At 38.4% G+C, this 72,089-nt stretch overlaps 5 annotated features.

The window, feature by feature from the left end:
• Positions 2,302 to 3,501: an enhancer, noted in NCBI's record as "P300/CBP strongly-dependent group 1 enhancer chr3:181930066-181931265 (GRCh37/hg19 assembly coordinates)". NCBI's record gives its function as "activates an origin of replication core promoter dependent on BRD2, BRD4, P300/CBP, MED14 and CDK7 cofactors, with strong dependence on P300/CBP, by STARR-seq in HCT116 cells {active_cell/tissue: HCT116}" and the evidence as "EXISTENCE:reporter gene assay evidence [ECO:0000049][PMID:35650434]".
• Positions 2,405 to 2,906: an enhancer, noted in NCBI's record as "NANOG hESC enhancer chr3:181930169-181930670 (GRCh37/hg19 assembly coordinates)". NCBI's record gives its function as "activates a minimal SCP1, AML or CMV promoter by ChIP-STARR-seq in naive H9 embryonic stem cells {active_cell/tissue: H9 hESC(naive)}" and the evidence as "EXISTENCE:reporter gene assay evidence [ECO:0000049][PMID:30033119]".
• Positions 31,010 to 33,363: an enhancer, noted in NCBI's record as "VISTA enhancer hs1332". NCBI's record gives its function as "enhancer in: neural tube[6/6] | hindbrain (rhombencephalon)[4/6] | midbrain (mesencephalon)[4/6] | forebrain[4/6]" and the evidence as "EXISTENCE:transgenic organism evidence [ECO:0001131][PMID:17130149]".
• Positions 34,625 to 34,919: a silencer, noted in NCBI's record as "tiled region #2239; K562 Repressive non-DNase unmatched - State 22:ReprW". NCBI's record gives its function as "represses a minimal TATA promoter and a strong SV40 promoter by Sharpr-MPRA in K562 cells {active_cell/tissue: K562}" and the evidence as "EXISTENCE:reporter gene assay evidence [ECO:0000049][PMID:27701403]".
• Positions 34,625 to 34,919: an enhancer, noted in NCBI's record as "tiled region #2239; HepG2 Activating DNase matched - State 5:Enh". NCBI's record gives its function as "activates a minimal TATA promoter and a strong SV40 promoter by Sharpr-MPRA in HepG2 cells {active_cell/tissue: HepG2}" and the evidence as "EXISTENCE:reporter gene assay evidence [ECO:0000049][PMID:27701403]".

The following is a 72,089-nucleotide window of genomic DNA, read 5'->3' on the forward strand; positions in this document are numbered from 1 at the left end:
CGAGTAGCTGGGATTACAGGCATGCACCACCACGCCAGGCTAATTTTGTATTTTTAGTAGAGACGGGGTTTCTCCATGTTGGTCAGGCTGGCCTCGAACTCCCAAACCTCAGGTGATCCACCTGCCTCGGCCCCCCAAAGTGCTGGGATTACAGGTGTAAGCCACCACGCCCGGCCCAGATTTCCATAGTTTTTACCGAATGTCTGTTTTCTTTTCCAGGATCCCATCAGGGATACCATATTATATTTGTTGGTCATGTCTCCTGAGGCTCCCATTGGTTGTGATAGTTTCTCGGAATTCTTTATTTTTGAAGACCTTAACAGTTTTGAGGAATACTGCTCAGATATTTTATTGAATGCCCCTCAATAGAGATAAGGTTTATCTGATGTTTTCTCATAATTAGAATGTAATTGTGAGGGGAGGGAAACCACAGAAGTAAAGTGAAATTCTCTTCACATAATGCATCTTCATTTTTAACATAAGTAAAACACCTGGCACATTGGGTACATAGTAAGTACTCACTAAATGTAAAAACTGTCAATAAATGTCAGATTCTTCCTCTCCTCCCTTTCCTAGGCCAGTTGGGTAACTGAAATTTGTATATGAAATGTCTTTACCATGCGTCAGTTCCTCTCCTCTAGGAAAGGTGAGAACCAGAGAGAAGGCAGGCTTGACCCCACTGTGTGCTCCCAAAAGGTAATCTCTGTGGCATGTGACAACAGGCTGGCTCTTTGCTGTGTGTTCTGGTTGGGTTTGGTCTGTGGGGCAGTAGCAGGAGTTCAGAGGGCAGGAGGAGAGTGAGATGGGGTATTTGCTCTGAGCTGACTCCCCCCTACGTTTGGTTGACATGGGCTGGCTGCCTCCCCCAATGCAGGCCCTTGCATGCAGCCCTGTTCACAGCAGCAGCCCTCCCTGGTTCTTGCCCCTGCTCCTCTCCTTGCGCCCCTTCAGGCTGAGGGGCATGATGGTGCCTCCATGCTGCCTATCCAGGGATTTGCACTTTCTGTTATTGGTTTCCACAAATCCTGCTTATAACCCTGTAAACTGTTTCTTTATTTAACTCTCCTCAATTACCCATTTTGTGTCACTCTCTCACCAGGGTCTTGACCGATAATGTCCCCTATATAAATTTGGATACAGAAGAATTGAAAGGGGCTTCTAACAGGTCAGGTAGTCAAATAGCATCTATTGAATTGTGACCTAATAGGATGGTTTCATATGTTTAGAGGATGAATCACTGTAGCAGAAACTTCTATGCTACTGTTCTCTGTCTTTCTAACGCTCTTCAGAATGACCTTTGCAGGCTTTCCATTTATTTTAATGATGCTACCATTACACAAAATATTTTTGGAATTCTAGAATCCCTGCTTGAAAATTATATTTAGAGACAGTTTAACTTATAGTGATCTTACCAAACTTGATTCCTCCTCTCTTCACCAACCTGAGTTTTGAATCACTTTCAACTATTTCCAAAATCAAATTCAACTTCAAAGAGTGAAGCTTTTACTGGTGATATTTAGACCAACAAGGCATAGTTTCCACAAGAATTTTTTTAGAAATGAAAGAAAAGAGAGAGTTCTGGAAGTGTTAAGCCACAGCAAAATTTGAAATAAGTATAGAGCATACATAGGTGGCTACTTTAAGATGGACTGGATTCATTTACATGCATAGATTCTTCTGTGTTTTTTAAAAATTTGTCATTAGACCATAATAACATAGTGTTTTATAATTCAGGTTCTAAGGTCAGACTGTCTGGATTTAAATGCCGGCTTCATCATGTATTATCTGTGTGTGACCTTAGGCAAGCTGGCTAACCTCTCTCTGCCTGGAGTTTCTCATCTGTAAAATGCAGACAATAAGAGTACCAATGTTGTAGGGTGTTCTAATAATTAAATAAATTAGTATTTGTAAAGCATTTTACATTGTGCTAGAACATAGGAGGAAATCAATTATTAGCTATTGCATCATAGGTCTTGATTAATGACCATTAATTTTCAGCAAATTGGCGCTGTAACTATATTTTTATATTCTTAAATCTTACTAATTTAGTTGATGGTTGTTATCTTCATTAGGCACTACTAAGATGTAAAAGCAAGATTTGTTCAGAGATGAATAAAGTGAAGAAATATATTTATATTTACTTTTTTGTTTTTACAACCAAAAATTGAGTGTCCTTTGAAAAGAAAAAAGTCTCTGAAGGCTAAGGTTTCTGACAACATTCAACTAAATAAGCCCCAAGGCTGGGAAAGGAATTAGAGTGGGCTAATTCACCAACTGTTATGGACCTCAGTCCCTCACATATATCCAAGCACAGAGAGAAAAGTGAGAAATATCATTACCAAGTGTATATGTTACAGTAAAATGACATACATAGAATTTTTTTTTCTAAATGTTTCAAATAAACACAACATTTTCTAATTATTCAATGACAGGTTTTACCTTTAAATTTCTAAGCTGTAGCACACTCCTGGGCTATAAGTAAATATGCACACACACACACACACATACACACACATATTTTTAACTATTATACAGTCAAATTAAGTTGGCTGGAACTACTGAGTAATCCCATGAATTAATGAGGTAAACATTTGCCCCCACTGGGATGTGGAAGACTTCCAGGACTCCCAAGCTTACACCTGCAGAAACCGATGATTCACCTCTGAGTCACTCGGCAAACGTTAGCAAGGAGAAGCCAGCTGGGATACAGGGGATGCACTTGGCTGCTGGCTCTCTCTCGCTCTCCTGGAATAATGACATTAATGACACTTCCAAACAGCTCACCCAGTCACAAAGTGGGAGATTACAAAATCCATGTGGCAGCTGATTTCCTAATAGGAGGCATTAAACAGGACATTGCATGTTTTATGGGCTAGGGTTGATTAGACTATAAGACTTAAAATATGTAGCTAAAGTGGTTGAAAAATAGGCCTTGGAAGTTCAGATCAAAGCATTACAGAGGGGTGATTAGATAAATAAAAAGTTTAAGCCTAACTGAGCAAATAATTGCACATCCCCTGAAAAGCTCAGTTCACAGGGATTGATCAAATGTGAGTCACCCCAGGCACAGATGTCTTTCTAAGAATATTTCTTTTAATTTTTTTAATGTACATCAAAAGAAAAAAAAATCTGGGCACTGACCAGCAAATACTCCTGTTTGTATAAGAAAAGCCTCTTTAAGATACTGACAAATATATATATATATATTCCTCATTGTTTAAATAGGCCATTTTTTTTCCTTTCTCTTCCTTCTCAGTCTATAGTAAAAGGTTTTACCTGTTTTAACACAGATTGAGAGCTCATCTAAGAAAATTCTAAAATATTTCTGGAGTCTTATCTTGTCCATTATTATATAGAAGTTAGATTCAGGTTTATGTTAAAAGCATGTACTGATATTTTTTTCCTAAAGAAAAATATACCACTGGAGAGACTTATCTTCATCTAGTTAAAAAACAAAAACATTTGCTAAGCTTATTTGTGCATTGGTATGTGCCAGACAGAACTTATCTCATTTAATCCCCATGAAAATGCTCAAAGGCAGGTTTTCATATTTCTGTTTTATATGTGATGAAATGGAAGCACACTTACAGATTAAATAACCTGTCCAAAATTGCAAGGCTGGGAATTGGCAACGCGGAGCATGAGCCAAGACCTAACAGTGGGCTTTTCCCGCCTAAGATCACTTCTTACAGTCATTCTCTAGCGTCCACAAATCTGCAGTACTACCTAGATTTCAAACATTTCTATGAGCTGATCTTCACTGCTTTTTTTGAGGCAAGACCCCAGTATTATTTCTTATTTTGCAAAAAACAATCTGACGTAGAGATCACGGCTTTCCAAAAACTACATAATAATACCAGACAGATGAACACGTTGATGTGCACTCACAGCCATTAGGTTTCAAGTCTGTGATTTGGCCATCAGCCCCTGTGGCCGGGTGACCAGGCAAAATATTTTGGTAGCTGGATTTCTTGGTGAGCTCTTGTCCCTGCCCCAGAATCAGCAGTTTCTTTGGGAGCAACATTTGTCTTATTATAATAAACCCAAGAAAATGGTGATCAGAATTATTATTGATGATATTTGACAACTTATTTACATACCACTCATAGCTAACACTCTTTTTTTGGTATTAACACTTCATTTGTTAGAAATTTTTTACTCAGAAGTTTTAACAATGTTAAAAACCAGAATTTTGATAATTCATTCCACCAAATCAAAGAAAATAAACATGTCTGCTTTCACATATGTTACCATGAAGATTTGTCAAGAAATATCTAAATAACCTCAAGAAAAATTAGGGGAAAAAATAAACATATTTTGAAAACGTAATTGTGGGGCAATTCCTTTCTCTTTTTTCATTTTTATTATTATAAAATATCTAAAACAGAACCATGTACCTTTAACTCATACCAAATCAATAACAGATATCATCTTTCAATTTTCTGCCTTACCTACCTCTTGGCTTAATATGTTCTGTACATTGCTTCCCATTCACAGAAAGGGTGCAGGGCTGGGTTTTGTTTGTTTGTTTGTTTGTTTGTTTGTGCAGAGATGATCATAGATTGAGCTACATGTATGCAACAGTTTTGACAAGGAACCAGAGAAGTAGCTGGCCAGCCGCCTGTGGTACATGCGGTCTCACTCATATGAGCTGGCTTTCTACCAATTTCTAGAACTGGAAATACTCAAAGACAGAGCAGATCAGTGGAGACAAGCAGAATGTAGGTTGGTGTTCCTTGTAGGGCTGCACCCCAAAAGAACAAGCAGAGGAATCAGGTGAAGAGGGAAGCAGGCCGATAAAGGATGAGAGACACACAGAGATGAGGGGGATCGTGCAGCCTCGTGGAAAGAAATGTTTTCTTGATTACCGACTACCTTCTAGGTGCCTGTTCTATGAGACCTGCCCATAATTCCCACCTATGGGTCCAATGACATTTCCTGTATTTTCACACTAACAGCACCCAGGAATACCTTGATTTTTCTACTTGAAAGCTAGTTTGGGTTCTAACACTCTTTCTGAAGTTTGTTTACTCAAATATTTCTGCAACAGGTTGTTGCTTTATATTTCAATTTCCCCTCAGACAGAAAGGGGCAGGGAAACAGCTTAGCACACAGAAACTTTGAGAAAGTTGCTAAGCTCCCTGAGCCTCAGTTTCTTCACTGCTAAAATGGTATTAGCTCATAGGGTATTGTCTTAGTTCACTTCGGCTGCTGCAACAAAACACCACAGACTGGGTTGCTTAAACAACAAAAATTTATTTCTCACAGATCTGGAGGCTTGAAGTCCAAGATCAAAGTACTGGCCACTTCAGTCCCTGGTGAGTTCTGTCTTCTTCCTAGCTTGCACATGGCCATCTTCCTGCTGTATCCTCACATGGCAGGACAGAGAGGAGAGAGAGAGAGCGAGCTCTGGTCTCATTTTATAAGGGCACCAATCTCATCGTGAGGGCATCATGTAAACCTTATTACCTCCCAGAGGCCCTGCCTCTTTATACCATTGCATTGGGAGTTAGGGCATTGACATGGGAATTTGGGGGAGGACATAAACAGTCAGACCATAACAGGTACCACCAGTAAAGCAACTGGCAAGAGCTCCATAAATGTTAGTCATTATTACTGTCACTCAGATACCAAACTTAAGGAAACAGATGATATGACAATAAAGAGCGTCTGTTTACCCATCTTGACAAATATCAAGAGACAAGCATTTATTGTGCCAGATGCTGAAAGACACAAATAAGAATAAGGCAAAGTTGCTTCCCCTCAAGGAGCCCCTGGTCTCCTGTGCTCTTTGGAAGACTCTGCTCCAGAAGACATCCTGCTCTCCTTGAGGACCACCCTCTGTTTTGCAGGGAAGGTGACTAGCTATGGAAAAACATCCATGACAGGCCTGGAACACACACCTGTTGCACAACTATAAAAGCCATTAGACAGAAGTCATTAGACAAGCATTCAAATTCCAGTTGTTGTAGTTACTGCCTGTGACTTTGGCCAAGTCACTTAACCTTGTTCAGTTCAGCTTTCTTCTCTATGGAATAGGAATAATATTTATTCATTTTTTACTTTAAAATGTTCATGTTTTTATTACTATTGCATCAAAAAAGATGCTTATCTTGCACTTTACAGTGTGGTGCCTAAGAAGGAGACAGCTGTGCACAGCATGGGGACTGCAGAGTCCATGGGGTGAATGTGGAATCATCACCACCACCATCATCATTATTGTATTAGTTCATTCTCACCTGCCATAAAGATACTACCTGAGACTGGGTAATTTATAAACAAAGGAGGTTTAATTGACTCACAGTCCCACATGGCTGGGGAAGCCTCAGGAAACTTACAATCATGGCAGAAGGGGAAGCAGGCACCTTCTTAACAGGGCAGCAGGAGAGAGTGTGAGTGTGTGAAGGAGAAACTGTCAAACACTTACAAAACCATCAGATTTTTCACTCACATAAGAACTCACTTGCTAGCATGAGAACAGTATGGGGGAAACCACTCCCATGATCCAATCACCTCCCTCCCACGACCTGTGGGGATTACAGGTTCCTCCCTTGAGATGAGATGTGGGTGGGGACACAGAGCCAAACCATATCAATCATGATTTACTGTATATCATACCCCATATATGTCATATCTAACAACTACAACCCTAATTTGCAGAGTTATTGTGAGAATTAAATGAAATGTATGTAAAATCAGCTATCTGTAGTTATCTCATACAAGGACTCAATAAATGTTCTTAAAATAAACATAACCAAATCAAGCATAGTCCCTTCTTGTCTGGAGGGTATGTGAGGAGAAAGGTTCTGCCCTATCAACACATTTATCTGTAACAACGGGCAGAGCTCAATAAATTGCCATAATATACTGAGGCTGTGGCTCCATGAAGACAAACTTACAAGCAGAGTGGCCGTGCATGGTGAACTTCTGTCCTTGTCCTCAGGGATCCACCAGCTGGGGGTCCTTGCAAGTCGCAGTGTTAACATTTAATGTGCTCTGGCACCAAAGATAAAGCAAACATGAAAAGTTTTTCCAGTGCTACCTAGGTTTTCACTGATTGCTTTAGAAATCATCCACATATTAAAAATGAAAAACAAAACACAGCAAGTCTAAAATAGGGTTAGTTCCTTCTCCCCTAAAGCATTTTTCCACATTCTCTTTGTCTCATGGAAATGAAGATTCAAAGGAAAGTTTCAGAAGTGATACATGCCCATTTTTTTCCCTAAATTTAGATTTGAACCTCAATGAATACTAATGGAGAGAGTGAGCCAATATAAAATAGTGTTTTTCAAAGACTGATAGAGTACCCTTCTCAGAATCAATTGACGTCTTTGTTAAAAATGTAGATTCCAGACTAGTTATCTTGACCCTCTGGGGAGGAGGCCCTGGAATCCCCACGTTTAACAGGCTTCCTGGAGGACTGACTCTCACACAAAGATACTGGAGAAACTCTGATGAATGAGGATGAAATTTTCTGAACTTATTTTGCCTGCAAACAACACCAGCTAATTTTTAAAACAAAGCAATAACAGGTTGAATTAAAATTGACAAATGAGAAGACGGAGTACCTAAAAACATTTCTGATTGAAATTCAGTTGTCCTTTGATATCTGTTTGGGACTGGTTTCAGAAATCCCCTGTGCATAGCAAAATTTGAGGTTGCTCAACTCTCTCATACGAAATGGTGTAGTATTTGCATATCACCTATGTACAACCTTCTGCACACTTTAAATCATCTCTAGATTACTTATAGTATCTATACAATATAAATGCAAATGTAAATAGTTGTTATACTGTTTTTAATGTTGTATTCCTATTTTTATTTAAAAAAATATTTTTATCTGCAGGATCCGCAGATGCAGAACCTGAGGATACAAAACCATGAGTATAAAGGGACAACTGTAGTAGCAAACTCCAATTTGCAAACAATCATTTTACCAAGTTTGATCCTAGGGCTAGTCTAAGCTTACCAATGTGTTAGGGACCATCTAATAATTTAGAAAGAAAAAAGTGTGTGTGTGCGTGTGTGTGTGCATGTATCACCATCAAGTAGACCAAAATGTTAAATAACCGCAAAACAATAGGGTCACAGAATCATGAATTACATCTCTTTGATGCATAAAAGTGCCAAAATAATCTCAATACTCAGGAAGACTCACTGTATATTAACCAATATTGTGTGCCCACCCTGCTGGACACTGCCCTAGCCCCTAACGTACAAAGATGAATCAAACATAGTTCATCTCTCCAGCTCACTAGTGCCGTGATTCTTAAACAGTACAGGCTTCCAGAGCCCTTTGAGAGTCTGATGAAACTTAAAAGGTTTTACCTCGAAAAAATGCAACAACACTTGATTTTGAATATGGTTTCAGGGGACTGGTGGAGACTTCACTTAAGAATCTCTCATCAAGAACAGGCACAGAGTACGAATTGAGGAGGCTCTGAATTCCGGAAGGTTGGTGGTGTTCCCTTCCCACAGATGTTTCAAAATAAAATTTAACTGTTTTAAAGACATAAAAATGAAGTGTTCTACATTAAAATTGCATCTTTCGAGGTCTTCTAATTGCACATTTCTGCTTTTGTTTGTTTGTTTTTTGTGTTGATGGTTTTAGTAGTTTGTTTTGTTTAACGCCTCTGCTTTGCCAGAGCCCAAAGTGTGTATTTAATTTTCCTGTGGATAATTTAGCAATAAGCTGGAGGGAAGCATTGGTCTTCACACATATTTATTACATTACAATATAGGATGCTACAAGCTCTCAGAACGATCTGGGAGTACAGAGCAGAGGGCATGGGAAGAAAGTTTCATCTCAACACAGTTATCCAAATATAAGTTCTGAGCTCAAATGGAATGTTCTATTAGTGGTGCTAAGGGAAGGAAATGACTCTCAGTTAACAGGCAGTATCCCCAGGGTGCCCTCAACAATCCCTTTGGGCTAACCAGTTAGAAAGGGCATATGTGAGGCTGGTATGGAGAACAAAAAGGGAAAGGCATTTGGGTAGCATCAGATGTTCTGTCCTGTTTTCCAACAAAAGATACCATTGAATGCCTACTAATGGTGAGGATAGGGGCAAGGTAATGTGTGAGCCAACATGAAGCTGTGGGCAAACAGAGGACAGCAATGGGGAAAGATGAATCAAGTGAGAGAAAAATCCTGCCACACAATAAAGGAATGGAAAGGGAAGTGGATAAGGCAAGGACAGAGAAAGTGGCCACACTTGGAGGACTGTGCTTTGCAATTTACCCAAATGTTGCTAACAGAACAAAGAGGCTCCCAGAGCAAAGACCCAAGTGACCTGGGTTCCCATTCAAAAAAGATTTCCATTCTTATTGTTCAAGTTATTTACCTCATAAGACATTTGTTTTTAACTCTCTCACACACACTGACCCATGTCTTCTCAATCACCATCTGCTTTCACCCAAACATCCAGAGAAGAGTTGACTGTTTATTTATACTCTGCCTGTTTCCAAAATGGATTTAAGGCAGTGGAGCCAAGAGGTAAGTCAAATTTCAATGTTAAAAATTCATCACTCTAAGATTTTTTCGTATCTTTAGCTAGACAATACCCTATCATTAGAATGTTATGTTAGGGCTTCCAACACTGTTTATATTCAGGTGCTTCTTTCTGCTTATGTAATAGAGAAAAGAGATCTCTTGTCCTCAACTCTATGCCAGTTGCTTTTAAATATTTCAAGGCAGGGTATCAGGAACCATATTTTCAGATGGAGAGTCAGCATGCATGTGAAGTTCATGGTGATAATAACTACCATTTCAAGTGTACCTGCCATTTTAACATAGAACCATATTGAGTTCTCACAACAATCTTTTAAGGAATTTATTGCTAAAATGTCTTCATTTTATTTTATTTTATTTTATTTTATTTTATTTAGTTCACATTCTATAGATGAGGAAACTGAGGACCAAAAAGGGATTTATTGACTTGCCTGAGGCACATTGCTAATAGGTAACAGGTTCCAAAGGCAGGCCTCGCTGAATTCAAAGCCCTGTGTTTTGCTTGAGAGTGCTTTTCCTTTCTGAAAATAGGGAGATGTTGGCAAAGGTGTGAAGCATCAGAGGTAGCTCTCAGTACCTGTGGCCCTAATGCAGAAATGGATACTTGCACAGAGCATTTCTTCTGAAACACACCTTTGCTATTAATCCACCCCAAGGGTTTTATTCACTCTGTCCACCTAAATGAACAAGGTTTGCTTTAGCATCACTTATGCAATGTAAACAGCATCTTTCCCCATGGGAATCTTTTTCCCGTTTGAGACTGTTGGTTCAGGCCTGGATTTGTGCATGTTTTGCCTGGCAGATCATTGCCATGAACAATTTAAGTGACTGTTCAACAGAAAGGTAAACACACTGTTTTCAAACACCAGTGTTTTCACATACCATTGCAGAAGTAAGATTATTAAATTAAGACCCTCAGCTGCAAATTTTGTTTTTTATACAGTACTTTAACTTTTTTAGGGGGTAGAAGAAGTCTGGATGTAATTCAAAGGGAAATAGGGATTTAGTAGGATCCAATCAGGAGTTAATTAGCCCTTTATATGCCAGGAGCCTATGAGTATTCTTCAACTAATCCTTGGTTCTGTAACTTGTGCCTAGAGGAATTTTGAGTCCAGGGTAAAAGTCAGAGATGCCACCAAGATTCTGGGATGAGTACTCAGAACTGCGTTAGCAAATCAGCTCTTTTGTGGAATGTTCCCCTGTTTCCACATGAATTGACATGGCTTTGTATTTCACCAGCCATTCTCTTCTAAGTTAGTGACTGAGCAATGGTTCTCAAACTGTTTCTAAAAAATGAAAGAGGGACTTCCACTCCCCTCACCAATGCCTGATATGAATCTTTTGCTCATTATCCATTTAAGAACATCTTTATCTCAATAAAAATAGTGATGTTTTCAACAAAAGATTATTTTTCTTCCCAACCATAACCAACATCAACTCAAAGTCTACTCCCTATGGCTTGTGAGCCTGGATCAAAGATGCTCCTTTCAAAAACCAAAGCCTGTAATACACAGGTTGACAGAGCCGTAAACTTGAAGACAGGCAGGGCCGCACACAGAGACAGGCACTCCATAACAGTTTTAATGATAAATACGACTGATTGAGATGGATTGACTGCCAATTTTTGGCCACTTTTCATTTGTTTGTGGAAAAATCTTAAAACATAAGTTAATATATATTTCTTACAGAAAATTTAGAAAATGGAGATAAAGAAAAACATGAAAATTCTGTGTCCTGCTACACAAAGGTAACCACAGTTAATATTTCAGTATAGTATATTACCTTCCAGGCTTTTAAGAGACACATAATGTATATTTTATATGAAAACAGATCATGTCATAGGTGATTTTTTTAAAATCCAAGGTTTTTAAAAATCACTTTATAAAATAGCATGAGCATCTTTCTATGCCATTAAAAGTTCTTTTATAACATCATTTTTCTGTCTTTATAGTATTCCATTTTGCATAATTATTTATTGTAACAGGAAAATATGAGTGTCTATTCTTTTCATAACCTCAAAGACAGAGTATTATCTCTTTTTAACGTTTTTCTAATTAGGCTGACAAAAGAGAAATATGATTTTATTTCTCATGACTTTGATTCTTAGTAAAGTTGATTATTCCTATATGTCTATTTGTATTTCCCACTATAATTCTCACATTTGCATTTCTCACTATGTATTGCTTATTTATTTTATTTGCTCACTTTTCAATGGGTTTATGAAAGCCCCTTTGTAGTAAGACTACTAGTCATTTTTTCTGTCATCTGTATTAAACATTTTCTTCAATTTGTTCTTTGGCTTTTGTTTATTTATTTGTTTGTTTTAAACTTTTTATTTTTGAACAGTTTTATTTATGGGAGAAGTTCAAAAGTAGTACAATGAGCTCCCACATATCCTTTATCTGGATTTCTCTGTTAACTTACATAATCACAATGCCATTATCAAAATTAACATTGGTACAATACCATTAACAAAACTATAGACTTTACTTAGATTTCACCAATTTTTTCCACTATATTTTTCTGTTCCAGGATCCAATCCAGAATACCACGTTGCATTTTGTTGTCATGTTACCTTAGTCTCCTCTAATTTATAACAATTTTAATCTTTCCTTAATTTTCATGACCTTGACACTTTTGAAGAGTACTTGTCAAATGTTTTGTAGAATGTCACTCAGTTTGAGTTTCTCCACTGTGAAGTTACCATTTTTCTCTTTCCATATTCAACTGTTAGAAGAGAGTCCCTAAATCTACTGTACTGGAAGAGGAGGTGAGCTAATCTCCACCTTCTAGAAGGAGGAATATCAAAGAATTTGTGGAGATATGGTAAAACTAGCACATTAAGTAATAAACATTAGGGAGTGGAGATAATTTGAGGTTAGGGAAATGTTCGGTTTCTCATTGAAGTTTCACCCACTAATTTTAGCATTCAGTACTGGATCTTGCTTAGAGAAATTATTACTGTGGAGTTCTAAAGGTAATTTTCTATTTGTCCTCATTGCTTCTACATTTATTTATTTTCATTTAACTTTTATTGTAAGTTCAGGGGTACATGTGCAGGTTTGTCACATAGGCAAACTTGTGGCATGGGGGTTTGTTGTACAGATTATTTCATCACCTAGGTATTAAGCCTAGTATCCATTAGTTACTTTTCTTGATCCTCTCCCTCCTCCCAACTGCCACCCTCTGACAGGCCCCAGTGTGTGTTGTTCCCCTTTTTGTGTCCATGTGTTCTAATCATTTAGCCCTACTTATAAGTGAGAACATGAGGTATTTGGTTTTCTGTCCCCGTGTTAGTTTGCTAAGGATTATGGCCTCCAGCTCCACTCATGTTCCTGCAAAGGACATGATCTCGTTCTTTTTTTTGTCGCTGCATAGTATTCCACGGTGTTTATGATTTTCTTTATCCAGTCTATCATTGATGGGCACTTAGGCTGAGTCCATATTTTTGCTATTGTGAATAGTGCTGCAATGAACATATGTGTGCATGTGTCTTTATAACAGAATAATTTATAATCCTTTGGGTATATATCCAGTAATGGGATTGCTGGGCTGAATGGTATTTCTGTTTTTAGGTATTTAAGCAATCATCACACTGCCTTCCACAATGTCTACACTAATTTACACTCTCATCAACAGTGTATAAGCATTCCTTTTTCTCCACAACCTCATCAGCATGTTATTTTTTGACTTTTTAATAATAGCCATTCTGACTGGTGTGAAGTAATATCCCATTGCAGTTTTGATTTGCATTTCTCTAATGATCAGTGATGTTGAGCTTTTTTTCATACAATTGTTGGCCACATATACGTCTTCTTTTGAAGTGTCTATTTATGTCCTTTGCCCACTTTTTTATGGGGTTTATTTTCTTGTAAATTTGTTCAAATTCCTTATAGACTCTGGATATTAGACCTTTGTCAGATGCATAGTTTGCAAAAATTTTCTCCTATTCCATAAGTTGTCTGTTTATTCTGTTGATAGTTTCTTTTGCTGTGCAGAAGCTCTTTAGTTTAATTAGATCCCATTTGTCAATTTTTGCTTTTGGCATCTTCATCATGAACTCTTTGCCTGTGCCTATGTCCTGAATGGTATTGCCTAGGTTGTCTTCCAGGGTTTTGTAGCTTGGAGTTTTACATTTAAGTCTTTAATCCATGTTGAGTTAATTTTTGTACATAGTAGAAGGAAGGGGTCCAGTTTCAATCTTCTGCGTATGGCTACTCAACTATCCTAGCACCATCTATTGAATAGGGAATCCTTTCCCCATTGCTTGTTTTTGTCAGGTTTGTTGAAGATCAGATAGTTGTAGGCGTGCAGCCTTATTTCTGGGTTCTCTATTCTGTTCCTTGGTCTATGTGTCTGTTTTTGTATGAGAACCATGCTGTTTTGGTTATTGTAACCCTGTAGCATAGTTTGAAGTTGGGTAACATGATGCCTCCAGCTTTGTTCTTTTTGCCTAAGATTGCCTTGACTATTTGGGCTCTTTTTTGGTTCCATATGAATTTTAAAATCGTTTTCTCTAGTTTTGTGAAGAATGTCAATGTTAGTTTAATAGGAATAGCATTGAATCTATAAACTGCTTTGGGCAGATGGCCATTATAATTATATTGATTCTTCCTATTCATGAACATGGAATGGTTTTCCATTTGTGTATGCCATCTCTGATTTCTCTGAGCAGCAGTTTGTAGTTCTTCTTGTAGAGATCTTTTACCTCCCTAGTTAGCTATATTCCTAGGTATTTTAATCTTCTTATGGCAATTGCAAATGGGAGTTCATTCCTGATTTGGCTCTCAGCTTGACTGTTGTTGGTATATAGGAATGCTAGTGATTTTTGCACATTGATTTTGTATCTTGAGACATTGCTGAAGTTGTTTATCAGTTTAAAAAGCTTTTGGGCTGAGACTATGGGGTTTTCTAGGTATACGATCATGTCATCTGCAAACAGGGATAGTTGGACTTCTCTCTTCCTATTTGGATGCCTTTTATTCCTTTCTCTTTCCTGATTGCCCTGGCCAGAACTTCCGATACTATGTTAAATAGGAGTGGTGAGAGAAGGAATCCTTGAATTGTGCTGGTTTTCAAGGGGAATGCTTCCAGCTTTTGCCCATTCAGTATGATGTTGGCTGTGGGTTTGTCATAGATGATGGCTCTTATTATTTTGAGGTATGTTCCTTTAATACCTAGTTTATTGAGAGTTTTTAACATGAATGGAATTTTATCAAAACCTTTTTCTGCATGTATTGAGATAATCATGTGGTTTTTGTCTTTAGTTTTGTTTAAGTGATGAACCACATTTATTGATTTATGTATGTTGAACCAACCTTCCATCCCAGGAATGAAGCCTACTTGACCATGGTGGATAGGCTTTTTGATGTGCTGCTGGATTCAGCTTGCCAGCATTTTGTTGAGGATTTTTGCGCCAATGTTCATCAAGGATATTGACTCAAAGTTTTCTTTTTATGTTGTATCACTGCCAGGTTTTGGTATGAGGATAATGCTGGCCTTATAGAATGAGTTAGGGAGGAGTCCCTCCTCCTCAGTGTTTTGGAATAGTTTCTGTAGGAATGGTACCAGCTCTTCTTTGTACATCTTGTGGAATTCAGCTGTGAATCCACCTGGTTCTGGGCTTTTTTTGGTTGGTATGCCATTTGTTACTGCCTCAATTTCAGAACTCGTTTTTGGTCTGTTTAAGGATTCAGTTTCTTCCTGGTTCAGTGTTGGAAGGATGTATGTGTCCAGGAATTTATCCATTTCTTCTAGATTTTCTAGTTTATGTGCATAGAGGTGTTCATAATATTCTCTGATGGTTGTTTGTATTTCTGTGGGGTCAGTGGTAATATCCCCCTTGTCATTTCTGGTTATGTTTATTTGTATCTTATCTTTTTTCTTCTTTATTAGTCTAGCTAGTGGTCTATCTATTATTTTTTTCAAAAAACCAGCTCCTGGATTTGTTGATCTTTTGAATGGTTCTTTGTGTCTCTATCTTCTTCAGTTCAGCTCTGACTTGGGTTATTTCTTGTCTTTTGCTAGCTTTGGGATTTGTTTGTTCTTCTTCTCTAGTTCTTTTAGTTTGATATTAGGTCGTGAAATTGAGATCTTTCTAACTTTTTGACATGGACATTTAGTGCTATGGATTTCCCTCTTAGCACAGCCTTAGCTGTGTCCCAGTGAATTTGGTACATTGTATTTTTGTTTTCATTAGTTTCAAAGAACTTCTTGATTTCTGCCTTAATTTCATTATTTACCCAAAATTCATTCAGAAGCAGGTTATTTAATTTTCATTCTACATTTATTATATGGAATCCTTCTGTAAAGAACATATGTCCCTTCTCTCTCAAAAATACATTTTACTTCAGTGGCTAAACAATGTCCCCAAAGGCCTAACCTCTTTATCTACTCTGCTTTCTGTGCTGTCACTTTTCCTGTGATGGTACAAAGGCTCCCATGGTATATTAGTTTTCTATTGCTGCTGTGGCAAAGTACTAGAAATTTGGTGGCTTTAAACAACACAACTTTATTATCTTACATTTCTGGAAATCAAAAGTCTGAAATGTGTCTCACTGGGCTAAAATCAAGGTGTTGGCAGAGCCATGTTCCTTCTGGAGGATTTAGGGTAAAATCCATGACCTTGACTTTTCCAGCTTCTAGAGGTCACCACATTCCTGGATTCATGGGCTTCATCCTCCATCTTCAACGTCAGCAGTGTCTGGCCAAGACCATCTCATACTGCAATCTATCTGGTTCTCCCTCTTCTGCCTCCCTCTTTCACATATAAGGAAGACCTTTGTGATTACATTGGGTTCACAAGGATAATCCAGGATACTCTCTCCATCTCAAGGTCAGCTGATTAGCAAACTTAGTTACATCTGCAACCTTAATTTCCTTTTCTTGTATGATGTATCATAGTCACAGTTTCAGGAATTAGGATGAAGACATCTTTGGGAGACATTATCTGTCTATTACACAAAGCTATAAACTTTTTCATCTGTGAGCACCGTGAGAAAGAATGAAATAGAGAAAAAGAGAAAGAGAACAATTCTATCAGCCTCAATAGGTATAATACAATAGAATTAGTTTGTACATGGGACCCTGATATATAGCTCTGGGCCCTCTTTATTTTGGGGGTCAAAAGAGTTCAGTTCTGCTGAGACATTATTGAGAATTACCAGATATTCAGGGCCTAGGCTCCTTAGGTACAATTTACCCTGAGCCAAAATATCATTCTTATATTTAAGGGCTACAGACTTCAATTAATTCAAGGACCAAGGAAATAAACTATCATTCCAAACTGACCATTAAAAACAGATTTTTGAGGGGAGACCTTACTAATTCACATAACTATTCTTGATTAAATACAAGATATTCTAAAGTTCTCTTGAACCTAAAGGGAGGCGTTCAGAAACTGGCTTCTCTAGTGTTAGTTACTTTGACCTTGTTAGAAGCTGTAAACTCTTATTCTCCTTTGTACTAGGAATTTTCCCTATCTTCTCCTTTAGGTTTAGTGAGCAGTGCTAGGTAACAGGGATTTCATTTTTCTTTTATATTGTGAGTCTCTATTTTTTGTATAAAGGTTCACGTCCTCCATCTTCCTACTACCCCTCCTATTGAGGGCTCTTGTTCTACTCTGCTGCACATAGAACTAGAGGAAAACGTTCTGTTACTCCAAAAGACAACACAAAACAAAACAACTGGGCTCACCTTCTCTATTGCTTATAGCTCCCTCGAGTGGTATGACTCTTCAGTACGTGGGAAGAACAGGTCTTTGGAACCATCTAGACCTGATTTCAAATTCTGTTTCTGCTTTTTAACAACTATGTGGTTTTTGAAAAGTGAAATCTCTTGGAACTCTGTTTTCACCTATTCATAGGTTAGAGTGGTCATTGTCTTTGCCATGAAGGCTAGTTATCCATCATTGTTTTCTATTATTCATCCATTGAACATCTACTATGTGCTAAGTTCTTGGTATGAAGAGCACAAAGGTAAACATAACCTATATAATAGATTGCCCTCATGTTGCTTCCAATCTAAAGGGGAAGACATATTAAAAATCTTAGGACAGTGTAATAAGCATTGTGCAATGGTGACTTAAGTAAAGTGCAATAGACAAGAATTTAAGGGAATGTAAATCTCTTTTTAATTTTGCTAGAGTTTGTTGCAGTTGTAAATGTACATGTTTGCCTCTGCTGGTTGATAAGTTCTTTGACAGCAAGAACTCAGTCCTCTTCATTTGCATAAATTTATCCACCACAGAAAGCAAGAACTTAATGGAAATCTGTTAAGTCCAGGTTTTCATGGTGGACACTTCAAATTTTATTGCTAAATGAAATGAACTCAATTGATTATCATAAAAGGACTAGACTTCGGGCTGTTTCATGGCAGTCACTGCTTCCCTATTAATCTTGATACCCTTAATATCTTGTCTAGGGTCAGATGCATAGCAGCTACACAAAACATTATTGTTGAATAAATGAATGAATAAACTTGGAATCTAAAAGTACCTTTGTCTATCACTAAACTTCTCATTTAAATAAGTGAAGAAATATTCTTTATGAATATTTGGGCTAACTGAACACTTAAAAGTCATGATAAATATCATCTTATTCTGGTATGTCTTAAATATGCCCCGCATGAATAAGGTGTGAGATTTACAGTCTAATTTCTCTATGTAAAAGCTTTTTATTTGGCTTCAAAGTCTTCAACTTCCCAGCAAAATTTCATTATGTCCCAGTTGAGTTCTGTTTAATGGAATTAAATTTCACCCCTTCTAATTATCTTTTGGAACAGACAATCTTTACAGAATAATTAGTAATAGAAGAACATAATGGATCATTGTCTTTATTACTGCAAAGAAACCCTAGATGCTGCTCTAAATCTTAAAAAAAGATCTCATGAAATATAAAATGTATTGAATTCTTCCTCTTAAATTATATAACATTTAAACTTTGTCAACATAGCTTAAAGATTAGGGGAGGTAATTATTTTCTTGCTTCACTTGAAATTATTTTATGAAACCACCTTAATGATCTCATTCAAATTAATTATGCTTATATTTTATTTTTAATATTTTTATTGGTAGGACATTTTATTATCCAACACAATTTAACCACATTTTTTTTCACTCATTTTGGACTTTATTTTGCTTCCATGGACTTTTTTTTCTTGCCTCTAACCTAAATTCATTAGATTATATATATAGAATACAAAAGAGGGCTAAAAACATAGCTACTCCAATATAAAAAAAAGATAAGATCTAATTAAAAATAATCTAACTTACCCATTTGAAAAACCAGGGTATCATTGGAAAAATTTCATAAAACATAGTTCAATGAAAAAGAAATATCCAAACATGGTTCTTTTATTTTAAAAAAATTAAAAAGCAGCAACACACACACAAAAATCTCCTTTTCCTTTCTCCACATTCAAGCAATTAAAACACCTTTAAAAAATGGAAGATGAAAAATGTGCTTGAAAAATGAGTAAGGTCCTTCTTGGACTTGTAGTCTTTATAGTTTAATTTGTTGAGAATTTAAAATTACAGTAATTGCCCTTAAATAACTGACATTATTTGACACTACAACAACAGAGGAGTGGAAATGACTGACAAACACACAAAAGACTTTTGTTATCTTTGTTTGTCTGCCTGAATAAATCTTAACAAGTATTTCAAAGATTTAAATTTATAGCATACTTAATCGCCATTAGATGGCCAATCCTATTGGCTTTCAGCTAAGTTTCACTGACACTCAACATTTTTCGTATCAACTTCTTTAACACATCTAGTTAGTCTCAACAACTGTTTTTAAACTAAATTATTACCTCTAAATTAAACATTTTGATAAAATACAGGCAAACCTTAGAGATATTGCGGATTTGGTTCCAGACCATCACAATAAAGTGAATATCACAATAAATCAAGTCACACAAATTTTGTGGTTTCCCAGTAAATGTAAGTTATGTTTACACAATACTGTAGTCTGTTAAGTGTGCAATAGAATTATGTCTTTAAAAAAAGTCAATGTACAGACCTAAATTAAAAAATACTTTATTGCTAAAAAATGTTAATGATCATTTGGGCCTTCAGTGATAGTGAATCTTTTCACTGGTGGAGATCTTACCTTGATATCAGCTGATGGCTGCTGACTAATCAGGGTGGTGGCTACTGAAGGCTGGGGTGGCTGCGGCAATTTCTTAAAATAAGACAACAATGAAGTTTGCTAGATTAACTGTCTCTTCCTTTCACGAAAAATTTCTCTATAGCATGAGATGCTGTTTGATAACATTTTATCCATAACAGAAACTCTTTCAAAATTGGAATCCTTTTAAACCCTGCTGCTGTCTCATCAACTAGTTTATGTAATATTCTAAATCATTCATTGTCATTTTAACAATGTTCGTAGCATTTTAACCATGAGTAGATTCCATCTCAAGAAACCATTTTTTTTGCTCATCTGTAAGAAACAACTCCTTATTCATTAGTTTTATCGTATGCTCACAGCAACAAAATCACATCTTTAGGCTCTATTTCTAATTCTAGTTTTCTCGCTATTTCTACCACATCTGTGGCTAATTCCTCAACTGAAGTGCTGAGCATCTTGAAGTCACCCACGAAGATGGGAATCAACTTCTTCCAAACTTCTGTTAGCATTGATATTTTGACCTCCTTCCATGACTCACAAATGTTCTTAATGGCATCTAGAACGGTGAATCCTGTCTAGAAGGTTTTCAATTTGCTTTACCCAGATCCATCAGAGGAATCACTAGCTATGGCAGCTATATCCTTTCAAAATTCTTTTTTTTTTTTTTTTTTTTTTTTTTTGAGATGGAGTCTCGCTCTGTCGCCCAGGCCGGACTGCGGACTGCAGTGGCGCAACCTCGGCTCACTGCAAGCTCCGCTTCCCGGGTTCACACCATTCTCCTGCCTCAGCCTCCCCAGTAGCTGGGACTACAGGTGCCCGCCACCACGCCCGGCTAATTTTTTGTATTTTTAGTAGAGACGGGGTTTCACCTTGTTAGCCAGGATGGTCTCGATCTCCTGACCTCATGATCCACCCGCCTCGGCCTCCCAAAGTGCTGGGATTACAGGCGTGAGCCACCGCGCCCGGCCCAAAATGTATTTCTTAAAGAATAAGACTTGAAAGTCAAAATTACTCCTTGATCTGTGTGGCTGCAGAGTGAATGTTGTGTTAGCAGGCATAAAAACAACACTAATCTCCTTGTACATCTCCATCAGAGTTCTTGGGCGACTAAGTGTCTTGTCAATAAGCAGTAATATTTTGAGAAGAATTTTTTTTTTCTGAATAATCGGCCTCAATAGTGGGCTTAGAACACTCAGTAAACCATAAACAGATGTGCTGTCATCCAGGCTCTGTTGCTCCATTTACAGAACCCAGGCAGAGTAGATTTAGCATTGTTTTTAAGGGCCCTGGGATTTTCAGAATGGTAAATGAGCACTGGCTTTAACTTAAAGTCACCAGCTGCCTTGGCTCCTAATAAGAGCCAGCCTATTACTTTAAAGCTTTTAAGCCAGGCATTGACTTCTCCTCTCTAGTTGTGAAAGTCCCAGATGACATCTTCTTCCAATATAAGGCTGTTTCATCTACACTGAAAACCTGTTGTTTAGTGTAGCCACCTTCATCAATTATCTTAGCTGGATCTTCTGGATAACTTGCGGCAGCCTCTCCATCAGCACTTGCTGCTTCACCCTGCATTTTTATGGTATAGACATAGCTTTCTTCCTTAAACCTCATGAACAAACCTCTACATCTTCTTCACCTCTCCCGCTTTCACAGAATTGAAGAGAGTAAGGGCCTTGCACTGGATTAGGCTTTGGCTTAGGGGAATGTTGTGGCTAGTTTGATCTTCCATTCAGATCACTAAGACTTTCTTCATATCAGCAATAAAGCTGTTTTGCTTTCTTATCATTTGTGTGTGCACTGGAGTAGTACTTTTAACTTCCTTCAAGGACTTTTCCTTTGCATTCACAGCTTAGTTAACTGATGCAAGGCCTAGCTTTTGGCCTATCTCAGCTTTCAAACTGCCTTCCTCACTAAGCTTAATCATTTCCCGCTTGTGATTTAAAGTGAGAGATACGAGACTCTTCCTTTTGCTTGAACACTTCGAGACCACTATAGAGTCATTAATGGGCCTCATTTCAATATTGTTGTGTCTCAGGGAATAGGGAGGCCTAGGGAGAGGGAGAGAGATGGGGGAATGGCCAGGCGGTGGAGCAGTCAGAGCATGCACAACATTCATTGATTAAGTTGGTCATCTATATATGTGTGCAATTCATAGCACCCTGATAGTAACATTTGACCTTACAATAGTAATATCGAGAGCACTGATCACAGATCACCATCATAGATATAATAATAATGAAAAAGTTTGGAATTTGTGAGAATTGTTCAAATGTGACACAGACATGAAGTCAGCAAGTGCTGCTGGAAAAATGGTGCCGATAAACTTGCTTGACACAGGGTTGCCACAAACTTTTAATTTGTAAAAAGCATGTCTGCTAAGTGCAATAAAGTGAATATCACAATAAAGCAAGTCACACAAATTTTGTGGTTTCCCAGTAAATATAAGTTATGTTTACACAATACTGTAGTCTGTTAAGTGTGCAATGGAATTATGTCTTTAAAAAAAGCCAATGTACATACCTAAATTAAAAAATACTTTATTGCTAAAAAATGTTAATGATCATTTGGGCCTTCAGTGATAGTGAATCTTTTTGCTGGTGGAGATCTTACCTTGATATCAGCTGATGGCTGCTGACTAATCAGGGTGGTGGCTACCGAAGGCTGGGGTGGCTGTTGCGATTTCTTAAAACAAGACAACAATGAAGTTTGCTAGATTAACTGTCTCTTCCTTTCACGAAAAATTTCTCTATAGCATGGGATGCTGTTTGATAACATTTTATCGATAAAATGAGGTATGACCATCTGTAGAATTTAATAGTATTAATTGAGTTAAGTACAGTCTCTTCTTTTATCTCCCCCTATACTGAGAACTGACTTGTTGGGGGAGGGGTGTTGAAACGGTGATTTTGAAAAATATAATTGACTGTCTACACTTCATGTAAGTTGATAGGTTGGTTAATATTTGGTTTGATGATTTATTTCTCAGAAAATCAAGTACATTTAAGAAATCAACACCCAAGCCATTTGTTGTGATTTAGATGTCAAGTAGAAGTCACTTAAAGAAAATCAAGTCTGCCATACAATTTAAAATTCCTGCAAGGAATACAGAATTCAAATGACACCAGTGAAATATAACTTTATTTTTTCATTATTTTTATTTAAGTATTTCGTTCTTATCTTTTCCTACTTCTAAATAAGACATAACCTACAAATGAACATAAAGCATTTCTTCTTGAAGCCATCATTTTATTTCCTAGTGAAAATAAACACTTAAAACAATTAAATTGCAATATTCCCTTAATTGGCAACACATTTGACATTTAAAAAATGTTTTCCCATAAATTCATTTAACATTTGCCTGGCTTAAAAAAAATCATCTCCTTTTTGTATTTTAACTTTGATGTCAAGTTCCATCCATACCAAACAAGAGGCATAACTGCTTCTACGTGCATTATAATCTAGCGACTTTCTGATTGGTAGTAAAGTAAGGAAATATTACATATGACATAAAGAATGGTCTTTTGGCATGTGAGCACTTGTAAAATAGCAAATATATTAGGTTTCTATTATGTTAGGTCACGAATATGAATGGGGCAGAGGGGGCTTTAAGTTCACTAATGCATGGTCCACCTCAGAAGAAAGATTATCTGGTTTTCTTTTTGGATGTGCTTCTCTTTGTCCATGATTACAGCCTATTTCTTCATGAAATTAAAAGATGCTAGCTTGTTTATTATCAGAAAACAAGTTAATTATTTGTACTGTTTGTGTATATCTATAGAGGCTAAGTACACACAATTACGACAACTCAATTTTTCCTTTAGCTCTCTTCTAGTGCCTTTATGAAGTCAATGAAAGCACATCCTACCTATCCAAGGTTCTAAGGACTTTTCTGCTGGAGCTATTTGTTCCATACTAGCTATTTACACTAACTGCCTAATTAACCAGCAGAAACTCTGATTCATTCCTCTGGCCAAATAAGGCAATTTCCTTCCCTCCTTCTCATCTGGTACAGGTGAAATGTCCCATAGCTTTAGATCTGACATTGTCATTGCAATGATACTCTTTCCCTTCCTCTCTTTCCAAGTGCTAAAACCTGGGAACATCTTTTTCATAATAGCTAATGAAGATTTCACAGGAAACAAGTCTCTTTTTAGATCTAAAGTCTTATAACAACTTCTTAATGTGAAATCACTGAGATGCTTTATTTTCAACTCAACTATTGCAACCCCATTCTCCTTTGAGCTGAGAATGTTCTAAGAATCTTGATTATGGATGATGAATTAAAAATTATGGAGTTTATCTCAGAGACCAGGAAACATCACCTTCATCCATAATTACTCTAATATTTGAGCCAGTATTTAAAGACAGGCAATTGGCAGTTGGCACAAGGTGGAAATTATTTTGGCAACTCGAGGGTTAAATATTAATTGACCTATTAGTTCTCAGTATTCATTTATTTAATCTCAGTTACACACCATGACAAGCAGATGAGTCTGATGGCAATGTCTTCACCAGCTTTCAGAATTGTCCTTCCTGTGAACTTAGCTGCTCCTGAGCTGATAGGATCAGCAAACTTCCTGAAGCCTACCGGGAGACTGGTGATGTTCAAAGAGTGGTTCAGGAAAACAAGAAAAGCAAATGTTCTTAATCTTTGAGGCAGAAGGAAGGGTAGGGAGAAATTTTAAAATACAGCAAGGAATTATTTCCCTGTCGATTGTATTTTGACAGGAAAGCAGAATGTATTCTTACATTGTTTTTCTCTTTAAAGATTTATTTAAGGAAAACCCATGTTCAAAATTGGGCTGATCAAAAGAGGGAAGATATTGATCTTGTGAGTGGCAAATGCCGAAACATCATCTGAGGAATTATAAATTAATCGGTTACGTATCAAATTAATCTAGCATTTAAATTTAGACTCAGTATGGCCAATTATTTAGCTATAGTTATAACAGATACTCTTAATGTTATTGTTAGTGTTTGAAAGTGTGTAATAGTGATAGAAGAGATCTACTACTTTCATTCAGGTGGTCTCCAGGAACAACATTAATTTGGAAAGTGATGTGTAAATGCCACATGTTTACTTATAAAATCTCTGTTCATTTGTATTCTATTCAGTGCAGGTTACATGGTTTGGATCTTTTTGTTAGTGACATCTTGACTCTGGGTTGAGATTATTTGAGAGATAACTTACCAGCCTATAGCAGGTATTATTGGGTTTACTTTGTCCTTATCAGACTTAGGAGAAATAAAATAAACTTCCTTCTATAGTTACTGGTGCAAAGATTGATCTATAGTCACTAATCATCTTCATGTGATGAATTCTTAGGGCAAAAACAGAAACGTTTACTCACAGTTTGCTTGATACCAGAGCTGAAGTAACTTGATTATTCTTTTCTGGTTTAAAACATGTTTTAAATGACCAAATGAAAGAAAAAAGCAATTAGTAGTACTTTTTTTTTGCATTACACAATACTAGATGAGTAATACGTTAAGACTTTTGTACAAATATGTCTAGAAGGACACTCATTTGTAATAATTAGTTAATAGAACATTCAGCAACAAAATGTTCTGTTGGGAGACACACTTTAATTTTTTCCAAATCTCATGTTCATAATTGTCCCCCACTGTTACCAAATAAATTATATTGTTAGAGCAATACACTAAAAAACACAACACATCTTTGTTACGGAAAACATTTAACAGTCAAGTTGAATTTCATAAAATATTTTATGACTAAAGTTGAGGGAAAAGGCACAAAGAAACAACACAAATGAAATTTAAATTTAATGAATATTCTGTTGTTGCCTGCCAGAGGGAATAAATATTTTCATATTCATTTTCTCTTTTAAGTATACCTGGTAACTGTGTAACTTTCCCCTCCTCACTTCTATTTGGTTCTCTTATTCATTAAGCTTTACTTAGGTAGAGGACCACACAAACATACCAGCATTTTGCTAAGTTGCACACAGCCACGTTAGAGGGAAATAGTAATTGATCTGTAGCTCCTAGATATCTGGCTGTTGATCTCAGTCATACACAGAGATTCTCAGTCATACCCAGGAAACAAAAGGTCCAGAACAGTAGGGCTTTCTTTTGAAAGTAGCTGTATGCTGGCTATTAAATGTTGAGGCTGGTTCTATGCAAGGAAATAGTTGTATTTGCTCCTCCAAGGAAACCCCTTGTATTTGTCGCATTCCTACACTGAGAAAAGCATTCTGGTGCTTTCTGAGATAATCATATGCTTCTCAGGGTTTTGTTATGATTTTTCTATTAAGGCCAACTACGCGTAATATTGGTGGGCATGGCTTAGATCTGATCAAAGTTGTGGTAATACACAATAATGTCTAAACCCTTTTTGATACCCTGCTGTAAAAATGGGGATGAGAAATACCATTTACTGAAGACCTGCTCTGTGACAGGCACTGCATATATTGCAGATACTGCAAATATATTACATAAACTATCACACCACAACAACCTCATGAGCTAGATACCATTATTTTCCTTCCCATTATGCAGATAAAGAAACTGAGACTCAGATGTATTAACTTTCCAAAATTGTTTGAATTGAGACCTTACACAACTCTGATTAACTTGCCAACCGATACCTAAAAATAAAAGCCTCAGTTGGGTGGAAAAGCTCTGAAAAGCATTTTCGTTCAAGACAGTTCAACAAACTACTGTAACTGGAAAATTTTTCAGTTTGAATAAGTCACTTGTTTAAAACATGGGATGATTCCTGACCTTGCTTAAAGTGCTGATAGAGTGGCCAGCCTGTGTTTTCGGCTGCTGCACCAGGTAAATGGAAGTCCACTCACCACTCACTGTGTGTGACAGTCTATTTTTTTCCCACCGTGGAGTTTTTATGTTGATGCTTCTCTAAAACTCTTTTTTCAGAGTGTGAGCAGGATAAAAATATAAAAATACAAGGATACAATAGTGTTTTAAGAAACACCCTATTTGTTGTTCAATGTTCAAAGTTTTTTCATGGCCAGCAAATACAGCATGTTTTGTTAAGTCTTCCAGAAACATCCAAGTCCTGGATTACTTGTATATGAAGATTGGTTATATACAAGCATATACTTATTTGATTCACCAATAAGACCAAATAATTTGATTCCCACATAGACAAAATTCTCCTAAAATGCAATTCAGGATAATCATTCCTTCTCAGACTTTATTTTTTCCCTCCTGTTAAAACCAAAATGCAAACAGGACTGGGGGAAAATTCTCTAGTCCAAATAGACACGCAACATGCAAACTGCTGTTGCAGTTTTGCAGACTGCTGTTAAAAATGGCACCATACATAGGTATACTTAAAGTAAAATTTAAAAAAGTTCATGGAAAACAAAACTAGAACAAACATTTTCATAGCACACTAAAAATAAATAAATAAATATATATATAAATAAATAAAAGGCACCATTAAAAAATCACAGCTCCTAGAGGCAGATAAAACCTCAGACTGGGTTTAGTCAAGCAGGATACCGAGAAAATTTTTTCAAGGTTTTGGTAATTTTACTTCCTTTTTGTCTGCCTACAAGACTTCCTTCTACCTCAATGAGTGTTTATTATTATTACTATTATCATTTAACATAACTGACACAATTAGTCTTTTGAAAGAACAATAATGAGATGGACAAGTGGGTCTCTGGCTTTTGGAGAGGGTTATTAATAAGTCATTTGACACTAATAGACTGGAAAAATAATTTGTGGCCCATGTAAGTGATAAAATATCCTTAATTTGAAGACATTGCTTATAGCAAATGTTTAGGAGTTGAGAACCCACAGGACTGTTCAATAATGATATTGAGTCTAAATGCAATTGTAATAAGTAATCTGTTGTTATAATGATACCAGTTCCCATTTATTGAGGGCTTACTATGCACAAAGCACTGTTCTAAGCACTGGCATGCATTATCTCATTATACTTCACAACAGTCTCTATGAGAGAGTACTATTATTGACCCCACTCTACAGATGGTGAAAACAAGGCTTAGAGAGATCATCACTTGCTCAGTGCTACAGAGTCAGTTGTTAAGCTGAGATTTAAACCCAGATCTCTTTTACCCCAAAACCTGTTGGACTAATCTACAACACAACTTTGCCTTCTGTACTCTGAATCCTAAAATAGTCAAGCTGAAAGCAACCTCTGAGACTGCAGTCCAGCCTCTTTCTTGTACATATGAGAAAATTGAAGTTTTAAAAAGGAACTATGTCTTTCTCATCACCCTAATAACAAATTGGTGACTGAGCAGGCCTAGAACTCAGGTCTCTTGCCTTCAATTCCAGATAGAATGCCATTCTATCATTTAACAAAATTTGCATGACCCAGGAGACTAGAAGACTAGCTCTGCAGTTTAACACACACACACACACACACACACACACACACACACACACACACACACCAGATAAAATACCAAAGAGCTAAATTCAGGTTGCTTCTGTGTTTTCTAACTTGCAGCTGCTTCATTGCAGGATCATACAACACATGATGCGACAGGGACTTAAAGCCACACATAAAACATATTAAATGTAGTCAGCAGTGATGAGATTTGGTACCAAATAAGAAGCTTTAATTAATTTTAAATGGTGCTTTTCATAGTGTCAAAAGCTCAGTCCACTGAAGTGGAAAAGGGGGTTGGAATGGCCAGATCCTAGCAACCCAGCTAATCTGGGCCCTTCTGAGCAAGCTCATTTGGAATTCTTACATCAGTGCATCGGCACGCCGAGGTGGGGCTCATGGGGACAAACAAAATAGCAACCCCAACTCCGGCACTGCTCAGAATCCCGCATCCCGGGGAGGCCTGAGAGTTCAGCTGTATTAAGGGGCCGTTGGAGTTTCCCTGTTATTTGTCTACTTTTTGAGGATTAGAACTTCCGCTGGGCTGTGTTCATCTGTGCTGAGAATTTAAACTCGGTGCATGCAACAACAGGAACAGCGAGATCTGCTAGAAACGTTCAAAAAGAAGTCTGTTGTGACTTTTAAAAGCTGTTAGATGCACAAAGAGCAATAAATTGAAGGGTTTCTGATTTCTTCGGGGAGTGTATATTGGGCAGTGATTTCTTTTTCTATTTCCTTCCCCCCACATCATGAGCCTTTGTTTCAAGGCTGCGACCGTACAGATATTCACCATGTAGACCTATTTGAGTAGCATCGTTTTAGAAAGGCTGGTACACCCACACACACCCCCACACACAGGTGACCAGGAACCTTCTTTTTCTCTCCATGACATAGAAATAGAAACTATCGTTATGGTCCTTCCTCCTAGAGGCCGCAGAACCATGTAGTAAGAAGCAAACAGTAAGGACCAGTTGAGATTTTCTGTGACCCAATTCCCTGGCTTTACAGGTGAGGAAACTGAGGCTCAATGTGCCATGACAAGAATGAGGACACGACTGCAGATTTCTCTATTTTCCTGTTCCTTTCATTATTACTCAGCTCATCATTTATAGGTATTGTTTATAAGAACAGCATATAAATAAGAGCCAGGTACCAGTTGGGAATGTGACATACTTACTGTTTTCAATGTAGGGACTATGTTATGCATACATATTGATGACAATAATGATAAAAATTGTGACTAGTTCTTAACAAGTGAAGCATTCATTTGGGTCAACAATCGTGGATCAAAAATATTTTATTTCTGCCTATTACTTTATCTTACATAAATGCACGGCTTGTCATGTGAACGTAACTAACACAAAATAATTATAAGTTTCTGAGGATCATCCATTTATTGACAAGAGTTATAAGCTTTTTTCTTTTTCCCCAAACTCAGACGTGACTCTGTTTTGTCCTCTACAGAAAGAAACAGTAAAACATCACCCATTCCTCACCCATGCTTTCTGTCCCTGTTGTATGAACAGGGGTCTAGAATCAAGACCATCCTGCAGCCTAGGTGATTTGCTATTAGTGGTAGGAATGTGCACAAAACAGTTTAGGCCAGCATCCAAAAGCACATATCTGTTCAGTGATCTAGTTCCTGAAAAGGAACTAGAAATGATCAGGTTTCCATCACAGGATTTTTAGAAACTTGATATTGGCAAGATTGGAAATATTTTAAGGAGATTCTTTTTAAGGTGTTCCTGTTTTTTCTACATTTCTAGCCTATATCAAATTAGAGTGAGAAAGAAAAGGAAAGAGCTAAGAGAATAACAATTGTACTTTGCATTACATTGAGGAACACTGATTTTCTAGCATTAATTTTTAATATTTACTAATGAAAAGTCACAGAAACTCAGGTAAACTCTTTATTGATGGTTTTAAACATTTTTTTTCTTAGTATACTTGAGATACCCTTCACAGTTGTTTAAGTCATTTCATTAACTCTGTATTGAGTATCCCAATAGGTTTTTCCCCTGCAAACAATTGAATTTTCTTTTCTACCTGTCCCTTTGCCTCCTTAAACACAATCCAAATATGGGATGCTGGTATTAGTATGGTTATTACTGGACTTTTGAAAGCATCTTTTTGGTCTTATCTACCAATCATTCCACTCAGAAGAAAAAAGTTAAATTGAATGGAGCCTGCTTATCTTGTTAATAATAGTAGCTCTCATCATAGAAATATTTTATACAGTACTTATTCAATATCTTCTGAGAGATGTGTGTATGTGTATAATAATATTTTTAAAAATAAGAAAGTTCTTGGCATATATGAAGTATAAAACTACCAAATATTAAAATAACTGAATCAATAGAATTTATAAATAGATATCTGTTTTGCCCATCTATACCACTAAAATGCAAATAATATATTAGTTAAAACTTAGAATGGAAAGAAAAATGAAATTTAAATGCTAATCTGAAAACATTCTTTGTTTGCATGTAGGGATGTGCAGTATGAAACTGACTCTCTCAGCTCAGCCACTTAATAACTAAGCAAGGATTAAGGTAGCAGGTAATAGATCTTGTAAGTACAGAAAATGGAGGGAGTTGTGGGAGTGAGTGTGGGGAGAAATCCAAAAACGGTTTTGGAAAAGCAGTAACTTTGTACACACTTTGATCATTGCTGAGAAAAGGGTAAAGAACTTTTGTTAGCCTTAGATAAGTTCAACAACAAGAGAGTAAAGGTTAAGAATCCTACTTTCAGTTCTAGTGTGGAATTAGAAGTCCATTTGCCCATCAATACACAGGGGATTTGCACATGAGAATGAATGGGAGTTACATGATCAAATCCTTCAGAGATCTGTGAGAAAATAAACTCTAGCAAGAATATTTGAACTATCTTTTATAATAGATGAATCGTCATAATAGACATGCTTATAGGAATTTTAATATTTCAAGAATAATGTATAAGTACGTCTAAATAGATGTGTATTTATATACCTCTATAAAATATACGTATATATTTGAAATCTGCATGTATCTATGTGATTATGCACTAATTCTAGTCAGTAAAACAGCTCATTAAGTGCTCCTAGTAGTTTGTGTGTGTGTGTGTGCTGTTTTGAGGACATGATTACAGCATATACGATTTAATTTAAACAATTGAGATAATACTATGGAAAAACTCAAATGCACTTCATATGAATTTTTCTTTTACTTTCTTTTTTTTCCCTGTTTTTTTAGTAGGCTCAACCATGAAACACACAAAAATATGTTCATTACATTTTTTCTCAGAGGAGGCTTTTCAACAATAGATAAAGCATCTCTATTTTTCTTTAAAAAGACCAAAAGAAGCAAATTTTCCATTTTCCTTTACAAGCAACACTGGATTTTCACATGCAGATTTTAGCATAAAACATCTTCTCACTGTGGGAAAAGTGGTGCATTCTTGTACAAATTAAGATAGATAATTCTTATACTAACACGCGTATTATAATATTAAAACATATACGGAGGTGGATGGAAGGCTAGTGTTTATTAGACTATTTCAGCTCTTCATAATCTGTTTGCTTACTCCTATAGCAACTTGTTGATAATAGGAAGTCTTTTGTGAGAAACGGCATGAAAAACAATAAAAAGCATCAGATTTAATAAAGTATCTAAGGAAAGTCTTAAAATGACACCCACACTATGAAGGGAAAGCCAAATTTGCTTTTTCTGAGGGGAATTTGTGTTCGTCAGGAAGGGTTCCTGGAGGCTTTGTTTTGAGGCCTTGATGTGTGACCAGTGCGCTACGGGCCGCCCTTCACCCTTGCCCTTCTTCTACCACGGCTCTGCCCACCCATACTGACACCGCAGGGGGAAGGGTTTCAGAGCAGAAAGAATCAAAAGCTGAGGGACGGGGGAAAAAAAGTGCTTTTCAGGGTCTGATGTGTGGGAATCAAATGAGAGGCCTAGCTCAAATCCGGTCGCCAGGCAACCAAAGTGATATGCTGAGGGAATATCATTAAAGTTGGAAAGTAAGCAGTCTCTCTGAATTAGTAAACCAACCACAGGATCGACGATACACCGAACTCTCTCAGTGCTGGAGCGCAATTTCTCCAAGGAGGACAAGCGGGGGGCTTTGCTAAGTGTAAGGGGGAAAGGAGAGGGAGAGGGAGTGAGAGAACGCAGCTGATTTGTAGAGTTTTTTCATAAAAAAAAGACAATGGCTGTCCAGACATGGAGTTGGTGGTGAAATATGGTAACTGCCACGGCTGCAGCTGGCTCTCTGACACAAGATTAATAAGTTGCCGTTTCCTAGCCGACCAGAACCTAGTGGGAACTATCCAGCATTTTATCTTGAATTGTGGGTAACAGCCTTACTGCAAGCTGGCCTAGTTTACTGCTCTGTTTTTTCCACATCTCCCAAAGTGCAGCAAACATCTGTGACTCTAATGAGGTCATCATTGAGGGTGTCCAGCGAGCTGGGCCCTGAGAACTGACCTCACCTCTGCCTGAACATAAAGTACAAGTGCTGTGGGGAAGCAGGACAAATTAAATGGGGGAGCTGGCACTTGGCTGTGAGTTAAGCTCTTAAGAAACTTTTTGCTGTGATTAAAAAAGAGAGGGAGAGAGAGGGAGAGAGAGAGAGAGAGATTGAGGTTCAGAAATGACAGTACAACAAAGCAGTAGCAAGCCTACAGAATTACATTTAGGCCTCACTGATGAATATTATCACTGACATGAACAAGCAAAGCTTATCTAGGCCTTCCTTCTTGAAAGGCTGAATAAAATTGAATTGCCAACTTCTGCATTTTACCACATTTTGGTGGAAATGTCTCAGAGACCTACATGATTTAAAAGGAAACCTGGGAGAATTCAACCACAAAGTGTATATATGTGTTTCTGACAGCAAAATTTCAAGCATTATAAACCATGTCATATCATTTATAAGTAATTTGATTACAGACACAGAAAACAAATCAAACTTCTCCAGATAGGTCTTTCTTTTCCCTGCAGTTATTCCAACAGAGGCATGGTTTTTATAAATAACATGACCAGGCAAACATGCAAACACAACCCAAAACTGCATTCAAACCAGTGAACTATAATAATTTTGTTTAGTCATCAGAGGAAAGAACATTGAAGACGTGACTGTACCCACTGATTTCTTAAAACAGTCCATTTCAATGGAGTGAGAAATGTAAGCTTTCAAAAGGAAGAAAAATGTTTTAAGTTTGGAAGAAAAAAAGCATATTTCTGAAAGTTTTCTCTATCATTTAATATGTAAGTGTATCAGCCACATGTTGAACATGTATTGTTCATTTTAGCTACATCTGCTCTCAGTGAGAACAGTCATTCTTGATTCCTAAAAAAAAAAAATGGCTATGTGGATAAAGTCCAGAAGGAGAAAAAAAGATGGAGGTCATCTTCAAAACTCATCTAGAAACCTTCATTCATATGTATTAACTCACTATGTATGCAGATGTATTTTTCCCTGGGAGCAAATCCATGAAGCCCAGAATGACATGTCACAGTACTTTTACAAAGAGTTTGATTTTTAAAAAGTAGGCATATGACGAGATTAAATCTGGCAAGTTTTTATCTTATTATTCTCATATTATTATCAGGCTCACTGCAGCCTTGACCTCCCTGGCTCAAGAAATCCTTCTACCTCAGCCTACTGAATAGCTGGGACTATTGGCATGCACCACTACCCCTGGCTAATTTTTTAAAAAATCGTTTTGTAGAGACAGAGTCTCACTATGTTGCCCAGGCTGTTCTCAAAGTCCTGGGCTCAAGTGGTCCACCTGCCTTGGCTTCCTAAAGTGTTGGGATTACAGGCATGAGCCACTACACCCAGCCTCAGTATTATTAGACCAGATCTGATGCAAGAGATACAGAGGACTTGCAATAGAAATGTAATCACTTTCTCAAAAGCTAGAAAATGTTATACAAAACTTTTGTTTGACTAAATATGTAGTATAGGTGGCTGGAGACTGAGAGGGCAAGAGCAGATAGGCTAGATAACAGAAAGTGTTAGCTATTTCTGTTTGATATGAGCCTTTCCACTGTGATATCAAGAGGGAAATCAAGGAGCTGTCCTAAACTTAATTTAGAAATAATGGATATTATGGATTAGGAATGATTTTGAACATGTGCTTTAATGTAGGACATTCAGGATGGAGGGTTTAAACAGTAATGCTAGAGAAAAGTTCTAGTGTTACCTGCAAGTCCCTCAATTTGGACAGCAGAAATCTATCCCATTACACTCTTTCTCAGTTTTCAGGAAGGGCCTGCCTAATGCCCATTTCAAGGCTGAGTTTATTTTTTAAATGCAAATGAAGGAAGTGTTGCGTTCAGCTTTGCAAACAGTTTTCAGAAATCCTGTTGGCCTACATTTAGCTGGGAAGCAGCACCCAGTACCAAGTGTAGGGGCTCGAACAATCAAGTAGTTGTTTGCCTCACTCACATTCCTGAGGCAATCTGGTTCCAGCTGAACTCCTTGGGAACAGTCTGGGCTATGTACCCCTGGGGCATCTGCCCCAATTAGCATTGACCCTTGTGGGCCTCCTTGCTGGCTCTAGGTTGCTCCCAACCTCTTGAACTCTGGGTAAACCAGATTGCTTTAAGAGCCTCCAAAGCTTTCCACAGCCCCAAGATGAACTGGACATCCAGGCTCACCAACAGAAATTCAGTCACCCTGTAGCGCCCAAATCAACATGGCCTCCTCCAGGTTCTCTGAGCCAGAGGAGAGACCCATGTGTTGGGATTATTGCTATGACTAAGAAACAAGAGGAAAGAAGGCTCAAAGAGTGCTTTGCCAGGCTAAACTCAGTAGTATGTGGAAAGAGTACACAGGTCTAAAGCCTCACAGAACTAGGTTGGACTCTTGGACCTTCTCTAACTAGCTGGGTGACCTTGGCAAGTCACCAAACCCTATCAAGCTTCAATTTCCTCATGTGTAAAATGGGGACAAAGATGTCTCTCCTGCAGTATTTTTGCGAAAATTAAATGGTTTAATGCATGTAAACATGTTCAGTAAAATGTCTGGCTTATAGTTGGCCCTCAGGAAATGGGAGTTAATTACAAAAAATAAAAAATAAAACCCATCATGTTTAACCAGGGCAATACCACTCCTGAGAAAATCCAGGCCCACACGATTCTTGAATTCCCTCTTTTTTGTTGTGGTTCATGATCCGTTTGTTACTACCTCTTCCTTTCTCAGAAAACAAATAACCCACAACTAATTTTTGTACCTCTCTCGTCCAGCACTTCCAGGAACTGTGGGGTTGACAGAAGGGATATGCAACAGGTTCTGCATCCTTGAGGATCTCACTGCAAGAACAGCACAGAAAGAGCATGACCCAACTCAAGAGGAGTCTAGACATCGAGTTGCACAAGACTGAGTGTGCACAATGGGATTGGAGAGAAGTAACGGCATGGGCTGCCATGATCAGGGAAAGCTGCACAGAAGTGTTGGGTTTGGTGAGTGTCTCACAGTGAGTGACTGCTATGAATCAGATACTGAGGCAGAGCTAAATAAGGTGCAGCCTTTGCTCTAAGGAGCTTAGAACCAGTAAAGAAAGACGTATTAACATGCAATGTTTAAATGGTGCAGTGAGGGAGTGCTAGGAATGGTTTTCGGGAATATTGTAAGAACATGGAAGGAAAAGGGCTTAAGTTGGCTTTGCAGGATGAATTGGGTCTAAGTTAGCCCTAGGTAGGTGGATCAGCACGAACAAAGGTATAACAGTGGGGAAACAAGCCAGGTACCCCTGTGTGTGCATGTGTGTCTGTGTGTCAGGATGGGATGGGGGCTGGGGAGGATAGGGAGAGAGGAGAAGAGGATATATAAGTGGAAGAAAAAAATAGGTCGGAAATTAGATACAAGATTTAAAGGGGAACCTATTCCAAATAGTTATCTTTCTTTTTACTGATGTGGCAGATGATCCCACTATGATGATCCATGGTTGGTAGGTTATAAAGGCTAGAGATTTTAGAGTATGGCTTTAGTGGGTGAGCTATGCAGTTTATTCACATTTCAATATACTCCTATTTCCCAAAGAAATTTCACAAGCTGGTGGGATCAACCAGAGTGGGGCTGGAACCAGGAGTGATTTTTGTGAGTTGGTTTTCTGATCAAGGCTTTCTCTTAGAAACTAGCCAGGAAAGCAGAAATCTGGGCCCAAGTTTCTGCAGCAGAATCCATTGTCCAGGCACTGGGTGTGGGGTGGGAGTAAAAGGACTATGAGGATTGGGACACAGACAGCACTTTTGGAATTGGCTGGGAGAAAGGAACTAGCACTAGACACTGCTTTGAGACTCTCTGAAGACCCCTAAATCCCAATCCAATACCCAGCAAGTCCTCTACTTCTTTGGCTTGAGTCATCTCTTGTATTGGCTGATCCCTGCTGGTATGGCTGTCTGCCCTGCATGCCGGGGCCAGAACAGGAAAGGGGTTGAGGTTCTGGGTCCTTCTTGACAAGGTCATCCAAGGCTCTATCTTATGGAATTATCCATGTGTATTTATAATAATCTGTGAGCTCTAGTAGTTCAGAAGGTCTTCAGTGCTCTAACAAATGCTCCTTTGAAGAGAAAAAAAAAGTATGAGCCATCATGAGCTTCTTCCCTTAGTGACAAGAGACCTGGGGACATCTGCTTCTTCCACCACTGGGACTGAACATTACCGAACAGTAGTTCTGCTGTGTGAGTATTTAAGTGTCACCGGGAAGAGTAAGCTATTGAAATACAACCACTCCGCTCATTTGGAGTTTCCCTTCTTTTATCCAACATTTATTAAGCACCTATTATAAGCTAAACGTAATGCTAGACACAGTTTCCATCTTCAAAAGCTCAGGGTTAAGAAGAGTGAGAATGCTGGTAGAAGCAAGCATAAAACATGGAGAGAGACCACAGGAGTGGGCCTTGGGATCAGGAAAGGTTTCCTGCAGAGGAGACAGAAAACACCGTGGAATAGTTGACATGATTGCATGTGAGGACATGTGGGACAGAGAGCTGAAGCAGGATAGGCAAGCAGGCCATGAAGTATCTTACACAGCAGGCCAACGAGACAGAGTTTTATCTTGAAGGAAATAGGGCATCGCGGAAGGTCTTAAGCAAGGAAATGGCACAATCAGTACTGTGTTGTAAAGCAGTCATTTAGCAGCTGAAAAGTGGAACTGGTGATGGGGCAGGAAGAGACTGCAAGTCTGTGAGGCAAACGATGAAAATATTATTAGTTATCTTTCTATGGATGATACATTTTAGATGCCTGTTAGTTTACTTGACCAAATTCTCAAGGCTCCCCAGGGGAGTTTCTTGAGGACAGGGACCCATGTTTTTTACTTTAGTGTGCTTTCCTCTGTCTAGACAATCCTAGTCCATAAGGCACTTGCAAATCGCTGCTGAATCAATGGCAAATCTAGGGTGAGGAATCAGGTTTCCAGTGCTCCAACTAGAGCTTTTTCTATACCCACACAGTGGTTTCCCAAGAGAGTTTTATTTTGGAAATGATTAGAGGTTGGGGTAGCATTTTTGTGTAGTAGAGCCCAGCACCATTAGACCTTTTGTGAATACTGAGTGGAGCAGGCCAGTGTCGGAGAGGGGAGCTAAAGAAGTAAGAAAAAGCCGGGCGTGGTGGCTCACGCCTGTAATCCCAGCACTTTGGGAGGCCAAGGCGGGCAGATCACCTGAGGTCGGGAGTTCGACACCAGCCTGACCAACATGGAGAAAACCCATCTCTACTAAAAATACAAAATTAGCTGGGCGTGGTGGCACGCGCCTGTAATCCCAGCTACTCGGGAGGCTGAGGCAGGAGAATTGCTTGAACCCAGGAGGCAGAGGTTGCAGTGAGCCGAGATTGTGCCATTGCACTCCAGCCTGTGCAACAAGAGTGAAACTCCATCTCGAAAAAAAAAAAGAGGTAAAAAACGAGTGTTCCCTTTAGTCTCCAGTGCATTATTAGACTGTGAGGCATTTTGGTAGGAGCTGCAGCCGGTAGATGGCTAAAGAGGAGGACTTTGGGCAATCCAGAGTCAGAGTGAGGTCATTAAGCTCTTGGGAGAGGCAGGAGGGAGACAGAGACGTTTCTAGGAAGTAGTAGAGACTAGGTTAGGAGATAGGAGGAGCCCTGCTTTGACATTTTGCCGCTGGCCTGCACCCTCCCCACCCCTCTACCCTAAAGGCAGAGAGGGAGCTTTTGAGCTTCCATCTTTGTCTAGTCAGTTCCTTTTGTCATTAGGCACCCATCAGCTTCGGCCCACCCAGAATGTAGAAGTGATGTATAAGAATGTGGATAAAGGCTGCACAGCACAGGGCTGCATGGGCTCTTGAATCTGAGCTCTGGAATATTTTGGCCTCAGTTTTCTCATCTGTAAAATGGAAATAATAGTACCCACTTCAGAAAGTTGCTCTGAAGATTTAATAGATGATGTTTGTAAAGAGTTCAGCATAAGTGTCTGACCCAAGTTAGGCACTGAAAAAAAGATTTGCATTGATTATTTTCAGGAGCTGGGGAGGTGAGAAGGTCATGGAACCAATAATTGATGGCCCCAGAGATGCATCTCTCAATAACGACATTAAACTTCACAATTGGCCACCAGATGGCTCTTGAGAAACTTCCCTTATGTCCATATCTGCTCCTGGTGTGGCTGAGGGATCGGCCTCCATTGTAACAAGCACAGACACCCAGGGTAGTGGAAGAGGGAAGGCCCTGGCGACAGCCAGCGAGTAGAACCAACAGAAGGCCTCAGGAAACCCTGGGGTGGCCACCCACGAAAGCAACAGCCAGCAGCTGGAAGGAATGCTTAGAAATGTGTCTGCATAACCATATTTTAAAACATACCAGACTAACCCAAACTAGGAAACAAAGGAAATATAGTCATATCTTCAAATGCAGCCTATCCAGCACACTAACCCTAAGTGTGACCCAGGAAAATTTGAGGAATTGAAGTACAAAAGAGGCTGTATTTCTTCTATCATCCTATTTATCATGGACATCACATACAAAAGTAAATAAAATATTCAAAAAATATTAGAAAAACAGGCAAATTCTTATTTACTTTCAATAACTCAAAGAATCTTTATTCAAAAGAAAAAAATCCATAGCAGTGGGTTTCTCCAGAAAAATTTCTGATTGAAATATTTACTCATTAGCATTTGCACTGATACATTTTTCCAATTATTATAAGAACCTTGGTATATCTCATAGACACTAAATCAGTAGAAAGATCAGTTGAGAACATATATAATAAAGTGTGAAATTGTATTTAAGTTATACCTAAAAAAACAGAGTTAAATAAATAAATAAAATTTATACGTTCTTCAAAAATAAAAACATTTGATATTCACTTTTTTTTTTTTTTTTTTTTTGAGGTGGATTCTCACTCTGTGGCCCAGGCTGGAGTGCGTGACACGATCTCGGCTCACTGCAAGCTCCACCTCCCAGGTTCAGTAGATTCTCCTGCCCCAGCCTCCCAGGTAGCTGGAACTACAGGCACGTGCCACCACGCCTGGCTAATTTTTGTATTTTTAGTAGAGATGGGGTTTCACCATACTGGCCAGGATGGTCTCGAACTCCTGACCTCATGATCCACCCACCTCAGCCTCCCAAAGTGCTGGGATTACAGGTGTGAGCCACCGCGCCTGGTCGATATTCACTTTTAAAAATCTGGCCTAAGCCAATGGACAGAAATTAAACCAATTAATTATGTACAAAGATGAATATTTATTATAGAATTATTATAATGGTAATTATTAAAACTGAACTAAATGTCCAACAACAGGGGACCTGTTAAACCCATGCAATAGAATGTTATATAGTTATTAGAAATGACCAGCCTGCCCAACATGGTGAAACCTCGTCTCTACTAAAATACAAAAATTAGCCGGGCATGGTGGCACACACCTGTAACCCCAGCTACTCGAGGCTGAGGCAGAGGAATCACTTCAATCTGGGAGGCGGAGGTTGCAGTGAGTCGAGATCACACCACTGCACTCCAGCCTGGACAACAGTGAGACTCCATCTCAAAAAAAAAAAAAAAAAAAAAGAAATGATATATGTTGATGATTTTAAAGACATGAGAAAATGCTCAAAATATAATAGTAAATAAAAAGGATGCAGAACTGCAAATGAAGTATGATATCACTTATATGCACCATAACAAGACTGGGAGGAAGTTACCAATTAGCATGCTAAACTGTTTAACAATGGTTATCTTTGGGTGGTAAGATTATGGATGATTTTCATTTTATTTTCTATTATAAATATTTCCTAACTTTATATACTATATGCATATAATACTTTTTAATTGATTTAAAAACACAATAAAAAAAAAACCCTGCACAGTTATAGTTGTTTTAGGCCTTATGAAAGGAACTAATTATTTCTGTTCATAACAAATTCCACTAAACTTTATAATAGATATAAAATACGAGTTTTGAACAGAGTCCACTCCCACCCCCAGATCTCCCAGTCCCCAAGAGATTCTGATCTCTAAAGCTATTCACAAATTGCAGCACCTGCCCCACCCCACCCCATTGTTTTCTCTATCCACTGGTAAATTTCTGTCTTAAAACCCACCTTATTCTTTCTCTCTTATATTAATGAGGTAGAAAAAAAAAGATAATAAACAGCCACACTGAGCGAGAAGGTATATATGGGTGCTTTGTGGCATTTTGTTGTTGTTGTTGTTTTGTTTTGAGGTAGAGTCTTGCTCTGTCACCCAGGCCGGAGTGCAGTGGCACAGTCTCGGCTCACTGCAACCTCCAACTCCCGAGTTCAAGCAATTCTTCTGCCTCAGCCTCCCCAGTAGCTGGGATTACAGGCATGCACCACCACGCTCAGCTAATTTTTTTTGTATTTTTAGTAGAGATGAGGTTTCACCATGTTGGTCAGGCTGATCTCAAACTCCTGACCTCAAGTGATCTGCCCACCTCGGTGGGTGCTTTGTTCTGAGTCAAAACAGTATTATAAAAACAAATATATGATTTTTAAAAAAGCAATCCCTTGTTTTACAAACAATTCACATTCGTAAGTTCACCTTTAGAATCTACAGCAATGAATTTAAAATACAATTTGATTCTTCTTTTTTTTTTCCTTTTGAGACAGAGTCTTACTCTGTCGCCCAGGCTGGAGTACAGTGGCACCATTTTAGCCCACTGCAACCTCCACCTCTGGGGTTTAAGCAATTCTCCTGCCTCAGCCTCCCGAGTAGCTGGGATTACAGGCGCCCACCACCAAGACTGGCTAATTTTTGTATTTTTGGTAGAGTTGGGTTTTCACCATGTTGGCCAGGCTGGTCTTGAACTCCTGACCTCCAGTGATCCACCTGCCTTGGCCTCCCAAAGTGCTGGGACTACAGGCATGAGCCATGGCACCCAACCACAATATGATTCTTGAAGATACGAGTTTCCCCAGCTTCTTTTCTCAGGATCCATTGCTTTCTCCATCTCCTGTCAATCTCCAGGTTCCCCTTAGACAACTTATCAGGCTCTAATTTGTAAAGAAGCTCAGGCAGAGCTGCAGTGAAACTGACTGGAAAAGGTTGTTCTTCAGGCTGGGATTAACTTAAGGCAAGTGAGACACTTGCTTTGGGCACAAAATTTAAGGGTTAGGAGGTGGGGGGAAACAAAAAAACTCATAATCAAGCTCAACACTATCTCAATGTAATATTTTAAGCATCAAAATTAATGCAAAAATCAATGATAACCAAACATTGAAATTTTGAATAAAGTCCAGTACCATGCCAAGATGCCAAGCCACATTGGAGCCTAAGGTGAAAAAAAAAAGTACACCACCAGTAAACATGTTTGTATCTACTTTTTTAGCAGTTAATTTTTCCTGGAACATTAAAGTAGTTTAAACCTTTTGAAACACTGAAATGTGGGTGTATTTTTATTCCTAAAGGAACGAAATGATACAAAAATCACTCCTCAAATTCAGTGATTTCCTCAAAAGCAACCATAATGAAAAGGCCCCAAGTTCTGGGCCAAACATTTAACAAATATAGTGTCTTAAGTCCACTTAATTGTGGGTTAAAGTTCCTATCCCAGGTTAGGAACTGAGAGTCCAGATTCAAGGAGAAGACGTCCTGCAACTATGCCATTCAGTTCACAAACATTTACTGAACACCCACTGAATGTACAACAGTGCGTAAGACAGACAAGAGGCTGATATCGTGGGACTCATGTTCTACTGAGCCCTTCATTGGCTTTTCTTGCTTGTTTGTTTTTAATGAGTCTTTATTTCTACCCAAGCTTTTCTTTTTCAAGCTGCTGTAAATTTACTCGCTGCTCATCTATGTCATTCTTTGCGCTACTGAAATATGCTCTCTTGCTCTAACTCTTGCATTTCACACTGGACCTCTATATTTTCAGTGATGGTATATTTTCCACATGCATAAGTCTTTCCTTTCACACTGCCTTTGCTTTTCCTATTTCTTGCTTTGCTGAGCTCAGTGCTTTACACATAGTAGCTGTTCACCAAATATTTGAGGGTCACTTGATTGTTGAATGAATGAACCAGTGAAAGAATCAGCAAAGGAAGGAACAAACAAATCAATGTACCTGGTCCCTGGAGAGGTGGAGGGAGGAAGGGAGCAGCGTCTTCACGTGCCGTCTTGCTGTTTTTGTATGTTCCATATACGAATGTGTGATTGTGTATGCATTGTTTGTGTATGTTCAATAGCTGCACCTTCACAGGTGGGATAGAAACAGCAGGATAAGCCCTTCCCAGTTGTATTGTCTCAGAAAGGACACGAGACTGGGAGATCTGTGGTATGTGAGGCAACTCATTCCCCTTCACTGAAAGGGTCTCTGTTTCCTCATCTACAGAATAAGGGAGCTGGATTGTGAAATCTAAAGTACCTTTCAGTTCTAACGTGGATTGCATTCATTGTTTCTAATGCTATTGATACCCAGTTAGTGTAGGTGCCAATAAGCACTGCCTTGGATTCTCTTGTGCTTTTGGTTTTCTTGGAAAAAGAATGCCCTTTAACTCTACAATAGAAACATGAGTCAGGAAAAGGGCACAAGTACGGCGTTTCTTCTTGACGAAGATTCCAAGAAACAGCTGTGTGATTCTAAGACATCCCTCTGTTCTCTAGTAATTTTAACGTTAAAATGAAACCTCAAACAATAACCTCAGGTTTCATCTAGGACAAAATATCTCTGGTTTAGCATGTTCTACTTTGAGAATTTTTGTACTCAGGTATGGGGTGAGGGTAGAGGAATATTATTTGGCTTTTAAATTAGCCTTTAAGGAAATTGGCAAATCAAATGCCAGATCCTACATACTATTACAGTAACTAACATTTGTGAAGTGTTTTACAGTTTACACAGAAATTCTCACATTTATATTCCTATTTAAGCCTCATGACAGTCCTGTGGAGTGGGAATTCCTTACCATAATTCTCTTTTTTTTCAATGTGAGGAAAATGAGCTGAACTTGGATGCCCACCTTCAGATCCCAAATCTTCAGCCCCTTACAGACACAGATTTTTAACATCTCTTTCAAAGAGGAAGGATCCCAAATAGAACAGGCATCCAGCAGTCTGTGGCACTGTCTCTCAAAGATGAGGGAAAGCTTTCTGCTTTGGAGGGGTAGGTGAAATAAATCAGTAGTTCCGCCAAACCTGGCCTCATCCTAGACCTGTGGACTCAGAATCTCCAGGGAGTGATTTACATTTCAGTTTTGAAAAAATTTGAAATTTTTTCCTTTTTTTTTTTCTTTTTAGAAATAGGGTCTCACTCTGTCACCCAGGCTGGAATGCAGTGATGTGATAATAACTCACTTCAGCCTCAAACTCCCCAGCTCCAAGTGATCCTCCCACCTCAACCTCCCAAGTGTTGGGATTTCAGACAACGAGCCACCGGGCCTGGCCTCAACATTTTTTTCTATTAAAAACATTTCTTATACAAAATTTTAGTTAAGTATTTATTCAGTGATAATGCATTTGTTTTTATTTCTCCACTTGATGAAAAAAGTTGCAACACTATGTTTGGTTCCCTTAGTTTTTAGTTGTGTATATCTGGCTGTCTATGTATTTCTAAGAACTTTTTTGGACTTTTTGTATAACTGAAAAGCCTAGAAAACAGTGATGCATACCTATTACTTTTATTATATTAATTCCCTACATAGAAATCTCTAATGATCTTTCATTACTACCAGACTAAATACTATTTCCTAAGTCTAATTTGATGACAAGCTGCCTGTTTGATTTCATCTGCTCTGGGTTTTTTTATTTTAAGCTGTAAAATGAGGTTGTTTGACTAAATAGTCTCTAAAATAACTCTTAGCTCCCACATTCTATAGATTTATAAGTGTCATAGATATGAGTACAGTGGCATTTAAAGAACAATAAGCAAAACATTCTTAGGGAAGGCTCTTCCTGAAGATGGGAATAAGAACGGCTTGGGAAACTCCACATTTCCTCTGAAGGGTATTGGCCCACTTGAGTGTGGTTCGGTTGTCAACCACAGAAGCAAGAGCTCCACCCACTTCTGGTGAGGTAGCTAGAGGAAACATTCTTCTATTGAATTGAATTCTTACGCACATTTGTCAAAATATAATTAACTAGAACATCATGAAGTAAAAGATAAAGGTCGTTCATTATAATATTGACGCAAATATAAACTGCCCAAATGATGATCTAATGTTAACTTTCTCTAACGTATCACACTTAGATCTTTCAAGATTTTTGTTTTATTTAATGTTAAGGACTTGTATCTCTTTTTGAGTAAACTAATTCATTTCTCTTTCCTTTCTTCCTTTCCTTTTATCTTGCTTTCCTTCCTTCCTTTCTTACCTTCATCTTTCTTTCCTTCTGTCCTTCCTTTCTTTTTTCATCCACTGGCATCTTTAAAGGAAAATCAATATCACTATGACTTGTTTTAAACCATCCTATTACATGCACGGAAAGGAGTAAATCAGAGCAATGAATGTGTGTTGTGAAAATGTATAATAAAGTGGTGATAGATGACTATTATCGTGGTTGTTATGATACTGTCAAATTAAATGCATGTACAATATGTCCATTCAGAAATCCAGCAAAACACAAAAACTATTCCCTTTTTTGCCTTTTTTGAAGCTTTGTTTTAAAAAGACACCTTCCTGTCACCAGTGCTTATAAGTGAATAAAATGAAATTGATGCCTTGCAGGGGAAAAAAAGGAAAATACTTCTTTACTTTGTATTAAGAATACGTGACATCTTTGCTGTCAGTGATAGTGAAGTGAAATACATACCAAATATGTCTTGACATAACTTGACAGAAATGTATGTCTTCTTTTCTCTCATTTATTTTTGTGATAAGAATATGTGATTTTGCTGCCAAGGAAGCTTGTAATGTTGTAGAGAAATGGAAATGAATTGTGTTGGGCATGTCCAATTCCCCCTGACAGAGTGGCATAAGCTATAGTACTCAGGCAGCCTTGCAGAGTCAACAACAGGCCTCAGCCAGCAAGACCCAGGCGCTGACATTTGTCAAAACAACTTTCCTCAACACATCAAAATGTTCCTTTCTCTTTTGTGTTATTCAGATGTGTTCGGGTAACTACATTTTAGAAAATAGTGACTGTCAAAGAATCATTGCCATCCACATGTGAATGATATCAAGAGAAAAATCTTAACTTTCCCACTGAAGGATGAGTTTATTCCATTTTGATCATTCATAATCCGTGAGGGTCTTTTAAATTAAACCCCAAATCTAATGTAACTAAAAGTATGCTATTTTTTGTGTGTGCTTTCTCCCCTACAATCTGACAAAAGTAAATGACACAAGTTGGTTCTTTCTAATTTTCAAAGCATTACACAGATGGATGTTGTGTGCTGGTGTGGGTTTGGTTTATTGTTCTTGAGTTCATATGCTTTTTACCATCACTACCTTTCTTAGAAGAACTCAAATTATGTGGGTACCATTGGCCCTTTAGAAAGCATTCTATTCTTAATTTCTTGCTCTATTGCTATGGAGCAGTGAATGTTAGGTGAGGTGGGTACTAAGTACAACAAAATGGTATTTTATGTGAACCTCCAATTCTGTCTTTTTGGTACTCTTTTAAGGATACACACAATTTCTAGAACCCTAGCAACAGTTTCTACAATAAATGGTGTTTGAAGCAAGAATCCCTTACCTAGGGCAGACAGAAAGAGAATCAGCCCAGCAGTGTAATCATTGCTCTGCTGTTTGAAGGAATATTGAGCTCAGATGCCTCCAGAAAGCCCACCAGGCCCAGAGGCACTGGACAATAAAAGGGGAAAAATAATAGACGCCAATGCTTTATTAAGTATATTTTTTTCTCACTTAGGTGCGCATTCCCTGGTCAGACAATTAGTTGAGGTTCTTTCCAGAGAAAGTGTTACCCACCAAGAAAAACTCTTTTAACCTTTCAAAATAACAAATATCTTTAATGACTTTTATCCCCTTTCCATTGACATCACAGATACAATGTGGCCTGTCTTGAAGTCAAGCCCAAATTGAAATCACTGCTGGCAGGGACAGGAAAAATAGAACATTTGACAATAAGAGTGACAGATGAAGCATTGGGGACCTTGAAAGGGAGAATAACTCAAGCTATGACCCAGGACAGAAATACTGCACCTTAGTAAAATACCTGCCCAATCTGTAAGTTAATAGGCAGGTACATTTGCACATGATAATGGGCTAAATCCAACGCTTGGTAGAGTTGGTATTATTTTCCATGTTCATGTTTAAAAGGAAAGCTGAACATGCTTCATAGAAAGAACCTTTTGATTATAGACCAACTGTTCATCACCACACTTCCTGGGGAAAACATTTTTATTTGGTTATATAAAAGGGTAACATTTGTTAGAAATATATCTAAAGATAGAACTTCTGAAATTTGTCTACTCTTGCTACAAATGATTATTTAACATTTATAAGAGTAAAGTTAAAATATTTAAATGTACATGTGTGTATATATATATGTGTGTATATATATATGTGTGTGTATATATACACATATATATGTGTGTATATATATGTGTGTATATATGTATGTGTGTGTGTGTATATATATATATATATGATAAAGGCAACTTCATATAATATCATATAATATCCCTTGATTCATTGGCGGAAAGGAGAAACTTTGTATTTCATGACTTATAAAATCCATTAGTTGCATCTCAAATTTCTTTTTTTTTTTTTCTTTTTCATTGTACTTCAGTTCTGATTACTTGGATTAGGGGGAGAAAACTCAGTAGGATCTGCCAATTTTTAGTGATTTCTGTCATCAATTCCTGATTGCCTAGGATTGCTTTGTTGTTCACCTTAGATGCCTTTAAAACATGATTTATTTAAGCCTATTCACTCTTAGTTGGTTTGGTGATTGGTAGTAAAGTTGTTTTGGTGTCACCCATTGGAGTGAGAATTTTCCCCACATGATGGCCATTGTAGGTCTTTCACATCAGGTGTACTTTACTTCTAGAGTTGTCAGAAAAGAATTTAACTCCAGTAATTAATTATTTGGGATAAGTTTCCCAAGGAGTCCTCAGCTTAGGCTACATTAGAGGCACTGCATTCTATTCATATAATATGAAACCTTTTAGGTCATATGAGTAATTAAGTTTTACATCATTGTGAAATAAACACATACGCCTACGATTTCACCGAAGCATGTAAGTGGATGGTTAAGAAGCAAATGTGTGTTTCCCTTTGTGGATAATAATGGCAGACAGTCATATTGTTTATTTTGCCTTTGATATGAATTTAAATCAAATAAAGATGGTTCAAGTTAGCACAGGGAAAATCCAGTTGCTTCCCTGGGTCCATCAGCATCTTAATCCGTTTTTCAAATGTTTTGGAGTTTTGCAAAGCTTGAAACTTTTTTTTTTTTTTTTACCATGCCCCCTTTCCCTTGTTTTATAAGCCAATATAATTTTAAAGAAAAACTTAATCCATATGTTTGTGATTCATTTTTACTAAACTCATCAAAATGGTGTTTTGTAAGAGTGATTTGGTGTCCAACAAGTCTTTTGAGTCTCTCTGTAACAGGCCTTCTTAATGCCATTTCTCTTTGAAGCAAGAAGTTGTGTTTTGCCAACAGTAGAGAAATTCAAACCCCCAAAGGGTTGAAATCAGTTTGAAACTTCAAGCCTAAGGACTCTGTGGGGTTCTATACTTGGCAAATGGCTACTTCCCTTCTAACTTTGAAATACCTTATTTTCCTCTCACAAGAAATGCTCTACTGTTTTGCTAAAATATGTATTTAAAATAATCTTCAGATTCTTTAATACATAAAAATATATACATTAAAAAGTGGGGCCTAACGTTTAATTTATTCTAAAGCAATATTATTTGATTATCCATTTGGATTTTCCTTTAATTCTCATTTTCTGACCCTACACATCTTTGTGATTTGGATTTACCCAAAGATTTACCAGAAAAGATGACCATGATGATCCTACAAGCTGGAAATAAGTGCTGGGTAGTTATTGGCTTTCTTCCCCAGGTTGCTCAATAAAGGACATATTACTTAATGTAGTACGCTAATGTCTCACACTATATTTCATACTTTTATTTATGTTGACAACCAAAACTTCAATGCAGAAGATTTTGAATAATATGCTCTATGTCACAAGGTGAACCATAATTCACAGTTGTAGATGTTTGCTAGTTTTTCAATGTAGTTCATTTCTATTTATATGTTTAAAGGAAGACCTGTATAATTTCCGTTAGTTTTTATACAATAGGCAAGAGGAGAGAGAGTGAGAAAGAGAAAACAAAATAGTATGTACAGCAAGTTAAATATCCAAACCACTATGGTCCTTTGTCCTGACTGCTTTCTGGCCATGAAGTGGGAGTGCCCTCTAGTGAAACTTTAAAATCATTGGAAGATATTGGGTGTAACGTGGTTAAGGTTTTCTCCTAAATTCTTTTCTTCAAAAATCTTTGGGCATTAACAATTTGCATAAGTTTTGAATGAGAGTTAGAGAAAAACACAAAATACCATCAAGTAAAACTATTTCTTTGGGAAACAAATACAAATGAATACATTACTGTCAATATCAAAAAGTACATGTCTGCATATCTTTGTCATCTATCTGTTTATCTATCTATCTATCTATCTATCTATCATCTATCTATCGAAAGATCCCAAGGACACATAAGTAGCATATAACCCACAACAGGGCTATAGTTATCTAAAAGAAAACATATAAAAACATAATTACCCACTTCTCAAGAAGATGAATAATAAATAAGTTACTTTGGAATGTGAAAATAAGGCAGTAGTAGCAATACACACGAGTAAATAAGAAGTGAAAAATACATCTTGTCATCTATATTATTCCAAATCTCTTTGTAGAAAGCAGCACATGCTCATTGTGATAAAATCTGAAAAAGTTCAAGGCCAGGAGTCAGAGTTCTTACCCTGGACTTCACTTACCAGCTGTGTGAGCTTGGGCAACACATTTAACCTCTCTGAGCCTCAGGGTCATCATCTGCAAAATGGGGCTTAAGAACACCTGCCCTACCACCTCATAGGGTAGTATTGAAGGAGATAAAGTATGGGAAAGGGCTTTGAAGTAGATAAAGTTCTATACTGTGAAGGTATTATTTTTCTGACTTCTTTCTACTGAGGAAATTTCAAGCAAAGTCCCCTTTCAGGATGAAGAGGGAAAGAAAGAAGACCCTCCTAAAATTCTCTGGAGTCAGGAATCATTGACAAAACATCTTTCTTCCCAATCAAAAAAGAGTCACAGAGAAAGAAACAGGTGGCGCCCGAGGAAGGATGCAGGGTTAGACATTACCATCGTGGAGCCGCCAGCTCTCCCGGACTAGGCTGACGCCCACGTGGAGGGCCCTCGGCCAGGAAGCATGGCCTGGGCAGCCTGTGCTGGAGCCGGCTGGGCAGCAGCTGGTGGAGGAGTCAGGAACCGCGTCCCCTCGGGTTTACAGCAGCAAGAGTTTCCGTGAGTCTAATCTCCACCTTGCACAGAGAGAAGCTCAGCAGCACGTATGCTCCGCACCTCTGTGCTTTTAATCCCCCTCTCCGTGACCATCCATGCAAAACCGTTCCCTCTTTGTTGTCTTTTCAAAACTGAAAATATTTTCATTTTGTTTATGCCAACATAATAAACTCTTCATCTGAGCAAACAATCTGATTTTTCCTTTTAGTTGCAGTGAGTTTAATTTCAGATTTGTGCTGTAACAATTCCTTACTTTTCTCCACATAAAGCTTGTTTTCAGTGAGATGTGGTTTCTCACTAGCTGTGTTTGCTTTGAAGAGAGTTTTACGTACTTATTTTTAAAATCAACTTGTATAGGCACTTTAAATCAAGGTATTAAAATTTTCAGAACATTCAAAAACTGTTCCCTTTTTTTTTACAACAACATAGGTATCTCCTATGTATTTATTGCCTAGATTTTCACTATTTATCTTCTGGATGTACATCTTTCTTTTGTCCGGAGTGAGAAACTGTTTCTAGTTTCTTTACTCAGAGGTACTTCACATTGTCAGACATGCATAATCAATCTTGTACTTAAACCTTTGTGAGGAACACAACAGATGGATAATGGGAACATGGTTGCCATTTGGGGTCTGGTCAATTCATGAGCTGCCTCTACAGCCATGACTCTGGTGTATAGGAGAAAAACCATAAAGTTAATCTCTAAAGCTATCTGACAGGTCCCATGCCTGCTGTTTATGTCCTCCCTCCCCATTTGATCTAAACAGTTGGCATGGGGGTTGAGGGGTGCCACTTCTTCCTCAGAATAAAATTAAATAAGATATTCAGCAGGTCTTCAACTGCTCACGGATTTATCCAAGATAAGTGACCAGTTTCAGTTGAATGACTGGGGCTCCCATGTCATAAAATTGCTCTTGGCTAAAGCTAGAGTTCACTTTGTCTAAGCTACATGCTCGTGTATTGCTGGAGCACCACGACTTCTCATTGAAACTTTGGGTTCCTTCTGTATTAGAACCTTCCCTGACCTTTGCTGAACACCACAAAGAAACCAAATGCTAACCTCTGTTTGTCTCAAATTTTCCCCTATTAATGCTTGGTCCAAGTCTACATTTCCAGCCAGTCTTTCATTTAAAAACACAATCTCATTCAAAACCTGCCTGGTAACTTTATCACTGGGGTAACTGTTACCTATGATGCAGGGCTGACCTGGGTCCTTGTAGCACTTGACATCATCTTTTGGACGGGTTACAGAGCCTTTTGAGGGAGTTGTTAGAAGCAGGCTCACCCTGCAATGCAGAACCGGTCACAGAAGAAAATTAGTGCATTTATCTGTCAGCATTAGACTAGATTTTCAATCCAGTTCACTAGTCACAGGGTCTGGTTTTCTCTTCCTCTGGGAGATGAAACTGATATGCTGGTAGGTAGTAAAGGTGTCAGTTATAAATTGGACCGTTGCAGCACGCACACACGAAAAATAGACGAGAAGACTTTAAGGCCATAAATTTAGTTCAAGGCAAAGAATTTCCCTAAAAATAGTCCCGCTTGTTAAAACACTACAGGAAGAATGTATGTCAGGTAACCGTTGGCATTATCAGAACCAGTTCACATTTCTTTTATAGGAACCAATGTTTGCAATTCTCTCTCCAGTGTGCTATTCCTTTTAACTACTTGAGGGAAGACAGGATTTTGCTGACTCTGGTGCTAAATAAATAAATACCTTGATTGGTTCCTCTTTACTGTTTCATACATGAGTGAGGATGCAGCAAGTCTGACTTGCAAACAGAAGGGGCAAGTTTGGCAGACACCATCAAGTTTCTCCCTATGTTCTACTTACTATTTACCTACCATTTAACTAAATGGGACTCCAGTATCAACTCAAAAGAAGCATATGACCTTTTCTTAACTCACTGAGTGATCCTGTTCTAAATTGGTTGTTTCCTACCCTCAATCCTATAAAATTATTCAGGTGGAAACCCTGAAGACCAACCTAATGTTAATGACCCATTACTCAGACATAGCACAAACTAATGGTTAAAGTAAGAATGTTCAGTGTCCAGTGACTCCCATACTTCAAACCAATAGGGCCCATATGCCCACTCAGTTTGATAAATATTGAGTGTCTGTTGACCCGGAACCACTGTGATGAACTGTATGGGTTTACACATACTACCTCTTGACTCAGAGAGCTAATAATATAGATTGAGTGATGATCTCCAACAACTCACCATAGAATAAATCAGAGGAAAATAAGAATTCAGTGGTGGTAAGCATCAGTAGCATATTATGAAAAGAACGAATGAAGGAATCCATAATATACCATATAGGTAGTAGTTTAATTCATTTATCATTTAAGCCTTTATATATGTCACCAACTACACATCAGGTATTGTGCTAAATATTGAAGATTTTAAAAAACCCTCCCTCCATGCAGCTATATTCTCTCAAGGGTAACAGAAATAAATAACTACAATCCATCTTTATACCCACCTCTTCCTTCCTCACTATATTGTGTCTTCTCACAGGACGGGCTCATCTTATTCATCTGTGTCCCTAGGAAAGCACCTGGCCCAGAGCAGGTGCTCAATACATGTATTTCAAAGGAATGAATGAATGTTAAAATGTGATATGTGTGATAATGTTTCTAAGAAGCTTCACTTTTCCTGGATGATAGGGAAAGTGTGTTGAAAATTAAGATGTGGAGGATGACTCCTAAGTTTTAGTAGGGCTCATAGTGGATAGGAATGCTACCTATAAACTGATACAGAGAACACAAAGGAGAACTAATCTGAGGAAAGGGAAAGGGAGAGACACTGAGCTGAATTTGGGATGAGTTGCACTGGAAGTACTAGTTGTATGACATTGAGCGGGAAATGTCTAGTAGGCTGCTTAAGGATTGGCTGAGAGCTCAAAAGAAAACTTGGAGTTAATTTATCAGTATATTAAGAACATGTAGATTAGGAATAGTATTAAGGACTGCTTTGATCTAAGTATTTGTGTCCCACCTCACCCCACCCCTATTTTTATGTTGAAATCCTAACCCCCAAGGTGATGATATTAGAAAGTGGGGCCTTGGCTGGGAGCGGTGGCTTCCGCCTGTAATCATAGCACTTTGGGAGGCTGAGGCAGGCAGATCACGAGGTCAGGAGTTCGAGACCAGCCTGGCCGACATAGTGAAACCCCATCTCTACTAAAAATACAAAAATTAGCCGGGCATGGTGGTGGGCTCCTGTAGTCCCAGCTACTTGGCTGACTGAGGCAGGAGAATTGGAGATTGCAGTGAGCCAAAACTGCGCCACTGCACTCCAGCCTAGGCAACAGAGTGAGACTCTGTCAGAAAGAAAGAAAGAAAGAAAGAAAGAAAGAAAGAAAGAAAGAAAGAAAGAAAGAAAGAAAGAAAGAAAGAGAAAGAAAGGAAGGAAGGAAGGAAGGAAGGAAGGAAGGAAGGAAGGAAGGAAGGAAGGAAGGAAGGAAGAGAAAAAGAGAGAAGGAGAAAGAAAGAAAAAAAGAAAGAGAAAGAAAGAAAGAAGGAAAGAAGGAAGGAAGGAAGAGTTTTTCAGGATATAATTGGTTTATGTCACAGTTGGGATTAGTGCCCTTATAAAATAAGCCTAAGGGAGCTAGTTCACTCTTTCCACCTTATGAAGGTACAGCAAGAAGGTACCATCGATGAACCAGGAAATTAGCCTTTATCTGCTGACACCTTTATCTTGGACTTTCTAGCTTTTAGAACAGTGAGTAATAAATTTATGTTGCTTATAGCCACTCAGTTTATGGTATTTTGTTATAACAACGCAAATGGACTAAGATAAGAGCTAAATTCAACTTAATAAATATGTATTGAGCATCTATTATATTTGAAGTAATCAATTCAGATATTTGAGCATCTACTATATTTGAAGTAATTAGTTCAAATGGGTAATCCCATTTGATTAAGGAAATAATCCTTAGACTGGAATATTTAGCATCTAGTAGAAGGCACAGGTTAACACTTAACTCTTTGTTGAAGATGAGAATGTAATGTCTAGGTGGAGAATGAAAGCCCCCAGTAAAGCTGTGACATAGCAAAGCAGGGGGCTCTGGACTCAGGCTGCCTGGGGTTAAATCCTAGATTAGTGTGGCCTTGGTAAATTACTTAATTTATCTGGATTATTTGTTAAATACAAAGAATAATAGTATCTCTTCTTAGGATTCCTGAGTATTGAATAAAACAACACAAAAAGCAGTTACTTAGTAGAGATTGAGTGCTCAAATATTAGCTATTGGAGAAAGCCACATTATAAGTTAGTGAGTCAGTTTTCAATCTTTCAGTGTCACATCTCTGCAGCTCTCATTATTCACAGAGATAAAGGAATAGTGATGTCATAAACTGAAGAAATAAGAAATACCATACATGTCAGAGAAATTTATTTCAGCCTTATTTCTGTAAATTGGTTCTGATTTCTAATTAAACATTTAGGAAACAAAAGCAATTCCAAAGTTGGCATGGATGCACTGGATTCCTAAACCATTAGCAATTGATTGAATGAAGAAAGAAAAATAACACAAATTACCTCCATAGCTCCAATATTATCGCCACAAAAAAGAAAGCCCCAACAACCCCACAAATTGATTCAAACATCAAAACCCATAGTTTTAACTGAATGATAGGTGTGCATGTTACCCCATAACCTTTCTGTCTTGTGTCACTTTCTTCCTTGAACTGTGGTTGTTTGTCCTGAACCTTATCCCCCTGTTATGTGTAAATTCAATGTTTATTAAACAAACCAAATAGAGAAATGGAGTCAACAGCAAATAGAAAATGGAGATTATTTCTCCTACTTGAAAGAGTGCTGAGAGGTCTTTGGCACAAAGAAAACAAGGACTGATATGCTTGTAAGTGCATGTGTAGGCACAAAATGGTAAGCCTGGCCAAATCATTTTTATTTCAATGGGAATACCATATACAGGAAAGGGAAAATATACATGTGTCTTAGCCAGCACAATCTCCCTTGTTACAGAGAGATTTTAAAGTAAGATCAAGATCAAACAAAAGAACATTTAGTTCTAATCAGTCTTCCTGGGAATTCTAGTTCCACCCCAGATGATGCTTAAACAGCCCCAGTTCTCACCAAGAAACACCAAGGCCCCCATGGCCACCTCCCTGTTGTGTACAAGCTGGGAGGCAAGCTATTGAGATTCTTCTACCTGGTAACCGCTGCACTGGCCAACTTGGCTAAACTAGTTCTAGTGTAGATGCATCTGAGATATGACATTCAAAGAGAAGGCTTGAAATACAGACATTCTTTGAAGAAAAGGGGATATTGCTTTGTAGGAGTGAATCAAAACTCTTCCAGGGGACATAAGGAAAAAGAGAACGTGGGATTCTGGAACACTGAGGACCATTCAAACTCTAGATTACTGAGACTTTTGAGGAAACACTTTGTCTTTTGCTTATTTAAAGTTTTCACTTGAATGGCCTTCTAAGCCAAGGGTTAAGTAAAGTGGACAATCATTGCAAGAGAAATTAATTCTGGAATTTTTTTTCTGAATATTAGCCTCTGGTACCCTTCTTCCTCTCACATCTAAGTTCTCAAGTTCAAAGCATTAATTTGTTTGTAAATTGATCTACAAACTGAACTTTTTACCATATGCTGGACTAAACATAACAAAATAAAGTGAGCTTTTCACATCTCATTGCACTAAATAATGATATTAGTCCTAACTAAAAATAAAACTTCATTAAATATTTTTAGTATACATAAACGTTTAAAATCTCTATGTCTTTTTTTGCAAAGTATCTGAGACATTCTTAGTTTTTCTTCCCTCAGAGATTTCGAGTTCCGGTTGTGTGACTAGACTTCTGTGGAGGCTCAGTAGGAGTTATATAACAGTCAAGCTCCTTTGTTTAATACAGTCACCCTTTCCATGATGTAGTTAAGGATACCCTAGAAATTTTCCCTTCACCAATATGTCTCCAAGTAATTGCGTATCTATTGTTTTATCTCATTTGCTTTACCCAATTTCACTTACCCAGCATCTATGAGGTGCTTCCTATGTGCCAACTCTTACAGTATAAGGCAAGGTATGAGTTCAGACCAGTCCTCAAGAAGCTGAAAAAAGTAGCACCATTTGCTGCTTTTCCTCCAATTCATAAAGCCATTCAGACTCAAACTTGGCATGAAAAATAAAATACCTACCATATGTTCTCACTTACATGGACACATAGAGGGGAACAACACACACTGAGACCTACTGGAGGGTAGAGGGTGGGAGGAGGGAGAGGATCAGGAAAAATAACTAATGGGTACTGGGCGTAATACCTGAGTGATGAAATAATCTGTACAACAAACCCCCATGACACAAGTTTGCCTTTGTAACAAACCTGAACATCCTGCACGTGTACCCCTGAACTTAAAAGTTTTTTTTTTTTAAAAAAAAAAAAAGAAAGAAAGAAAAAGAAAAAGAAAATACCTAACAGAGATGCAGAGGCTCTCAATTATATAGTATTACTCACTTTGTGTTGACCTGTTTGGCTTAATATTATTTTGTTTGTTTGTGTATGTATTTGCTTTTGTGGAATTGCATTAGATTATTGACTTGCAGAGACAAATATGAATTGTAGGACATGTAGACTGTTTGGAAAATTTGTTTTAGGCATGTACCCACATGCAACTTGTTTCTTAATAAATAATTTATGATGATGTTAAAAATGCTGCTCCTTGAAAACACCAGGGTACAATATTCTTGCTTATATCTTTTTCGTAGAAATTGAAATCATTTAAGGGTAAACTTACCCTTAGCGGAATAAGTGCTACTGCAGAAGGAGAATTGTATTTTTCCAAATCATCTTCAATTAAACATCTACAAGTCCAAGATCACTGGCTTTATGAAGCATCAAAAAAAAAAAAAAAAAAAGTGTTGTTTGGCTTCTTCTGATAATGAATTACACAGACTCTCCCAGATTTTTTTTCCTATTTCTTTTGCTCAGAAAATCCTGTAATTTTTTTCTTTCCATGTTGTGTTTCCCCAACAAGTATAAAAGGCACTCTATTTCAAAAAACAAAAACTGAGATTAAGTCTCAGTCACATCACATACTGCATATGTGCTCTTAGGGAGCCACTTACCATTCTAAGACTCAGTTTCCCAACCTGTGAAATGAGCAGAGCATGCCAGTGCTGCCTGTCTCCCATGGTTGCTGAGACCAAGCCATAGGATGCCCTATGTGTACAATGGTTTTTTACTGGAGCTGAATTTTAAAGATTATTATTTAAAGAAACATGACATAAATAAGCAGACAATACACAGAATGAAAAACAGCATACTCAAAGGCCCCTTTACAATTTCCACCCCTACATATAAAATACCTGCAGCATTATTTGGAGTTGCAGAAGTAATAAAATAGAGTAATACTGATCACTTTTTGAGCTCTTATTGTAAGAGAGGCACAGAACTAAGTTCTTTGCATGGATTATCTCATTGAATTTTTACCTATTTCATAGTACCATTATTACTTTTATTTTACAGAAGTGAGAATTATGACTTGAGAGGTTAAATATGTTCATGGGCACACCAGGAATGTCAGCCATGGCAGTCTGACTCCTGAGCCCAAACTCTTAATCATATTTTTAGGTATGAGGAGGCTGTAAGGCAAAATTCTATCTTGAATCCAAAGTCGAGTTTCTAAGCTCTTGGTTTAATGTATAGCATTGAGAGCCCAAGGGGAGAGCTGGAGTTCGCAGCTTTAGGCCTCATTTATTTGTCAGCACACAAGAGCACATGGAAAGGGCACAGAGACAAGTGGTGCTCAGACGAGCATGAACATCAGACAGGACATGTGACAGTGGCCAACGACAGAAACAACTTGTTAGCTGAGTCCTGGTGTCAGACCTGCCAACCACACTCCCACATCATGAAGAGAAAAGTCCAATAATCACCACGTCATGGTACCTAAATGCACAAGAGCAAATCAAGCTATTGTGAAGAAAACTATTAAATTAGAGGCTAGAGAAAATATATTAATGTATAACAGCTCAGCACTGTTAGCAATAATCTTTGCTACCCTCAGAAGTCCATATAGGACAGGTGCTATGAAAAGGGTGATCACTCTTCCCAGCCATACGTGGGGGTGAGAGAGCTTCTTTCCCCTCACTGGGCCCTCCCCAGGCATGGGCACTTGGCCAGCCTGTTTCTGCTCAGGTTTGGGCTTCACTGTGTCCTCAACACCGAGGTGAGTAGCTCTTAGGTCTCCCCTGGTCATACTGGGAGCTTACTCCCTTTCTCTCCCTCCTGAACTGACGCAACAAAACCGAGCTTTGAATATGAGCATATTGCTGTTCCGAGAGCAACACAGGGGATCCTTGGCTTTCTTAGAACCAATATAGCTTCACATGTAAGTGCACTGAATCCAACCAGGCATTCCCTTTTCTTCTGTAGTAAAGATGCCTCTGAGCCTCCTCGATTGTGTATGGGGTTAAGACTCAGCACTGGGTTCAGGCTGGCACTAACAAGCCCGCAAACATCCTCAGAGCAGAATGGAGGAAGACACAGGTGAAACAAATCAAACAGAACAATCGGGGTGAATTTTCAGTGTGACCCAGCATGGAGATTTCCTGGCGGGATTTCCATTAACACGAATGGGACTAAATCCCTACACACTGTGTGGAAAATGTGCCTCTAAGTGCTCTGCAGCATTATGCCTGAGGGAACAAAAACACAAACTACCCAAACTAGGTGAAGTATTCCTGGGGCTGAGATTCTCAGATTCACTGCAAAAGGTGTCTCAAGTCATAACTGTCCTGGGTGAGAAAAAATGGACCCCCACTCGGCTGGACACTGTGCACTGAAAATAGGAGGGCTCTCCAGTACCTGCCCAGTGCTGCCTCTCCTTGACACAGACTTTGATTTTGAGTAGATCTGGTGTTCCACGCAAATGGCCTGTGTTTGCTAAAATGATTTCCCTCCTGCCCCGATTACCTGAAATTTCAGTAAACCTTAGCATTTCATCATGCCTACTGGAACCACAAACATAGAGGATGATAGTGCATGATTCATTTTGATGTGGTTTTATGGCCTCTACAAAGTAAACGTTGCAAAGGGATCTTACCTTAGGATCAAAGAAAATAGTCAAGAAATCACTTAGCTTGCCCACTTTCATGGAGCAATTTTCTTTCCATAGCATCCATAGGGTGGTTCTGAAACACAAGTCTGATCACGTTGCTTGACTTCTGAAAAATCTTCACTGACTTCCTTATTTCTCTAAAACAAGGTTTAAGCCTCTCTGCAAATTATTTTTCTACTTCATGCTCCACTATATCTCTCCATGTATTCTATGCTCTGAGTGTATTTTTCTATTTGCCCTTCCTCTAAATGAAGTCACCTCTGGTTGACCTTACTCATATTGTTCCTTCAGGCAGAATAGCTCCCCTCTAGGGATCCCTGTCCTCTATCTACTTACTCTTCCAAGTCAAGGTTGTATGTGTCATCTTCTTCATTAAACATTTCTCATATCAACTTAACCACTTACTCCACCATGCAATCTCTGGACCTGTATTGCAGAATTCATTGAATTCTGTTGCCAGGCACCTTAATTTCTATTACAGTTTGTTCTTTTCCTTTCTGTTTCCTCAAGTACAGTGTAATCTCCACAAGAGCTTTCCTAATCTTTGTATTCTCCACAATGCCTTGCATGTAGGAGGTTCTTGATTAACGAGTGAAAGTTAGGGGTTTCCCTACTCCCTCTTATCTTAGTAGCAAGTTTTCAGCCGGGCGTGGTGGCTCACACCTGTAATCCCAGCACTTTGGGAGGCCGAGGAGGGCAGATCACTTGAGGTCAGTAGTTCGAGACCAGCCTGGTCAACATGGTGAGAGCCCATCTCTACTAAAAGTACAAAAAGTTAGCTGGGCATGGTGGGGGGCGCCTGTAATCCCAGCTACTTGGGAGACTGAGGTGGGAGAATAGCTGGAACCCGGGGGGCAGAGGTTGCAGTGAGACAAGATTGCACCACTACACTCCAGCCTGGGTGACAGAGTAAGACTCCATCTCAAAAAACCAATCAATCCATCAATCAATAGAAATAAAAATAAATAAAAAATAAAAATAAATACCCAGTTTTCTGTCTCCTATAGGTCATGGTGATGAAGACGCTAACTAAAACAAAGTCATTACCAATACTCCTCTAGCTGTTCTTTCACACATTTAACAAACATTTATCAAATACCTCAAATGAGTCAGGGCACTGTACTGGGGGCACAGACGTGAGTAGGACACGGTCCCTTGCCCTAGAGCAGCTTGCAATCTAGACAGCAATGTAATGATGGCTAAGTGTTAAGGAGCCTCACTCTGTGTGATCAAGTTTGTTACAATCGTGTCTGCACAGAAAGGATGTGTTCAGGGGAATGTGACATTCAGGGGCTTTTCTCCTAATGGGCAGGTGCCTTAATAGCTGAGTTGTAACATCAGGCAACAGCCTACTCATCAAGAAGTAAACTTGGCAGGGCCAGGAAAGATTGTGAAATGAGGCAAAGTGTGTCTTTGATATTAGGCTATCTCCCTTCTTGTCCTTCACCCCAGCTCCCTAAAACTCACCACCTGCTCCCTGCCCTTCCACTCTCCAATTTACAAGGCGATTAGTCTATTAATCTTTGATACATTTATTAAGTAAGATGGACTGGCTTAAGTTTCTCTTGGAGAAGGTTAAAGAAGGGAGCATGGCTCTATAGAAAGAGTGCAGGCTTTGGAAACTGACATCCCTCGATTTTGAGCTTCAGCAATTCTTATCTGAGTCACCTGGAAAAAATCATTTAAACTCCCTGAGCTACATTTTCCTCCTTGTGCAAGTTTCTTAAACTCTACAGTCCTCAGCTGCTTCTTCTATAAAATTAAGATATTAACACTTACCTGGCAGGGCTATTTTAAGGATTAGAAATATTGTATATAAACCGCTTAGGCCACACGTGGTAGACACTAAAGCATGATAGTTATTAATCGATTCTTTAAAGGGGGTTCTTGTAGAGATACAATAACTTGTTCAAGCACTGGTTTTGCTAGTGGTGGAAAGTCAAGGCAGAGTGACAAGCAAATAATGAAAATGTGTGAGGGCCACAAATGGTGAGCTCTGAGTGTCCCACGAGTGCCCCTGGGGTGGCTATGGGTCTAACCCACAGGTCATGGGATAAATGGGGTGCTGTGAGTTCCCAGCTCTGCCAACGATATTAGCATGGGAATCCGGGTAAGTTGCTAATCTTCTTGCCTCAATTTCCTCCTGTTTAATATGTATCTTGAGATCACCTCCCCTGACAAGGCAATTTTGACTAATGTACAGTCAAGCTTCGAGCTCCTTGGCTGCAGTGGGGCCATAAAAGCCACGGGTATTACTATTCAATTCAGGGCTCCTGTATCTGCTGTGAGACTCAAAGCAGTGGTGTTCCTTCCCCCACCCTCCTTGTAATATTTGGTTTCTTTGAGTTGCTTCATCAGAAGAAATACTGAGTTCTCCATTTCCCTGGCTCACTTTCCCACTGACGAGGGTGATGTTAACACCAAGTCCCAAATCACAGCTAGATCAATATTATAACAGCTGTGAGAGAAGGGCACTAGCCCTAGAACACAAACACACTTTCTTTTCCAAGAAAGACTGTAGTTCCCTTAGTGTTAACTTCCCCCTGTTCCCCTCGTTGCCTCCCCCACCCTCCCCTCCCCTTCTGCCACCAGCACGACCCAGATCACATTAGAGTCCCAGAGCACAGGGAACAGTTCTCGTCTATCCGTCACCAAGGAGGCAGACGGGACAGGGGGAACAACAAGTCATTTGTACCTGATGAGGAGGACACTCCTGGGAAACAAACAGATGAGCCACCCCATGAATCTGAGCCATTCTCCGAGGTAAACAGAACTGCATGAGAAACCACCAACTATCTCCAGCATCGCCCTTCCCTCGCTCCCTGCCCTCTGGCAGCCAGGTGGGGGACATGAAACTGTAGCTTGGACCAATATCTGATTCTGAGAAAGTTAACCCTCGCAAAGGTGATTTTCTTTTCCCTCAGTCTCCTGGAATTGAATAACCACTTTCTATTACCTTTCTGTAAATAATGTTTTTATTTGAGAAGTATGTGTCCATAGAAAATAGATAAAACTAACTTTCAGAATGTGACCTAGTGTTTGGATAGGGAGTGCCAATTACTATGCCAGTTAGTGCATAGCAAAGAAGAAGTACTTTGAAACATTTTTAGGGTACTTTTCTTAAAACACACCCCGACACACATCAAAACAAAACAAAACTGAGAAACAGTTGCTTCCATGAACTGTTACAAGACAATTGGAATGTTGATTAGATCCCACAAAAGCATTCTAGGACACAAACCCAGTGGAGAATCCGAGTGTGTTATCACAAACAACTGCAGTTTGTTGTGAATACTATTATTATCTCCTAATTCTACATATTGTAATAGTGAATATTAATACTGATGATGGCTGAAGAATTGGGTCTGCAGGTCAGGTAGCCTGCCCTAGTGGTAGAAAACACACACTGGGCAATGCCACTTTATAGAAAAATGTTATCTATGATCAGTAAAAGAAAAAGAAAGTGAGTGACATGGTAGGTAAGGATTCATAGACAGACGTTTAGGAAAGGCAAGCCTGGCACCCCAAACTAGCATAAAGCCCAATTTCTATCATTTTAAAATATGTGTTCTTTTTAAAAAACATGAAATGTATGCTTGAATTTGGCAAAATATGAGCAACCATAAGAAAATTGAAGGGACTATTTTTATCTTGTATTGAAATACAAGTGAATTAGTGCCTACACCAAACATGGCATTAGAAAATCACGTGATAAAGTTTTATTTTATTCAGTGTGTTCCTGAATTACTGGCCTAAAAATTACTGCCCTACCCCAAGAACATAACATAGAACTAGTCCCTTGATGTCTACTCTGCGGAAGCCAAACAGATAAGCTCTTCTTCTTTGGTAGGGCCTGTCCTCTGGTCTCCCCTGTCCCATGAAGGAAGGTGAGGAAAGATAGGTTAGGATGCATGAGTCCAATCAACACAAAAGAGAGCAAATCCCTTAGGACAACCACCAAGAAAAATCAAAGAAGAGATATCACCTAGCAACTTCTTATAGAACAGATGAGCTGCTCCTATGTTAGTTTTCAAAAAGTCACTAATAATTACATTGGACCTCCAATCAACTATTAACACTAGTAAGAACAGGAAAGAGGAAGAAAGAATGAACTAATAGTTTTTAGGCATTTATTTTATGTTAGGCATTAGGCTTTACATGTATCATTTTACTTGATTTGCCTAACATTTCTTTAAGGGAGGCATTATTCTAGACAAATAAATTGAGGCACAGAAAAATTATGTAACTTGTCTTCTGAGGTTTACATATGTTTAAATTTTTTAGAAAACTCAGAAAACTAGAAATCCTAAAGGACGTCATTTAGAGTTTTGCATTCCTTGAGGATCCTTACAACTAATGATTTGAAAACTCATCCTATACTTTTTCAGAGAATAGAATGTAAGTCATTCTACAAGCATTCAAAAAAATTGAGTGTCAGGAATTCTAAAGGGTGTTCACTTGTTTGATGCATTTTTAATGTATATAGAACATGGAAGAGTGAATTACCCATAATAAAACTTGTTCATTCACCTTTTTTTTTTTTTTTTTTTTTTTTTTTTTTTTTGGTTCTTAGATGGAGAAAATAAGTAGAAGGACTCAGGGTAGTGAAATGTAAAAACCACTTGTATAAGCTTCCACCCATGGAGACACTCTAGAAAAGAGTAAGAGGAAAATCGCCTCTCAAGGAAATGTCACTGTCACAGGAGAAATGAAAAAATACCCTCTGGCCTGGAGTCAGGAAAACTGGGTTCGAGCCCATTGACTCTTTTAACTTCCTGTGTGACCTCAGGCAAATCTCTCCACTTCCCTGAGCCTCAGTTTTCTCATCTATTAAAAAAAAAGGAATTGAGCCCTAGGTTGTCCTTGCCATGCTACTTTTTAATTCCAACACACTATTACTCCCTGAGAGGTAATATTAATAGCTATGTCCTGGTTCGGCTATTTATGCCAAAGTGGTTTAGGTCAGTGGTTCTCAAACTTTAGGGAATCGACTGGAGGACATGTTGAAACTCAGATTGCTGGGCTGCTGCCCCGCAGTTTCCAAAACAGTAGGTCTGGGGTGGGGGCTCTGAATTTATATTTCTAAGTTCTCAGGTGATATCGATGCTACTGGTGGAACCACACTTTGAGAACCACTGATTCAGGACTTGAAGGCTTTTCAGTAGATTAAAGATAAATGTAAGAACCTATCAAGGTCAATTCATTCTAGTAGGCTACCGACTGCACTTTTTTTTTTTTTTTTTTTTTTAGACAGAGTCTCGCTCAGTCGCCCAGGCTGGAGTGCAGTGGCGAGATCTCGGCTCACCGCAGGCTCCGCCTCCTGGGTTCAGGCCATTTTCCTGCCTCAGCCTCCTGAGTAGCTGGGACTACAGGCGCCCACCACCACACCCGGCTAATTTTTTTGTATTTTTTTAGTAGAGACGGGGTTTCACCGTGTGAGCCAGGATGGTCGCGATCTCCTGACCTCGTGATCCGCCCTCCTCAGCCTCCCAAAGTGCTGGGATTACAGGTGTGAGCCACTGTGCCTGGCCACTGAGTGCATTTTTAAGTTAACCTAAAATATTCTAAAAATATCAGACTGGATGTCAGAGCTGGGGGAAACTCCTCTGATCGGGAAGAAACATATTTTCCTATATTCTAGAAAGGTATCCTCTAAAAGATGGGTGGCTATGTTTGCCTTGGATATATCTTTCTGGACCTATTCTACCAGACACTTTTGAGACTGTTTAAAAATTAACAAAATCAGCTGGGCCAACATGGTGAAACCCTGTCACTACAAAAAAGTGCAAAAATTAGCCGGGCATGGTGGCATGACACCTGTAATCCCAGCTACTCGGGGGGCTGTGGCAGGAGGATTGCTTGAACCTGGGAGGTGGAGGTTGCAGTGAGCTGAGATTGCACCACTGCACTCCAGCCTGGGCGACAGAGAGAGACTCCATCTCAAAAAAAAAAAAAAATTAACAAAATCACATTTGTGCAGAAGTGGGATGAGTGTATTCAGGCACTGGCTCTGGTCAGGCTTCTAAGTTTGGGGAGCCATAAGCCAAACCTCTCCTTCTCTGTCTAGGTTCTGACCTACCCCAGCGACCTACCACAGACAAATTCCTGAAGTCAATATCACACAGTGGAGTCAGGCTGCCTACTTTCTATTCCTTAATACCTAACAACTATTCCACCTTTAACCTCTCATACCTCTTTATCTCATCTGTAAAAATGAAAATGTTAGCCTCATAGGATTGTCATGAGGATTAAATGAAATAATACACCTTAAGCACTTAGAATCTCTGGCACACAGTACATGCTCAATAAACGCTAAGTTGTTATTTCACTCCTTACCAGAGAATATAACCTTAAACTATCTACTCTCCACCTCTGAACAAATGTACAAGTATGACATAATCAAGGAAAATATTCAAGGACAGGTCAAGAAAAGAGCATCAAGGATGGGCTGCCCATCCATTTCCCTAAATCAAGCCATCATCACAAAGGCTACATGCTTAGACCACACTTTGTTTTGGGGGCTGGGAGTCCCCAAATTGTGAAACTGCTTTTACTAAATTTAACTTTGGCCTTAGTCAAGTCCTGAGAGACAGCATGAGAAGTAGTTAAATGTAACTCACTTTGAGGTAGAGATAGGAAAATGTCTTTTTCATTGCACCTTGTCCTCTTTAGGAGGATCCACTAAACTCATTTCTCCTGAGCAATGTTTTATTGTTGTTCCCTTCGTATTTTTATATGTTCTTATATTGTATTTTCCTCTTGTTTTTAGTCACCAGTAAGCTAAGGGCTAAATCTGTGCCTGCCTCCACTATTGTATAGGACATAACAGCATGTGTTCATTTGTGCCCTGGTTTTTTTCCTTATCTACACTTGACTTACTCTTCCAGCTTGATTTTTCTTATCTCTTTATCACTTGGAGTTGCATGTATTTTTTCAGCCTTTTCCAAGATATTTCGGATAGAGTCAAGGCATAAATGAGTTAATAGATTAAATGATTCAAATCATATAAGGCTACAGAGAATTATCATATTTTAGAAATTTAGTGTCTGGTGAGGCAATATCCTCTTAATTTGATTTATAGTTTAACATTGGGATAGAACATGTTTTTATCCAATGAATGTTTTAGTAATCTTTATCCTTATCTTTCCATAAGGAGAATTTTTAGAAGATTATAGCTTTAAGATACGGAATACTTAATAGAAAGAAGACCTCATAAAATAGTGCACACTTCACAAAGACAGCATAAATCCCATTCAGCCTCATGAAATGTATGTATGTCTCAATGATGTAAGGCCTTGCTCTTGCCTGTTGGGAGGGAATGGAAGACTGGTCAGTCTCGTGACCTCTCTGGGAAGATGATGATTTAAGGAAACCTGTGATGAACCATTTTTATAAAGTGAAATAACCTTTGGCAATTTGTACATGAACCTTCCTGCCTACCACTGTACCCCTACCTACTGGGTGAAACAGTTTTTAGAGTCTAGGATTTTGTGCCTTAGGCTTTCTCAGAGTAAGACCCACCATTATAAATAAGTCAAATTCAGAAGCCTCAGCCCTCGAAGTGAAGCTCAATTTTCTTTTTGTGTGGATGTTGTTTCATGACATGGTATGATTAAATTGCTGTCAATGAAGCAATAATCCCTCTGGGAATTCCAGTGACAAAATCCTTTAGTGAGCTCTCCAATTCTCACATCTAACAGAAAGACACAGGCCCTGATCCCGAGGAGCACTGAGTGCTGTCCAGCTGCTAGAACTGGCCAGTGCTGCATCTTCATTGCCCTTCCTCTGGTTCAGTTCCCTGTCCAGAAGTCCAGGGAGTGACAGCTGTGTTTGGGCACCGCGTAGCAGGCTCCAGAGGGGCCTGCACTGCAAAACCTCCCTGCCAGGGCTCAGTGGGGAAGGCACTTCTTATCACAGCAGATTTCCATCCACCTGTTTCCTTGGCCTTCCTCTCTCAGCAGAGTATACTATACAGCTTTTTAATTTTGTGGGTGAGAAGGTTCTTGGGACCTTTTTCTTATTCTTCCCTAAGTTTCTCATCATTTTGGATCAGCATCTCCCTACTCCTTACTGGGATTCTCCTATTTCATCCATGCCCACCATATTGCCTTTCTTTCCCACAGAACAATATTTGTATTTTCAGAGGGCTGAGTTTAATTTTGAGGCAAAAAAATTATACAGTCTTCAAAAGATGTCTATGATTATGAAATTCTCACCATGTTGTAACTCAGATTTTTCTTAAAATTAAAAAGTATACATTTAAAATGTTCATGTTTTTCCAGCAATCAATCTTAGCATCACTAAAGATAACCTGATATGATATGCCTCCTGGGAAATGCAATACATACATTGATTCACCTAATTTTTTTCCTTCCATCATGGTATTACTTATGTACTGTAAAAGTCAAAGTAGTTCAATGAGTTTTGAAAAATCTATGCACCCATACTACTGTCCCCAAATCAAGATACAGAACTTTTCCATCACCTCAAAAATTCTCCTGTGCCCCTCTGTAGTGAATCAGCATCCTCTGGACCCAAAGTCATATGTTCTGATTTCTAACATCATAGATTAATTTTGCAGTTTCTTGTACTTCAAATAAATGGGATCGTATCGTGGGTACCCTTTTGTAAATGGCTTCTTTCTCTCAATATAATGCTTTCAAGCTTTATCCATATTGATGGGTGCAACAATTAGTTACTTCTTTTTAATGCTAGTATTCCATTGTACGAATATTTTACATTTTGTTTATCCATTCTCTTCTTGGCAGATATTTGGATTGTTTCCAGTTTGCAGTGACTGTAAATTAGGAGTGATTGCAAAGAAAGCTATTATGGACATTCTTGTAACAAGACTTTTATTGTGGCCATGTGATCTGATTTTTCCTGGATATATATGTAGAAGTAGAATTGTTAGGTCTTCTCTGAAATATTCCTGCCAAAAAATGTCTCTAATTTATATCAAGGAAGGCCTATAGGCCCAACTTTCAGTTTACAGGAAACAAAGAATAGAAGAAAAAGTTAAATCACCACAAGAAAACAATGACATTTTATATGACAATTGGCCTGCTCTCCAGCAAGTTAGTGTCATGCAAAAAAATACGTGGGAGGGGTTGAGGGGGAGAGGAGAAAGGGTGGTATTGGTTTGGATTCTAAGAATTATAAGAGTCATCATATCCAAATGTAATGTGTGGTCTTAATTGGATCATGGTTTAAACAAACCCAGCTATAAAATATTTATTGGATAGATTATGAATTGGGTTTTAGGCAATATTAGGAAATATTTGTTAATTATATTAGTCGTGATACTGAAAAATTGTCATTATACAGAAAGTATTCTTATTAAACACTTAAAGTGTCTAGAGGTGAAATGTAATGTCTGTAATTTACTTGGAAAAACTTCAGCAGAAAAAAGCATATGAGGCAAATGTTAAAAATTATTAAATCTAAGTGATGGGTACATGGGTGTTGGTTACACAATTCTCTTTTCTTTTACCGTGTGTTTGAAAATCTTCATAATAAGAGGGAAAATTATTTTTGATTATATTAAGTATAATTGTTATATTTGGCTCCAGTAATTTAATTTTTTATCTCCATCCTGTTTTAATCCATAGAAAATAGGCTCTTTTATTTGTTCACTATATTTCTCCTAGTTTAACTCAGTAGATGGCAAAATAGAGAGCCAGTGGGGCTACAGTAACATCTTAAAATAAGTTCCCATTTAATAAAAGCCCTACTTATAATACTATCAACATAATTGACAATTTCTTAGACTAGAGATCATTATCCAGTGAGCCATAGCAAGTTGTGAAGCAGGGACAGAATAATAGATTTAGATTTCAATTTATGAAGCCCTTTGTAAAAGCTGCAGGAATTGGAAACATTAAAAATTTTCAAGACATCTCTACCTGTCTCTCTAACATGCTGCAACACTGTAGAAAGTTTATTTTACATGAGCAATTTCTGTTCACAATATTCTAATTATGAGTATCAAATGGAGCTTCACCTTCCACCACCCCAGTGATTCATAGCATTCGTGTCAGCTAAGTTAAACTCTGTTTTGTCTGGTTAAAATGATTTGGTATTTTGCACAAACAGATCACAACTTCTTTCCTCCCCATTCATAAAGGAAGTCTCTCTTCCTCCCCTCAGAGTGGTATTCATGCAGGTCAGCCCTTCTGCTCTCTTCACCAGCTGTTTTGCCCTCTTTTCCTCAAATGTATTATCATCGTTTCACTGCATTCTGCTATTTTAAATCAAGAGAGCCCCACAGTCAAGGACAGCATTACTCTTTTCCACCTAGTGCTTTCCTTAATGTTTGTTGAAGAAAGACACTTACTAGTGATTAAAACAATAGGAATATGGAGAAAGAACATGATTTAAGATAAGCATTTGTTCAGGGACATTTCTTAGGGCTCAGATCTTGTGTATAGGTCTGTGGTGGGGATTGCAGGATGTGGAATGGAGTATACTAGAAAGGATGGTGTAAATTCAAAAGACACAAACATTGAGTTGTTTTATTAGCTGCTCTGTGACCTTGGGCAAGCCACTTAACATTTCTTAGCCTCAGTTTCCCCAACTGCTCAGTGAGGAGTTCAGATCAAATTATTCCAAGATTGTATAAGTTCTAATATTTAACAACTGCTTTTAAAACCTTATAAGTCTGTTATAGATAATAAGACATTAACTGTGCCATTATTAGATGAATAACATATAATAGGAGAAAAGCTCTCAACCATTAAGAAAATATTTGATTTAAAACTATGAAATGTTTATCAAAAAAAGTTGGAGAAAACTAATGTTTCCAAGAGATATAATATAGCTAATAAATATGCACAAAATACTGCTTTTGTCTTCTATTGACAAGAGAATGAAGATGGAGTCCCTGATGAAAGATAATAAGCAGATCTGTTGGATTTCTCTGAACAGCAAAAGGTCCCATAACAATTTGGGAAATTTAATCAGTGAGCAAGACCATATCAAGTCAAATGCATTTTTGCCGAAGCACGAGAGGTAAAAATAGGATCAACCAAATTCACATTCAGATGTATCATTGTAGCTGCAAGTGCTTTCCCCCCATAGGTCTGCTTTCATCTCTCACCTATTTGTATTCACTAATACTCTCTCATTGTCCTTAATTTTTCCCCAATTATTTTTTTTTATTAAAAACAGACACAACAGATTAAGGATGTAAAGTTGAATAGCACAGCGCATTAGTCAAAACAGACCTTTGAAATGGCACACAATAGTTCCCCAAGGTGGTTTGTTTTATCCCCTTTCAGAGTTGGGCTTCTCCCTCACTCCACCTTTCCTGTCTTAGTCAGGCTTTGTACCAACCAACTCCCCTCAGCTTGGACCAGGTAGGGTCAGCTGGAGGTGAAGCCCTAGTGAGGTGATGGGAAAAAGCACAGTCTGGCTCGGGATGGGACTCTCTCATGGTATCATTTAGAGGTCATGGTTTTTACCCTAGCAGATTTTCATAGGGTCCTTCATTAAAAATTAAGATTCTACTACATTACAGAACAGTTTGGCAGGCTACTAGAAATTGCCATAAATAATTTATCAGCTCGTCCATTCTGATTTCTTCCAAATACTATCTTTGTTATTTTTAGCACAAAGGAAATCATATCTAACTATTGAGTTCAGTGGAGATGGAAGAAAATGCCACCAAGTATAGCATTTAACCAAATTATGGGAAAGCATTTTAATTATCTTCATATCTTATTATATCAATAAATGATAGACAATATATGATTGAATTTAGTGGTGTGGACCCTGTACTTAACAGGAAAATGTCATTTGAATTAAAAGAAAGCAGACTATTGAAGCTCCAGGAAGGATTGGCTGAAATAGATGATCCCTAAATTATATGACTCAATTCAACCAACATTAATTGAGCCCTCTTATGGTGTACAAAATAAGTGAGTCAAATTCTTCTCCATATAGACCTCTCAGTGTAGCAGATATTGCTGAATAAATTGACTGGTTGGAATACAAATTGCACATTCCCATGAGAATGATATAATCTATGTAATAAAGGTCAGATCACAACAAAACCCCTTAGCCCATACTGTGAATTTCATCTAGAATTCTCAGAGTTGTTTGGAAGCCTCACACTGAACGACTCTGTTTCCATCAGAAAGATAATTCTTTGATTCAACTCAGGACAGAAAGACATTTCCTGTAGGGGTGTTTCTACCACCTTTCCTGGCAAGTGCAGTAAAGATGGGAGAACAGTGGTTGAGGCTGGAACTAAAGAGGAAGTAGAAAAGTGAAGTGGCTGTGGGGCCAGTGTGTATTCATGGTGATCCTGGTGGCAAAGGCAAGAGGCGTGGGTGAGCTCCAGTCATGGAGAGGAGTCAGTCAGTAGGGCTGATTATGTAGGGATAGCACATGCCTCCCAAGCACTAGTCTAGTAGAGGGGTTTGAAGGGGTTATACTAATAAAAACAAAATAGTGTTCATCTGCCTGGATCTCTACCCACAGAATAGTGGCAACTCACACTCAAGATGTTTTGTGTGCTCTAGAATACAGGTTCCACACCACAAAGGGCTGCCCATTCTGGTCTCAACAATGACTAGACTAAACACCCCTGTGTACCAAGTCAACTCCTCTGCCACTATGACTCTTTTCTGCTTGTAACACTAGCTATGTGGGTCCCAGATGACACCAGGAAAACCATCAGTGCCTTCTGATGTGTAGCAAAACCTCTAATCCTTGATTTAATTTGGCTTCTAGTAGTCTCAGAAGTATAGAGAAAAAGATACCAAGCCACATCCTCCTGCCTCCATTACACTCTGTTAGTGGGCTCACAAGGCAGTTCTGACTTACATTTCTTAGCATTAGGCTGCAGTAATTCAGCTATATTAATACATCTTCCCTGTTAAAGCAGCAGTATGAAGCCGAAGCCAGAAAACAATCTGAGTAAGATACAGAATGATACACCATTGTTACTGGACCCATTCTGTAAATCTCATTCTCTTAGTTTGTGAAGTTTCCTTCCATGAGATTCCTCATTCTCTCCTCTTAAGAAATCTCTGATGGCCTGTCCTGCCAACCTCCAGACCATATCTAAGTTTGTATCAGTATACAATACCTGAGGTC

This window comes from Homo sapiens, chromosome 3, assembly GCF_000001405.40.
Source record: "Homo sapiens chromosome 3, GRCh38.p14 Primary Assembly".
Lineage (NCBI taxonomy): Eukaryota > Metazoa > Chordata > Mammalia > Primates > Hominidae > Homo > Homo sapiens.